Genomic DNA, 64,329 nt, shown 5'->3' with positions numbered 1-64,329 from the left:
CTTCCATAGTTGCATGAAACCAAATTGATTGAGAGAGATAGAAGTATCATGACGTAGTCGATACTCCACAACTCTCTCCCACAACTTCATAGTATGGCTCATGAGTTTAATTCCTATAGTTTGAGCAACTATGTCTCCTTATTTTTAAAAATAGGTACTAAAATACTCTTCCTCCATTCATCGGCATTTTCTTTGAGTTTAGAATCTTATTAAATAATTTAGTTAACCATGCCACTCCCATATCTCCCAAATACTTCCACACTTCAATTGGTATTTCATTTTACCCACTTTCATTCTCTTAAGTGCTTCCTTTACTTCTAAAGATCGAATCCTTCTGGTATAATTTACATTCTTTTCTATTGTTTTATAATCTATATTCACGCTATTACCATTTTGACTATTATTAAAGAGATCATTAAAATAATTTCTCCATCTTTCTTTAATGTCCTCATCTTTTACCAACACTTTTCCTTCTTTATCCTTAATGCACCTAACTTGATTGAGATCTTGACATTTCCTTTCTCTACTCCTTGCTAATCCATAAATATCTCTCCCCCCTTCTTTAGTTCCAAGTTTCTTATATAACTTTTCAAAGGCATGTGCTCTTGCTTGACTAACTGCCTTTTTTGCTTCTTTCTTTGCTATCTTGTACTGTTCATATGCCTCATTATTATCACATTTAGGTAATTTCTTATACCATTCCCTTTTTCTCTTCTTTGCCTTTTGTACTTCTTCATTCCACCATCTCTCTTTTGAGGGTGGTCCATGTTCTCTAGACTCTCCAAGTACTTTTTTAGCTACTTCTCTAATCTTTGATGCCATCTGTATCCACATACCCTTGGCCTCCATAACCAGCTTCCATATTTGCTTTACTCCTTTGAACTCCCACCACTTTGTTCGAGCTACACTATTTCTTCTAACCTTACTTGAATTGTTCCTAAACTTGACATCCAAGACCACCAACCTATGTTGACTTGTTAAAGCCTCTCCTGGAATGACCTTGCAATCCTTGCATAGAGCTCTATTTGTCTTCTGGTTAAGAGGAAGTCGATTGCTTCTATGTTGCCCACTTTTGAAAGTCACTAAATGTGACTCTCTTTTTATAAAGTAGGTATTTGCTAGTATTAGGTCGTATGCCATAGCAAAATCCAGGATGCTTTTCCCTCTTCATTTATTTGCCAAAACCAAAACCTCCATGAACATTCTCATAACCTTGCCTATCACTTCCTACATGTCCATTCAAATCTCCACCAATGAAAACATTCTCTTCATTCGGTATGCTTTGCATTAAATCATCCATATCTTCCCAAAATCTTTGTTTACTCTCACTGTCTAGTCCTATTTGTGGGGCATAAGCACTAACTATATTTATTGTTTCTCCTTCTAGTACTAGCTTTACTAGTATAATTCTATCTCCTACTCTCTTTCAATGTATGATTATACTCTTATTTCTCTCCTTAATTACCCACTTCCTTACTTTTCTCTCCTACCCATTTAGTCTCTGAATGCAAGCAATATTCACCCTTCTCCTTTCCAAGGTATCCACAAGCTCCATCAATTTTCGTAAGTGATCCAACATTCCAAGTACCAACGATCCTCCTCCTATCCTGCTCCTTCCTAATTGGTCTCCTTCTATGATATATTCTATTGTTTTCTATATCTATCTAGTCATCTGTTCCACTATTTTCTCTAATATCTTTCCTATTGACTAACTTCTTTACCCACACATGATGTGGGAACCCTTGCTGACTTAACACCACACGCCCTACACCCTTGCATATTTATCACTACACGTTAGTAGAGGAACGTTTATATCATTTGAATCCATATATCATAGGGTGTGACGAAATTTGTTGTCACAACCCTCCTCCTTTATCCGGCTTGGAAACTACTTAGGCGGAGTTGGAGAGCATATCCAAATCAATTATAATTTTCCTGTTCCCGGCAGTGTTCCACAAATGTAAAGAGCACAGATAAAAGATGAAATGGTCAAAGGAAAAGCTTAAAAAAGCCAGGTTCTTTAAAGACAAAAAGCATTGAGCAAAAGGGTAAAATTGTTATTAAAACAAAAATCTTGTTTTCAATTGGGGACTGTTCCTGTGAACAATATTGAATTCTTCTTTAATATATAAGTATAGAAGTATAGATATGATCTTGGAATTTGTTGCAGAAAGTAGTGTTGACAGAGAAAAGAAAAAAGCCAAAAATTAATTAGCTAGAATACCTGCAAATTTTAATTTTTAGGTAGTTATAATTTTTTAGTAGCACCATTTCCTTATCCTCAAAGTAGTCATGGAGGAGCAAAACTAGCATTAAAAGACCATCAACATTTCTATAATTCTATACTCTGTAACCAAATTAACAAGATGAAGGGATCCATTCTTGCTGTGTTTCTTCCACAAGGCAGTATCTAAAACAATATATAAATCATCATCAAGATTGAAAACTTTCAAGAGTTGGTGCAAAGACAGACTGCAAGTCACTCACAGGGAACCAGCTGAAAAGGGTTGCAAGAAGAAACCAAGAATACCCAAAAGAAGACAAGATCAGCCCACAATAAATACCCACAAAGTAAACTTGTAAACAAATTATTTTGTCATAAGAAACACGCAAGTGAACAAAGAAGAACACTAAATTTTCCAACAGTAACTAATCTTTTGATGTTGTAGGATAAGAACAAACAATTTCTAAAAACAAGACCACCTTAAACACAAGCAAACAAATTCCACATATCGACAAACTCTAAGGTAAGTTAGATAACCTGAAAAAGGCACTAACCATGTAAAGCTAATCTTAATCCATATGAGATCATTTTCCAATGTAAAGCAACTCAAAAAGAAAACTCAAAAATCAGATAAGCGAACATGGAAATATACCTGAACAGAAATTTCAATAGAGATACAGAACACAATGCAATCACAACAAATCATTTCCCTGAAAGAAATAACCTTTTCAATCACAATTGAGTAGAGAAATGCCACTGTGTAACAAAAAAAAATTGCCCAATATATAATCAGTCACTGCAATAATTATTAGAGGTATTCAACATTCATCATTACAAGTTGAAGACTTTCATCCGGAAAATCTGGTATTTCCATTTAGCAAGCATGTTCAGTACTTTTATTGATTCGAACACAATGACAACAAAAGCGCTGCCAACCAAAAGGTAATTCTGTATACAAATATTTGGAGGCTACCGCATAGTAGTTTTTCTTTTCATTCTCTTCTCAAAATTTGCAAAACATAAAGTTACAAAGCTAAAAAGATGAAAATTGAATGAATTATCACGTGCAAAAGCTAACAAAAAATCTGAAAATTAAGTGCAAAACTTACTTATGCTAGAGGTACTCAGGCTCAGTAACTAATAAGACCAGAATGTGTCCATATAGTAGAAAATATTACTGTTGCAAAAAGAACTAAATAAAATTTTATATGGCTGATTATGCATTTAATAAATAATACAAATTGTCCTTATGCTTAGAATAGAATGTATGAAAAGAAATGTGAATTCAGTACAAACTTAGGAAATAAAAGATCATAGATCAAAGCCATACATGGGAAAGTAAATACTTTTTAAGTATTGGTCTGCTTCATGAGAAAGTGCTGTTACTAGATACCTAAATACCCGCTTTTTTCAAAACCCTGGTCTGCTTAATGGCTCCATAATACCAGAAATAAATTGGCATCTATTTATTGCTTATTACCAACAGCTCTATCTCTTGTGCTAATATGGCAATGCTGATTCTCTATTACTAAACTTGCTCATCTTCTCTAATATAGCAATTCATTACAATCCAGGGCAACAGAAAAATTATACATTATTGACCCCAATTTTCCAAATTATAGCTCAGCAACCCCAAGTTCAGAAGCTAGCTAAAATTATATATTAGTAACCCCAATTTCCCATATCATGACAAGCCCAGAAAATAAGAAACAAAGGAAAACCTGGTATCAAACCCTCAAATTAGACTAAAATGTAAAGACAGAAATTAAAGTTAAATGGTCAAAAAATATGGATTAATCATCAAATGGTCACAAATCACACAGAACAATGATCAACTCAGTCCCATATCTAGGCCTGTTCTAAAGTATATCATAAATTCACAATCACACCATTCCCATTGTTCACAAGCAGAAATTAAGATCAACTGAGAACCCGAATTAAGAGAACATGCAGCAGGTGCACATGTCATGAGGAAATCATTAGGCAGTAGGCACCAGCAATGAGCGAGGAGCAAGACAGAAACACCAGCAGCCACAGAGGCGCATGAGGTGCCCAGCAGCAAGCGAGGGGCCACAAAAAGAACCACAGCAACAGAGGTGTGAGAGCTTGAAGGAGCGAGACTGAGAAAGAGGGAAATAAGCACTGGCAAGGAGGGAAGATAAGTGGATTATGGGGCCTGTTTAGGGATTTTGAATGGACTGAGGTAGAGGCACTGATCACTATTGACCCCTCAGAGAACGATATCCAGCACTGTGAATTCTATTACTTTTCATGAGTTCTCAATGGTTGCAGTCGTGATTCTTAATGGCCTTGTCCTTTCCTGGTCACCACTCCGTCTCCAGAAAGCCCTTCTCCACCAAACCTCAAATCCTCTTTGTATATTTGGACAGTCTTCACCAGAGTTCAAGAATCTATTAAACCAAGCCAGTAAAATCTCTTGCTGCCAAGCTAGAGGTAGAGTTAGAATTGTGTTACTAAGACCATCCTCAATTAGATGTCGATCAAGGCCTTTAGATGCCCTCCTCATCCACCCAAAATCATCATAAAATGGCACCAACCATGTCTGTAAAAGCAAGCACCTCACTTCCTTTGAAGCCAACAGTTGGCCCTTTCCAATCCCAACAAACAGCCTTGCTGTAACTCTGCTAACCTCATACCTATATACAGCAGGAATTTTAGAATGTATATCAGACAATTCAGACTGAGATGCCCAGGTTTTCAGAAAATCTTCAGCAATCTGTCTGTCAATCAAAATATCCAAAATCCAATGCAGGTTATCTGCTTGCCGTGCAATCTGACCAATATCCTCCAAATCTCCTTCTGCTGCACGGAGAAAATGGTTATGAAGCAATTGCAAACACCCATCACAAGCTGAGTACAAGGATTCCTTTCGAAGATCATTCTGAGAAGAATTCTCACGAAGCATCTTCGACACCAACCCTTTCATCTCCCGCCGAGCTTTCTCATCTTTACCATCAAGAACTACATGCAAAAGCTTGAGAAGCACTTCATCGTTGTCACGACTCTCTTCTGTTCCATTAGTTACTTCTACTGAAACCCTCTTAAGAACCTCTCCTGCTCCAACTCCTTCAAGGCGAAGCTCTGACAACAGTGAGGCCACCTTCTCTTCTTCATCCTCAGCCCATGGAGCAGCTTCCAAGTACTCCAAGCAAGATAAGACCCCAGCATCAAACCCAATTGCTGCAGAAACCTAATAAAAGAACCAACCAATTCAGTACCTCAAAATCTTAACCCATCATTTATAATTGGCAGGAATAGATTCAACAGCCAAAATAAAATAAAATGAACAATAAACAAGCCAAAAACTAATGATGTCCTGTCCATGTCTATGTTTCCAATTCCAGTATATGAATAAAAGAAAAAAAAAATATCAACTACACTACCAAAATGGTTTTATCTGCATCATTCACAAAATCAGCTAGGAAAAGGAAGGGAAGGGAAAAAGAGCAACTTAGTTCAACTACATTTTCTTTCCTGTTCCTATCTCCTCAACAATCAAACAGATTGCTTTCAATATTAGGTTTCCTGTCTATTTCCACAGTCTCTCAGCGACCAAACAAACCACTTGAGCATTTAAAAAAAATAAAAATTTAAAAGTTTCCTGTCTACTTCCACAGTTCCCAGCCTCCAAACAAACCTAGGGTACTTGAAAAAAAAAAAAAAAAAAAGAAGCTTACCTTCAAAATACCAAGTACCTTACTCACATCCTCTTTCATGAGCTTTCTCCTCAGATCCTTGCAATACATTAACCTCAAAGTCTCAATATAAACTTCGACATCATCGCAATCGGCAATCTCCACCACATACGGCACCGACGAACGCTGCTGCTTGGCCCACCGATCCGATAATTTCACAGCGAAAAACCTGCTGTGAGCCACCAGGATCTGCCTGTGGACGCTCATTGACACGCTAATTCCATCTTTAGAACTCAATGTCAACTTAACATCACTAGTCGACGCATCATTGAACTGGTTACCAGGGCTCCTGTTTCCCAAAATGTCAGCTATTCGCTGCATGATTAAAGTCTGTTTATCTTGAACAGACAATTGGGAGTTTTGCGAGCTTCGAACATTGATGTTAGCATTGTTAATCGGGATCTGGGTTCTGGGTTGCATTTCGGGCTCGCTCGCCATCATCTCGAAAAGCGTCGGACTGGATCGGGGCTTATCCGGCGGGGGCGACATCGGGTTTAGAAGACCAGCTGTGAGTGCAGAGTTAAATTTGGTGAAACTCGAAGGGAAAGAAGAAGGTTCATGAGGAGAGTGGTGGCCATTTGTTAGGGTTGTTGTGGCGGTAATAGTGGAAGCTGAGGTGGGAGTGAAGTCCATGACTGGCGATAGACTTCCCGGAGAGAAGCGGAACCTGAAGGTTGATGGCGAATCAAGAACTGGGTCAGATTCCTTCACGGTTAAACGGCGGGGTAGCGGAGGCGGAGATGGTGGTGGCGGAGGTGGGGCAGAGGTGGGTTTGGAAGCAAGACAGCTCCAGGAGTTATCAGCGGAAACAATGGTGGGATGCTCAAGTTTCCGGCTTTGGCTATGTGAACAATACCCAGAACCAGAAGCAGAGTCAGAACTACTAGAATTAGCTGTGGCAGCAGCGGAGGAGGAAATGGTGGTTTCACGGCACTTGCGGCGTTTGGGCTTAGTGGGCTGAGTTTGAACTTTAAGGTGAGCTCTAGTTGTGGTTGAAGCAGTAGTTGTGGTTGTAGCAGTAGCTGTTGCCATGAATAATATGTTTTAATTGTCTCTCTTACCTCTATTTTTATTGTCCTTTAGTTGATTGGCATCGGCATTGGCAATTTGGCATTGCCAAATGAGAGAGAGACTTCGGTTTTGTGTATCTAATTTTTATTTGATTGGGACGTCAATTAAAAATGGCGATGGACACGAGACGGAAAAGAGCAAGAAGCGACTGAAACAGCAATAAATGTGAACTCTCTCTCTCTTTCTAAGCAGTTTTTGTTTGGTTTTTGGAGGATCTTGAGGTTTTTGATTTCTTGCTTGTGGATTGGGATGCTTCCCCCTCCCTCTCTGTCTCTGATTTAGCCTTTTGTGGTTGATTTCACCTGGTGGGGCGGCTTTGAATTTTTGGCGAATAACAGCAACAAAAAGGGCAAAAAGATTGGCCCATTAAGTAATCTTGTTTCCATTCTTGCACTGTGGATGAACTGGTGCCTTTTCTTGTTCCTTTCTTGAATTGGAGGGATTGCTGCCAGTTGGAAATTTGTTTTGAGAATATATTTAATTTGTAATTGGGGCTGGCACTCACACTTGATATAGAAGATTAGCAATTGATCAGAGTTATCATTGTTGTTGCAACCTGCGAGGAATAAGGATTGCCATTTTTTAATGAATAGTTAAATAGATAGATATACATGGCTATATTCCTATTTTCTTGATTAGGCTTTGTGAAAAATTGGTGGATGCTTCTTGTCATGATACGTATGTAAAGTCTACAACAAAGCTGATGGGAGTGGGACTTTTTTCAGGACTGAGGAGAGGTGGTCCTGGTTGAACACACCGAAAGAAAAATTGGTTTTTCACGATCGTATTCAGTATTTATGTTATCCTTAGTCTACATAACTTTTTTTTTTTTTGCCTTTTCTCGCTCTGCACCACATTTTATAATTTTTAGAATATAATAAACAAATATTATGATGTAAAATATTAAGAATTTAAGTTTACTAACTCTTCTATTACAAATTCTTGTAAACTAATGAAAAGATGACACAAACAACGCAATATATATTAAATTATTAAATCACTTATGGGTCAAGAAGAAGAAATCTTGGAGATTAATACATAATTAAGTGATTCCAAGTAACAATTTGGACTTGGGATTCTGATGTCTTTTGTTGGTTTAGCTCTCTTTAGATTGTAGAGAGAGATTTTTTTTTCTCCCTATTTCTCCTGCTTTTCTCATAAAAGTCAAGCAGTTCATCTAGTTTTTGTGTGCTTCCCCTGTCGTATGGGTAGGGGAAATCGGCCCCTTTTTTTTTGTCTTGGTGTGCTCTCTCTGTTGCTAGTCGAGAGTGGATGGTATTTTATGCAGATTTATGGCATGTTTAGTTTAACTGTTGAATACAACTGATGACTTATTAATTGATAGCTGTTACTGTTAGTTGATAGCTGATAGCTAATAGCCGATTTATGTTAAATATTTGATAAAACTATGTTTAATTGTTGCTGTTGATATGTGAAATGATTAATAAGAGTATATATTATATAATTTATTTTATTATTGAAATAAATATAAAATTATAAATTTATTATATTATATTATTTATTTTATTATTAAATTAAATATATAATTATCAAATTAACATATTATATCATTTATTATATTATTAAAATAAAAATATAATTATTAATCTATTATATTATATTATTTATTTTATTATTGAAATAAGAAAATAATTAAATTTTTTAAAAAATAATTAAATAATTTAAAAAATATAAATAAAATAATAAAGTAATTATTATGATCGATAAAGAAAAAATTTATAATTAATTTTAAGTTTTTAGATATAAATAAATATTTTACATTTTATTTTATTAATAAAATATATTTTAATAAAATTGAAATGTGTTAATTAAAATATTAAAATTATAAATGAAAAATGTAAAAATATTAATAATATTAATTTTCAAGTTAAATAAAAAAGATAATATGGTCAAAATAAAAAATAAAATCAAATCAGCTATTAAATTATCAGAAACTGCTCTAAAAATATTCCCACATCAGCTGCCCATCAGCTATCAACTTTGTTTTTTAAAACTTATCAAATACTCTAGTTCAATTGTTTGGGGTGTCTATCAGCCATCAGTTACACTCAATAGGTGAACCAAACATCTTTGTAGTGCTTTAAGGAGAGAGCCTTTTTTAGATTTATAGTGTCTTTGGATTGATGGAGTATGACCACACATGGAAGTCGGTGGCCATTGTCTTCTTGAAGGGTTCATGCATTTTTGGAGAAGGGCAACTTAGGATTAGTTGAGTTTATCTCAGTTGGTGGCTACAGAATGAGAGACCGTGAGCTCTACTCTCTTCCCCTCCGACAACAGCTGATGAAGGAGGAGTGTTATGTTGCTCCTAAGGGACAGCTTCTGTTAGGATTGATGTCAAAGGGTTTGATTTCAGTGAGCAAGTGATTGTCTTGTGTTGCTGAGGAAGACTTCATGGTATTGGCCTTCCAGTTTTTCTCAAGCTTCCATTGCAAGAGCAGGCGGCGATGAAAGGGTTTGGTGACTTGGTCACCCAGATCTCTTAGGCTTTGTCTTTTCTAAGTTTGGTTTGATTTATGGTTTGATTGAGTTTGATTTTCTTGATTTCTAGGCTTGGGTTTTGTCAAGTCTGTATTTCTTTAAACTAGACCCATTATCTTATTCATTAAGACTTTCTTCTTTTCCTTCCAAGCTTTGAATTTCTTTTCACTTATCTTTCTCTTTAATGAAGCAATTAGGGATCATGTGGTCTCTGTAATGTATCAATTTTCCTTGCAAGGATGATAGTGGAATCTGATATGGAGGACATGTGACCATCAAAAGTAAGGGGAAAAGAACCATTTGTCTTATTTCTAGCGCTAATCAAGCACCATACATGTAATGTAATTTACCATTAGTCTTATGCTCGTAGAAGTAGAAAAGATTTCAATTCAAAAAGAAGTAGAACACTACAACACATTTGTCTCCTACAATTATGGGTCCTGGCCCACATTTGTATATGTTGGTCAGGCCGACCAATAGAATTCGTGATTTTTTATAATATTTTTTTATTTATAATGTTAGTTTTAGTTTAATTATAAATTAAATTTAATTAAAAAATAATATTATAATAAAAGTTAAAAAAAATCAGATAAATATATTATCATTGAAATATGCATAATGAAAATTTATATTAAAAATTTGGATGTTGAAGAGAATAAAGGATGGATTATTTTAATAGTCTGTGTGAAGAAGAGGTAGAGATAAGTCCAACCTGTGACATATGGTGTCTCCTTGGACAAATGGTTTGCATTATCAATTTAGTACAGTTGTTATTTAATCTCCATTGTTGTTATTTAATCTCCATTGAAGTCAATAGCGTATAATTTTTCTATATTTTTAATCTTAATTTTAAATTAATTTATATGAATTATATAAATTATTTTTCGTCATTTAAGTCCAATAGTTAAAAAATTGAAAAGAATTGTAGGTGATGTTTTATCTTTGAGAAGAAGATAGATTCAGATACCGATCTATTTGACATTGCTGGTAAAATTACTATTAAAAAAATTATTTTTTAAATATATTAATTAAAAAATATTAAAAAATAATTTAAAATTAAATATAATCAACTTTAGTAATTAGAATATTAAAATAATAAAATAACTTTTTTTAATAATATTTAAAATAATACTTTTATTCAAAAAAATAATTTTAAACCTTCGAACACAACACTAAACAGGCACTTAGTTAAGCACTTCCATAAGCAAATCAAGAACTTAGTGGCTAAGCTTTGCCCAAATTTTAGGTAAAAAAGAAATGAAAGAAAATAAAAGTTGGTTGAATGTTTTAGTTTAAAACTCAATTATTAGCCCAACAAGGTTACAAACTCAGAAGCAATTAACGAAGCAAAAGGCCCAACATAGAGAGCAAAGTCCATTTCCAAAAGGCCCAACTAGTTGCTGAAATTAATGCAGCTTCCTGGAGCTTCAATTCAGGACCCCTCACCACCCCTAATGACCATACCCTGCCCAGAGTTTGATCTCCTTCAGGAATGGGATCAACGGCCCACTAGTCTAATCAGTAGATGATAAATAAGCTTAATAAATTAATTTTTATTTTTAAATTTTATTTATTTTATAAAAAAATAATTTATATATATATATAATATTTTTTATATAAAATATTTTCTAAAAAATTATTTTTCATAAAAATATTTTTTATTATTTATTAAATTCATGATATATATATATATATATATATATTATTTTTTATATTTCAATAAGATTAAGTCCGTCAAATGAAAAATGACTTATTTTATTTTCTTTAAAATTGATTTAATATTTTTGACTTAATTTTTTTTTTACTTATTTTCTTGAGTACTCCAAATGTTAGAAAATGTAAAAAATATTTTTTAAGAAAATATTTTTTATAAAATAATCAGAGCCTTAGAATCAAACTTTCAATATTTTTCAGGTTGCATTTACATTCATTTTAATATTTTTTAAAATTTTATGAAAATATTCAAAATTTAAATGTAAGTATTAAATATTTTATTTTCAATATTTATAAATAAGTAGTTATCTTCTTAGTATTTATGAAATACTAATTATATATTAAAAATTGAAAATAAACATCTTATTTATAAAATTTATTATATTACTATATAAAGATTAAAAAAAATACTAGCTAAATAATATTTTATTCATGGACTTAATATAAATTTAAATTTTAAATACTAAATTATCAATATCATTGATATTTTAAAAATTTTCAATTTAAAAAATATAAATCACTAATCATAAGATTTATAAAGGATTATCTTTCAATCGCCGAATTATGCAATTTTTTTTTTCCAGTTATCTTTTTATTTGGTCCAATTAAAAAATGGGCTCATTTTATATATCTGTCACTAATTCATTGAGTCAACCCAATAAATCGGCCCGAGTTTTGTAACAGTGTTAACAAATCATCAAGCGGTAAACACCCCAACTGAAGAACTTGACATAAATCATTGTCTCCACATTCTCTATTTCTAACACTTTCTGAGAGAAGAGTAACATATATAGGAATAGATATAAGGGAAAGTAGATTGAATTTTACATGAAATTTTACGTGGGAAGGAGACAAGGAGAGTGGGGGGGTTGGCCACAAGAACACAACACCAGACATCCCACATGCTGATTCTGACTCATGTCTCTCCTCATTCATTATCTTTTCATCAACTCTCTTAGTTTAGACTATGGCAATTATCCTTTCATTTTGGCTCTTTCTTCTACAACCCCCTACAAATCTACTTAGACTAGGAGTATATTGCCAGTAAGCTTCACTTATTACTTTAATAATTGCCATTTGCTTGCTGTTAAATAATTCATCAATGTATACAATGACAACCCATAAGATCACAGAATCCAAATCAAATTGTTGGAAAGGGTATACAAGATTAAACTACTTTCTCTCTAACTGGAGGCAGTACTGCTCCATATAAACTACAGTAGAAAAGACAGATGGAGATCAGATTATTAGCAAATTGATTATCACTTTGTCATTCTATTAATTTCAATTGAAAAAACATGCAATAATTCCTTTAGTTTCAGTCATTAATAGCTGTAATTCCTCTTTAATTATTCTGTTGTGCAGCACATCTCTGTCATTTTAGTAATTGAATACTTGTTAGAATGATAATTAATAAGCTGTAATTCTGTTTTGCATGTCAACCTATTCCATGCTGCATCATTCTGCATTTTTTTAAAATAAGGAATTGAGAGAGTAAAAACTCGAACTTGACTCTGTCAGGTGAGTATACTTTCAGCCACTGAATCAAGACAGGCTAACTAGCTGAATCATTCTGCATTGCCTTGCTTCTTTATATATCATTCTGCATTGCCAAACTGTTTCATGCTGCATCATTTCTTTTTCTCTTAAGCTAATTTTCATGAAAAAACTCTAAAGTTAATTCAAGTTGAAATATTTCAAATTCAAACTCCTTTTTCTTTAATTATCACTTGTTTTGCAGAAAATTATTGTTGATGTTATAAAAGGCAGACATGAATTCAGGTAGAGGGAGAAATATAATTACATAAACAATGACTAGTCATACAAATTCCCAAAAATAAAAAGGACATTAGAGAGATTAAAAGACACATGGTCCAAGTCAGTCTAATGATCTTCAACATGGTTTCACATGTCAAATCAAGGATGACCCATATCACCAATTTTGCACTAGCTTTACGGTGCAAGTTGCTGTTATTTGTCCCATTTACTACTTGTAATTAATAATTAGCTCTGCATATTATTGATATCAGTCTGTTATCAAAAACACACTTGAATTAATATTTGAAAATTTTGTGTAATTATATTTTATTTTTTTATTATAATATGATTTTTTTATTTATTTTTATTTTCTTTTTTATACCGGTGAATGTGTGAAATGATAGTAACAATTATGTTTACCATTTTGTTTGGAAGCAAAGACAGTTTCTGACAATCAAAGATGGATAGAATTATGATTTTCAGACAGCTTGTGGTTCTCTATTAGACCTAATGGCAACCAATTTCCGATTAGGGATTTGTATAAATATTAGATTAGAGTTGGAAATTGGAGCTAACAACAGACAAATCATGCTTAATTAATTTTTATTAGAATTAATTAATTAATTACTCTAAAAAATATATGAACAGATTGAAGTGTATATATATATATATATATATATATATATATATATATATATATATATATATATATATATATATATATATAAAGTGGCATAATTAATTAAAATTTTAGGTTAACTTAAAGTAAATTGGCGTGCACTTTCGGTTATGTGGGGGGTAATCAATGTTGGATTTAGCTGGCCTACCTGTTGATATGATCCTAATAGGGCCAAATGCCAGCAAGCTTATTAAGCCAAAAATTAATCAATGTCCATGCCTCATTTTATTTTATTTTTTGTTTTCATAAGAAAGTATCCAATTGTTTAATGATGATGGTTAAAACATGTATCTAGGGTTTTACAGACAAAAACCCTAATATAAAAAATAGGGGAATTTACTGTACTAGGGTAGTGAAGGTATAATTTTTATCAAGACATGGTATAGATTACAGAATTTACTGAAACGGGGTGAGAAACAGACGAGACGCCATTCAAAATGGCGTTCGGAGATGGGACGCCAGTACAGCGGCTCAGCAAATCTCTGCAGGTGGTCACGTCGTCAGTAGCTCAAGTCACTCCACAACGAATCTTGCAGAGCGGTACACCATTATCAATGGCGTGCAGACCTCCACACACCTCCACACACCGAATCCTTGCAGAGAGGGACGGGACGTGGAACGCTAATATTATTGGCGTCCAGAGTTCTATATACTCGCCCTCAGTTTATTTTTATCTCGCATACGAAGCCGAACTCTCTTTTTCTTTAGTGTTCATGTCACTCTCTTCTTCTCATTTTCTCTTTTGGTGGTGTAAAATTAGTGGAGCTGAGGGACAATCTGAGGCACAATTTCTGCTTGATAGACCAGCAACAACAAGAGGAGTTGCAGTGGTGTGGAAGGAAAAAAGATTTAGGTGGTTCTTAGTTTGAACAGCACAAGTGAAGCTTGAAAAAATTGTTTGTGCCGATTTTTTGTTCTTAAAAATTGAAGGTATGTATTTTGTTAGTTAGATCACCTATTTACTTGTAACATATTGAATTATTTGAGTGCTAAATATTTTTATTATTAGAGAAAGTTGATAAAATTATTTTTGTAAGTATGCATGCATGCATGTGTTATGATATGAAGTAGGTTTTTGTGATATTATTAATGTTTAGAGATATAGTTTTATAAGAATTTTTAGTGTTATATGTTATTTAATTATTTGAATACCTGAGTAGGTTATGGTTAACCTGAAAATAATATATGGATTATTTTTAGAAATTTAATTTGACATTGTAATTGTAAAGAGTGTAAGAGAGAAATAAAGTTAATAGGTACATAACAAAATTAGAAAATAGTATTATTAACAAAATATTTTAAAATGTGTATTATTAACATCAAATGTTTAAAAAATAAAAAATTAGAAAAATCATAGATTTTGTCCGAAGATTAAGTGCATAGTTTATTAAATTTTATTTTTTCATATTAAAATATAACGAGCTGCTAAGATCATGTCCAAAAATCAAATAGTTAGGCTGACCTAGTTTGTTCTAATATTGTATTTTAATGTTTATATATTTTCTTGATTAATGCAAACGTTTTAATTAATGCAATGAATGAGATATGTTTATTTACATTATTTAATACTTTTATTATATGTTTTTTTATACCATTTATATAATAATCAATGTACCAAGGGAAATATATGCATTGTTGTAACTATGAAAAAAACAACTTGAAAATGTATATTTACCGCAATAAATAGGTATGGCTACACAACAAGAAAGAAGAGATTACATTATCTCAGGTCTAGTTGATCCAGAGCTTCTTCAGCTCCAGCCCCAACACCGTTCTGAAGGGATTTGGAATGGCACGATTGAGCATGAAGTGCTTACGTGCAGGAGGCAGGGGAACATATTACATTCTGACATTGATGACCAAATTGTTCCTCATCTTGCTGATTCGGGATTTATCTGTATTGCTAGATTATGATTTTTTTCATTTGACTGCCATCTCATTACTGCCTTTGTTGAGCGATGGCGACCGGAAACACATACATTTATGTTACCAACTAGTGAGTGCACAATCAGTATTCAGGATGTTAGCATCATTTCTGGTTTACCAGTACATGATTCAGCTGTTACTGGAATGTCATAGGCGGATTGGCCAGAAGTATGTGAAATGTTGTTGGGCGCTAAACCACCCTCAGAAATGATTCGAGGACATGCACTAAAGATATCATGGCTAAATGATGAGTCTGGAGCTATTCCACATCATGTTGATGACTTAACATTGTTATGCCATGCAAGAACATTCATATTACAACTAATTGGATCGATGTTTCCTGACAAGACAAACTCACTTGTGAACTTGATGTTCTTACCCCTTTTACAAGACTTGAGGGAAGCTGTAACATACAGTTGGGGTGGAGCTTGCTTAGACTTCCTTTATCATGAGCTTTGTCATGTGGCTGTTATTGAAACAAAGGAGATTTCAGGATCACTATTTATTTTGTAGATATGGGCCTGGGAGAGATTTAAAATAATCTCTTCATCAATAAGAGATCCATCAGCACCTCATGATGCACCCCTAGGTGCAAGGTATGTCACTAAATATATATATATATATATATATATATATATATATATATATTCATTAAGAAAATATTAAATTTATTTTTATTGCATTACATTTTAAATTTTCTTATCAACTAACAGGTAGAGTAGAGCTCGATAGATCACTGAAGTAACAATCCATGTACATCCGCAAATCCGGTACAACCTTGATCGGATGCGACTTGAAGATGTAAACCACAATTCAATAAATCTTAATTAAAATAAGATATTATATTTTTTCTATATTTATAATTACTTGATGTTTTGCTAACATTCACTTTCAGGTTACATGGGAACCATATACTGAAGAATTATTGGATGAGCTGCCTGACATATGTATCCAAGGCCGTCCCATTTAGAAGGAAGTTGTGCCATTAATTTGCTTCCATATTATTGAATGGCACCAACCTGACAGGGTGATGAGGTAATTTGGTTTGGCCTAACCTATTCTACGACCACCCATGCAAACAGATGAGTTGCATGACATTACTCTTCGAGTTAGTAAGAGTAACTGGGTGGACCACCATGCGGCATACATTATTCATTGGAATAGGCGAGAACAATACATTATTCAAGGGCAAGAAATGGCACAACTACTCCACCATCATTCTGAATATATGGAGTGGTATCGTCGAGTTGCGAGACGTTGGATCTCAATAAGTGGAGCTGCTATTGGTTGTGTGGTAATCCTTTACAACACATATTTTTTCATTGTTAATTACTTACTAATAATAATTTTATATTTTTTTAACCAAAAAGGATATGATATATGCATTGGCATTTTATTTTTACAGGAGAACGCAATTGAGGATTGTTTGCTAAAATTACAGAATCCATCAAAACAAAATGTGGCAGAAGTTAAGCGTACATTAAGGAAAATGATGATTGCTTTAGAGGAAGAAAGTCGGCTTTGTCAAATGCCACCTCCTTAGTTCGCACCTCAAGCAGCAACCTTTAATGATGAATTACAAGAGGACCAACCTCAGCCCTCATATAGAGCAGGACGATGTCGATCACGTCCTGCTCGACTTCGTCAACACCCAGTGGGTCGAGGCTCTCCGTCCGATGATGTTTTGCCTCCACCTATCGCATTTAACCCTCACTGCATGGCATCGGTGCCTAATCCTTCTGATCCTATTCCCTCAACTCTTGCACTGTCTAATCTGGGACCATCCACAATATTCCAACCTTATTCAGAATCTATCCCCCCTCATTACACTGGTTGGATGCCTTTTGACTATGCTGAGAGTCAGCAGCCGCAAACACCATTCAGCGGCTTATTTGCTCCTTTTGGCAGACCATCTACCATTAAGCCATCACACTATAGTTCTGGTCAATTTGGTGGATATAGTTCGGATCAATACTTTGTACCATATCAGTCTGGTGCCTTAGGCCATATTCCATCTGGTGTGGGTCTATTTAGACACCATGAACAAAGTGTTGTGCATTATACTGCAGGGGGGAAATCATCGAGACGACAACAAGGGCAACCTAGCCAACCTCAAATGCACAAGGTGATATAGAAGAACATCAAGGAGAGAGACAACATCGAGTTCTTCGACCGAGACGCCATATACGAAGACCGGGTTGTGGTACATGATTGACTTAAATATTTGCTTTTATTTGTATATTAATTATGAATACTTGTCATAATTTATATTTTGCTTTAGGTCAATTGCTGTGATATGCTAGTCTAAATTTTTAATATATTTTGCATAATTCAATTGAAAATAAAAAAGTAATTATAATAAGAGTAAAAATTAATATCACCTGGAAATTAATTTAAGACACGGATAATAAATTTTGTTTACTATTTTTTTTGTCTCATATGACTTAAATTTTAATATTTTAAACAAAAATAAAATTATTTCTTCTTTTTTAATTTCTTTTATTTTTTTACAAAATAAGCATGTCCTAAAAAATAAAACAGAAAAATTTCCCGGTTCAAATATTATATCTATTATTTTTTTTATCTATAAACAAAATCACACTTTACACATTAATTTTATTAATAATATTAAATAAATTGAAGTTGTTGCATAGTACACCTGTTTGTTAAACATTCCTAATCATGAATTTGGTATTAAAAGAAATAAAGTACAATATTTAAATTATATATTGTTATAAATGGTTGCATATAATATTTAATAATTTTATTTCTTTTAATACTTCAATTTAATATTTGCAATCAATAAAATAAATTATGCACATTTATTATAAAATGAAAATTATTTTAATTAACGGTAATTATTTTTTTTCACTATTTTTTCTATCTCATATAACTTGAATTTTAATAATTTTAAACAATAAATTTTATTTACTATTCAAAAATTTTAATAAATTTTATATTATCAATATAATGTAAATATTAAAAAAGGGCAATGTAAATATTAAAGTATTAAAATTAATATATTTCTTAATTAATGTAAGTAAAATAGCCTCCGGGCCAGCATCAACAGTGTCCAGTGCATGGATGCCATTTTGAACAGCGTCCAGGATCTTCGGAGGCTATTCAAAATGGCATCCGGACTTGAACAACGTCCAGGATCTTCGGACGCTATTTAAAATAGCATCCGGGCCATTTTCAAACCATGGACGCTATTCAAAATGGTGTCCGGGCCATTTTTTGAATAGCGTCCGGAAGGTTACTCAGCCCGCTCTCGTAATTCTTCTTCGGTCGACCCTATTTTCATAATTTTTATTTCACTGTGCCTTTGTATGGTAAAAAACCCTAAAAAACAAAACAACAGAGTACATGACGTAGAATCGAGAATAAATGTATAAAGCTAGGCACAAAAAAAGAAGAAAAATTTAAAAGAACAGTAATTAAATAAAATGATAGTGATTCTGATTGAGGCTGGACACAACACCGACAAGAAAAAGGGACAACGAAGGGGTGGTGGCGAGCAAGAAGAGATCAGCTCCGTCGGGTGTGGTGGTGGTCACGGAGTGGAGCCTGAGGTGTCGTGGCCGTATGGGACATTTGTCAGAGGCAACTTTGGAAATGGGGCAAAGGGTGGTGGTGGTGCACGGTGGGAATGAGTGATAAGAGCGCCTACGCACAAAAGGCCATACTTTAACCCATCTTGGCTGCTTCACCAGGGCTGCCTCGTATACCTTAACCCGACAATCTCTGTCCCCCACCTCCACCACCACCACCACTCTCTATGTCTGCCCAGTTCATCATAGACATTTGCATTGTTGTATTCTTTAAATCACTATCACTTTTTTTTTTTTTAAGTTATAAAAAGAAATTCTCTTTAATTATCAACCTTGAGAATAGAAAAAATCCATGTAAAAATATTCGTTTCCTAATATATGAGATTCTAATTTGTAGATTAATTTAGGTTATAATTAAAATTATGAACATGTATCAAATAATTAATATGGTTTAATTATGAGTTTGGACGTAACGTATAAACAAAAAGATGGCCATCTCCTGTAGTCCTTGTCACCATTGCTTAATAGACACCTTTTATGGCATTTTGTGTGATATTATTTCCATGATTTTGAGTCCATAACTACTATTTATTGAAGAGATACAACTTCACGTGACCATATCAACTCCATTTTGTCAATATATCATGATGATGTTTTTTGACATGATATATATATGCATATATATCTCAAAATTTATCTAATTATTTAATTTTGGTCATACCAAATAACTGGGTTTATAAGTATTTATGCAAGTTGATAAATATTCATCAATAATTATTATTTTAATTTTATTTTCAATTATATATTTATATTGAAGCCACCTTATGAAAGCAAGGAGGCATGGATTTAGGGGCATTAGAACATTGAATTTAAAAATCTATTCTAGGTTACATGCATAACATACAAATAGCTTATAAACCTATACAACTTCTAATGCCCTTTAGCATACCAAATCACACTTTTGGCACACATTAGGAGTTCATTTGCCATTTAAAATTGAGAATTAACTATTAATTCATTTAACCCTAGCTTATGAAAGAATTAATTCAACTAACCTCCAAGGCGCTAAATCAATCTTTCTTACTCCCTTTGAGTGCTCCTAGGACTCCAAATGTTGCCCCTCTAGCTTGTTCACCACAAGCACACCAAGGTCTACGAATGGCAACCCCAAAAGCTCTCTTTTCTTGCTTGCCAACCAATTGGAATGAGATGGGTTTGTTTTGGTGAGGGTTAATGGATGTGGGTGCACTAGAAACTCTTTCTACCAAATTAATTCAAGAAGAAATCAAGATTCTCTTCAAGAATTAATGGAAGAAGAAAATGAGAAAAATGGGAGTCCATGGCTACCATCCATAATGAGGAGAAGAAGATGAAATTAAATCTTATTTAATTTTACTTCTTCTTGTCACTTAAACAGCTTAGGACAAAATGCATTAATTGGTGCCACATGTCTTCATCTAATTTAATTTTGCTTTATTTTATTTTAATCTCATTGAGACAAATGTAAAGCCTAGATTAAATCATGATAAAGTGATATTACATCATTGGAAGACAAGTGGCATGCTGACATAAGTGCCACATATCACCATGTAAAATTATCATTTTGCTCTTACATACAATTTTGATTTTTTTAACCCAAAATTGTAATTTCTCCCTTAAATTAATTTATATCAAATATTAATTAATTAATTAATCTCTATTAATTAATTTCACAATTAAATTCATATTTAAACTCTTTAAATATAAATTTAATTTATATTATACATCTAATAACCTAGATTTGGTTTCAAGTCATGCTAGGAACTTTGCAATCTCATTACAAACTAAACATAATTAATTAATTAATTAAACTCTTTAAATAATTAATTAAATCATATTTTACTTGGTGATTAACTTGTGTAGGTGTGTGACTTACTAGGTTCATTACTAATTGGTAATGAGAAATAATATTAACTCTTAATATCATTGGAACTCTTTCTTACAGTAAATGATTTTTCTAAATCATTTTAGGCATCTCATAGACCATGGTTGGCACCTAGCATAGTATGCCATGGCTTCCCAATCAGTAATAAGGAATACCTTAAATGAATCTTTAATCATATGTTACCATGCACTAAGATCTCTCCGTTACAAAATCTCAATTCTAGCTGGAGTCATGGTTAATGTCAAACTCCAATTGCTATGAATGTTATGTTCTCTTTTAATTCCAATTCTTGATTAATCAAACTTTCTTGTCAGAAACTTCTTTCTGGCTAAGTCTATCTGTCCTGGCGAGGAACTTGAATCATCAAGAACAATTAAATGAACATAGAATTTTATCCCTATTTACTTAGGGTAACGGATCCCATCTTGATTAACACTTATCTTCATATATAACTAGTAGGAGCCAACACATACCCATATACACATACACAGTACGAGTATGAAAGCAGTATCAAACTCAAACTATCTATATACAAGATAACTGCGTTATCTCAGGTCTAAATATTATATGCACTGATATGATATATGACAATGCATTGACAATAGTAAACTCCACGTTGTAATACCCCTATTTGCATGGCCTGGTATATTTTACTATTACGGTGACCGGTGTCTGTCCGGACAATTAAGGGGATTAGAACCACATCTAAGACACCTAGATAAGCCTTGAATGAAAATAAATAGTGACTACCTGATAGGTAAGTATAAATAAGAAAAACAAAACATAAGAAGTTAAATGAGCCGGGAGTCACAGCGATGGGTGGCCTTCCCGAGAAGTGACTGTGAGATCAGTCTTAACCCGAATTTTGAATCGAAAATTATGACACTGCGGTCCTTAGGATTATTGCAAACAGAGTGGAAAAGAGAAAATCACAGAAAAGAATTGTTAAGTAGGTCAAATAATTAGGTCAAGGATCCGGAAGAAATATCGAATAACTTGCAAACCGGATTGAATTAGCGAGGGGCAATTTAGTCAATTCACCCCTAGAGCTGACTCTTGACCTAACTGTCTAATAAAATCAGAGAAACGAAAATTTCAGAGCCGAGAAATTAATTAAAGAATCAAGGAAAAATAAATGAAAAAGAAAAAGAAAAGAAAAGCCTTTAATGACATCATGCCTTCCTCATATTATGACATCATAAGTCCAATTTAATTTTTCCTACACATTTTGACCAAGTCAAGATCTATTATTAAAGATAAAATATGAAAATGAAAAAAAATAATAATAAAAGTCAAATTTATCTTCTTCCCATTTTGGTTGCCGTCTCTCTCTCCCAAATTCTCTCTCAAACCTCCATTGTTACCCCAAACTCCAAGCTTGAAATTGTTTCCTCTCTCCATAAGTCTTTCCCTAAACTAGTAGAAAAGCTTAATTTAAGTCATTATTTGGAGAGTGGATGGAAGAAAGACAAGAAAGAGAAGAAAGGAAGAAAGAATTTCAAGCCTTAAAAAGCATCACATAAGGTTAGTGAGGTTCTTCCCATACCTCTCTTTACATGCATGCTTAAGCACTTCAAATAAGTTAGAAATTGTGTAAAATAAGATAAACATGGCAAGTTAGGGAACTAGGGTAAATTCATCAGCCATGGGATTTGAGTGGAGATGATATATTTAGTTTAACAGATGATGTATATAAGTGCAATGGAGATAGTAAGTGTGATTGGAATACCTTAATTTTATTAATTGTGTTCATGGTGAAATTAGGGTTCTTAACCTCTTGAAAAATTGAAAAAATTTGGGGAAATGATTAATTGATGCAATTGACCTTAATTGAGGTGAGAAATGGTCAATTGGGACCATTTGTGATGTGTTTGAATTGGTAGAATAGGATTACAATTTGGATTGGTTAGGATCACTATTCTAGCAGTTTGACATAGGTCCCTTTCAGGGACCAAAACTGAAAATTTATCAACCCAATTGGTGTGAGGCCAATTGGGAATGAAAATAGACACATAATGTCACATTTTTTATTTAGATACCATGCCCAGAAAATGACAATAACATAGAGAACAATTAGGTCAAACCCAGGTGTAGTGCACTGCCACTGTACCAAAATGACCAAAGCCATAACTTGGGCTATACAGGTCTAAATGACCTGATTTTTATGGCATTGGAAAGGTATGACATAGCACTACAACTTTCATGAAGAACACCAACCCAAATTCTGCCCATAACTAAGTTTGCTACCCAAAATTAGTGATCCAAAACTGCCAGAACCAAATTAGGTACCCAGAAATATGGGTTAAACCAATTCAGCCAGCCATGTTCAAATGGCCATATCTTGGGCTACAAAACTCCAAATGGAGTGATTTAAAAAAAGGAATTAAAGTTAAGACAATAAGGAACAAGTTTTATGAAGAACACTTTGCCAAATTCCCACAGCAACATGAACAATGGAATAGTACAAAATATGAGATCAAATTTGAAAATTTTGAAATTGTACCTAAGTGACCTAAAATTTGAAGAAATAATCAAAATCAACAAATTAGGCACCCAAAATGTGGTATGTGGGTGTAATTGGATTTTTCATACCTATTAAGCATAAGAAAGTTAATATTTTGACTTGAATAGTATCATGAATAGTAACCCCAAAATAAAAATCTCCAAAAACGTTAGTTTAAGCATGTTATGGCCAGAATTGAGCATATAAGAATTAATTATTAGATTTATTGTAAGATAAGGTACTGAAACACTATCAATTATATGTTTCAGCTGAAAAAGACCTAGAAGGGACAAAGGACCGAGTCAAGGTCTAGAGAGGACTTATATCAAGTCTGTGCACAGTAATTTTTGTTTAAATATATGATTCTTGAAAATTTGATTTTTGAATTAATTATGAATTGTGTTGCCATTTATGATTATGAATATGACTTTGGAAATTGACCATATTTCTCATAAATTATTTGAATAAATTGTTTTAAATTGATTTTGGATTCACACTTAGCATGACAGTATCACATTATTCATCCTCCATTTATGGGGTTGAGATCGTTTATTTTCCTCCATCTCTGGCTTACCAGCTGAGGTCGAGATTGGATGAGTACTTATTAGCTAGCTAGCCACATCCCTTATTGATTTCGATTAGTGAGGTTGTAGATTGCTTTGTCATGGTGTACAACACGACATTGATTGGAAATTTTGTGTCATAGCTTAAGTTGTGTATGGATTGGCAATACTGCATTTATTAAATTGTTTGATCAAAATTGTGCTATAATGAGCTTTGAAAAATTGTGAAATGTGATTGTGAGATTTTTGAATTGTGAATTGTTCATAAATATTTTATATTATGCATTTTATATTTTATTGTGCACCACTGAGTATTTTTATACTCAGCGATAGCTTCTTTTGCTATCGTAGATAGAGGCAAGGAAAAAGCAGCAGAGTGAGCTGCTGATTTTGGGAACTACTCAGATACTTTTATACGGGTATTTAATTACACCATTGTAATTAGTTGATCTAAATAATTTTATAATCATATGTACTTTTATAACTGAGCAGTTGTACAATTAATATGTAATAATATGGTCTTTTGATTTTTTATGTTGTAAACTAAATTGTGAGTGAAATCAAATATTTTAAATACAAATGTTATGAATTATGGAGATTGGATGAATTTGTGTTGATTGAGTGATTTGGTGGTTGAGATTTGATGAAGTGCTATTATTGGAAGTATTTTCTACAGGTAAAATTTTTTGTTTTTCTCAATTATTGCCGGCACTCTGTCAAAATTTTTTCAGAATTTGCGAAAAAATAAAATTGGTCAAAAATTTTACATAGCTTTTCAACTTCAATTAAATGTTTTTTGTTCCTACCAAAAATGCTCATCACTTTCAAAAAGTAAGAAAATGGTTTTAAAATCCCTTGTAATGTACTTAATGGGCTATTGTTAGATGAAGTTCGATAAGTCATTAGGTATACTACGAAATTATGTTATGCCCTACAGAAGGGTAAGGTGTGACACACGTGCTTGTCATAAGTATCACTAGTTCGGCTTACTTATCATATATAAGTGCCTATCATGTTTGTTATGTGGCATGAGACTCACCACTCCAACTTATTAATATCTCATTTTAATATTTTGGGAACAAATATGATTACAATCTTTCTACATAAATCATGTCAATACTTTATACTAGAAATACTGTCACTCACATTCTTAACAACTTAATAATAGAATTTCTAATAAAATATCAATTGATATTTTTAATTACATATAAATAGATTATATAAACAGAAAAGTGTAATTGCCTTTTATTAATAAAATATATATAAAATACATGCAAAATGATATGTTCTAGGGCATACTACTAACACTTTAGGATTTATTTTTCTTCAAAATTATTATATATACAAATAATGGGTATATTTATTTTATTGCATTTTCAGTGGCTGAGTTTTCTTGAACTTTAAAATTTATAGATGTGATTGAATTCAATTTGTTCTTTTGAAAAGGTTCATGGGTGAAGGGTTTAAGCAGTTATGGAGATGGAGAGGGAGAACGATAAAGACAGAGAGAGGGGGGTCTAACTTTAATTTGTCTCAAATCAGTCCACACAAGGGCACGTGGTGTGTTAGTGGCATCCCCATTTAATAGAGGACAATGACACCATGATGTGTCAATAGCACCAAATTAAATATCATCACCCACAAGCCATGAATATGTACATGATCACTTCGTTGATTCTGTTGTTTCTTTAATGTCTTAGCTTGTTTTGTGGGTTATTCAAAGGAATGATTAGTAGAACCATTGGTTTGCGCACTTTATATCTAGCTAGGACATTTCAATACACATATACATGATTTCCCTTGCCCATTTTGGCCCATTAATATACCTGATAATTGCCAATCCCTAATATTATTTCCCATCTTGTTCCCTCTCAATGTTGTTTTCCTTTCCCAGCCCCCAAATTAAATGCTAATTTTGAGAGCTAGATGCGCTTGAATTTGATGCAAGCTATATATTAATTCCTCAAAATGAATTTTCAACCCTTAATTTTTTAAAAGAAATAATATATGAAAAATGACAAAATGTGACTCTAGAGGTTGAATACAAAGAGGAATATCCTCTAAGATTATTGACTTATCATTGTTGCTGGGTATTTGTTTGAATTGAGGATGATGAAAAATTTTTTCTTATCTAGACTCTATCCATTATAAACTTAAGACACATGATATATGGTAGGACTTACCTATTAAATATATGAGTTCTATATATTAATCTCTTACGTTCATGATATATTAAGTCTAGATAAAAAATTTTTAATAATGAAAAGAAGAGAAAAAGTAAAGAAATTTTATTTTTCTAATTTCTCTTATTTGAACATTAAATAGAGGAGAGAAAGGATAAGAATAAAAGAGAAATTTCATTTCTCGTGCTCTTAATTACCCAAAATATTTTAATCTAAATTAAAGTGAAATGAAAGAAAATGTAAAAATAAATGTGATATTTATATTAAAATAACTTAAATACCTTTAGACATAAGAAAAAAAAATGAGGGTGTGATAATCATTTCTCCTCTTTTCTTTTAAGGCATAAATTATATTCTTCTCATATTCTAATAATTTATCCAAATAATATATAAAAAAAATTAAATTTCTTTCTTTTCTTTTCTCTTCTCTTTATTCACCCCTATTAAATTCCCTTTCATTTCTTCTGTACAATTAATTAAGAATGCAAATAAAGGTAAGACCTAATTTAGCTAAAGAATGAGCAACTAAATTACATTCACATTTAGCAAATCTGAAAGATAAAGTATAAACTAGGGAACTCCAATAATATCACCCATAGAATTTTTTTAATTGAATTAGTTGCATATTGTTTATTTTTATATTCTTTTTATTTATGCACACTTATTAGACATAATATATATAAATAATACAAGAAATTAATTTTCATCCATTCTATATATATACTTTTCAAGAACCGGTTCAAACTTTTCTTCCACATTAACTACATATCGTATGCAAACAAAATTAATGTAATTGTTCAAAGAGTTCATATAATAGTAATTAATTAAGCCGTTTGAATATTCAATGAAACTAATACTGGCTTAAAAATGTTGTTGTCATATTATATGTAATAGTTAGGCACTAGAAGGGACATCCATTGAAGGCAATTTTGGTTTAGTTGTCAAATGTGGGTCCTATAGTAGAATGCATAGTCAAATGTGGGTAATGACAATCATATGTTACCATGATTTAGGTGTGCTTTACATTCCTAATAGCTATGACTAATTTATACCAACATTCCACCAGGCATTATTACCCTTTTCTAATTGTTATTCTTTTTTAATTTAATGAAAATACAACAAAAATAAGAATTATGAGATACATAGTAAAAGGTAGTCATCTCTCTTTTTTCGTCACAATGGTTGTTTGGAAAATTCACATTTAAAAAATACGAAGTGAAAGGACAATATATAAATAGTTGGATTGCAACATTAAATTAGCTAATCATTTTGACATATAAAGTAATTCAATTACTGGTATAAATCAAAATTAAAATGAATAAAAAAGACAGCAAAGCAGTAAAATTTGGATCCCAATCAATAGCTATATTAGTATATTCAGTTTTGGTCTGTTCTCAGACCCCTTAGTGTCATTTTACTCTCAGCCCTTTGTTATATTAACCCACCCCATCTCTCCTGCTCCATCTCTATCTCTCTCTCTCTCTCTCTCTTTGAAACATTAAAAGAAAACTACCAAACCAAACCAATATCATAGCGGTGCGCTGCCATTACACAATACCTCTCTCTACGCTATGGGCTTCCCTGTTGGCTACACAGAGCTTATACTCCCAAAAGCTCTAATCCAAACTCTTTCTTTTCTGGGTTTCATTAGGAGGATCATAAGCACTCTCTTTCGCTACCTGCGGCTCCCTGATTTTCTTGAACCTGACATTTCTTGGCCAGAAACGCCTCCCAGGTTTCCTGAGTTCTACTCCTTCTCCGCTATCCTCATACGCGAGATCCTCCCCGTCGTCAAGTTCTCCGACCTTGTCGACCCGCCTGACAGTTGCGCTGTCTGTCTTTATGAGTTTGAAGACCAAGATGAGATCAGACAACTCACCAACTGCCGTCATATATTCCATCGGAGCTGCTTGGACCGGTGGATCGACTACGACCAGAAAACATGCCCGCTTTGTCGGACGCCGGTGATTCCTGAAGATGTGCAGGAGACTTTCAATGAGAGGCTATGGGCTGCTGCTGGGATTCCTGAGTTCTATGGCGAGTATTCTCAGATTGCTGCCTTGTAGATTTTGTATTCAATAATTTTCAACCCCAAAAATTTAAAAAAAAAAAAATTAACCTTTTTCTTGCTCTTTCTGGGGTTGTTCATACCCTATATATATGACGAAAACCAAAACTTATGATCAGAATTAAATAATTTTGTATAGTTTTCTTGCATTTTCAGTCCCATAATTTTCTTGTCATTTGCACTTAGATTAGATTTGGAAAAAACGGTTTTATTGATTATTTTTAAATAAATAATTAAATATATATTACATTTGTTCTGAAAATTTCTTGCTTAATTGGAATCCATCATCACAAAAATCCTACTTTTTCTTTTTACTAGTTAGGCTTTTCAAGCATTATGACGTCTGGAATTTGACATTATTCATTGCTGTTATGAATGTAGACAAAAATTGACGTCTTCCTAAATGATTTTTTTTTCTTATTTTTTTTTAAATTTCATATTTAATCCCATGATAGAAAATTTTAGCATATAATCAGAGCACTAAATCAGAGCACTAAAATATAGTATTCTCTATAAATATATAATTATAATTATTTCCTAAATTAAAAAATAATGGATTCCATATCTTGTGAGAGATACTATAAATACATAATTATAGTTATATTTTATATCTTATGAGAGAAAGAGCGTATGCTCCAGAGCATACCATAATCTCTCCTTCCAGGCTTTGGTAAGCTGAGTATTGGTATAGTTCTTGAAAGCTGAATTAAAACAAACCAACCAAATTGATTTAGGGTTTGCATTTTATCAACCAAATTAAGTACCTATTGGGATCTCAACATTCATCTCAGCAATATCATCATAAATTTGCATTCCAAATTGGGTTCAAGTTTTTAAAATTTTACTACTCTTATTTTCTATATACATATAAAGCAATATAAGAACGATAAATTTATTTCCAGATATGAGTGAATATAAAAAAATGTAATATATACTCCATTTATCTGTATACCCATTTTATTCAATAAAATATATATATAATGAGAAATTTAAAAAAATTATTTGTCAAAGTCTTGCCATCTAAAGCACACAAATGAAGTATACATATGGTTGAGCAATCTTTTTAATTTTCCTTAAGGTTTGAAATTGTCAAATATTTTATTTTTAATTAAATAACACAATAACAACACTACACAAGAAAAAAAAATAAAATACAACAACATTATCAACGCATGCAATGATCTTTTATTAAAATTATTATTGTAACACCCTAATTTTAAATTTATTATTTTATGAGTATATATTAATATTTTATTTTATTTGAATTTTAGGAAATTATTTGAAATTTTTCGGATTTTAGAAATTGGGTTCGATTTTTCGAAAATATAAAACTTTGATGATTTTTAAAAAATAATTTAAAGACCACGTGGCAAAACTAAAAATATATTTAGACTCTACAAATTTTTCTGAGTTTCTAAAAATTTTTGAAATTTTTGGGCCTTGTTTTCGGTCCCAAGGCATAGTGAAAATTCAAAATTTTGTATCTTGAATCGGACCGGCCGAATCGAACCGGACCGGATCGGACAGGTCGAATCGGACTAGCATTTTCTTTTCTTCTTCTTCCTCTGCGCGCGTTCCCGACCTCTCTTCCTCTCTCTCCCGTTTTCTCTCTCCTCCCTCCTCCCTACGCCGCGCCGCGCCACCCAGCCCTCCCCACCTCGCCGGTGCGCCGCCCCAGCCTTCCCCCACCGCCGGCCGGCCTTCCAGGCGGCCGAAAACGACGCGCGACGCACAGCGGGCAGTTTCGGCTTCCTGGCAGAAAATCCGGCCGATCCGGCCACCGATTGGGCAGGATCTTGTGTCAAACACTATCTACACCTCGAGAGTTTTCCATAGACACCAAGAACACCAAAATCCATCAAGCGATTTGTCTAATTTTTGTCCGAGAAGTTTTAGCCAATTTCGACTTTTAGGCTAGATTTCTCGCAAACCGTGAACCCCACGAGAAAACCGAGAGTATCAGAGCGCTCCACTCGTTGAGAGCTTCGTGGCAATATAAATTTCAAAATTTTTTGACACCGTTTTTCAGTGGGTCCCATGAAACTTCGTACTATTTTTTCGAGCATTAAATGAGCTTAGAAAATTCCGTAAAAATTATGTACTAACCCCCGTATTATGGGCTTCGTATAGGTACCTTCAATTCACGAAAATTCGACGGTTGTCCGAGTTTATAAATTTCCGGCCAGATAGACAGGCTACCGAAAAAGTCTTGGAATTGGATCGAGATTTTGGCTACCCCACCATTGTCATACGTCCCGAGCGCGTTCCCGAGGTCGGAATCGGAATAGGTAAACCCGAACCTTACTTTTTTGTAATTTTCTAGTGCTTGAATTAGATTAAAAATTCATAAAATATTTGTGGTAGCTCAGAAAATTATAATTCATTTTGCATTAGTTTAGTAATATTGCTAAGGACCGCAGAGCAAAGTTTCAGAATTTTTAGAGCTTATGTGGATAGTTTTTGCAAAAAGGGTCAATTATAAGGACTAAACTGTAATTTTACATATTGTGATTGATGACTATTTGGATGGGTCCAGGAGGGGCTGTGTGATATGATTGAGTTGTGGGTGTATGGTTTGTGGATATAGAAGTGCGTTTTAAGCCCTTTTGCAGGTTGGGTAGGTCCTAGGTACGACTTAGGACATCTTTGGTCTTTTTCTTAGTTTGTATTGAGTCAAATTTATTAAATGATTGTAATAAAATTGTCAGGTGAGCCGGGACAACCTTCCTCCTCCGCCCAGCCGCTATAGTGACTTCGGTTGAGTTTGTAAGTAAAATATTACTTTTAATTGTAATTTTGATATTATTATATGTTCAAGCATGCCCATGCATCACTTATATGTATATATATCTATGTAGTTAAACTCTAAGCACGTTTTATGTTGCATTCACAACTGTTAAAGTGCCATGGATGTTGTTTGTGATAATTTGGTGCAATGTGCGTGCGTTGGCGTGTGTGTGGTGTAGTATTGGATATGGACAGGACGAATAGACACTGCCTGAGATCCTCGCTGGGACCCGGTCCTTCGGGGTAGACACGGCTTGAGTTCTTTGCTGGGACCCCGTATTGGTTTATTAAGCAAAAGTCCGGCTTGAGTTCTTCGCTGGCAGAGGTTAGATTAAGAGAGCTGTATAGGGGATCAGCTCTCATATATTTATGGTTTGACATTACCGGGTGTGTGAGTGCTCCAAATTACCTTTTTTCTATCATGATGTGAAAATATTGACGATGTTGCATTTCACTCTACAGGGTGCATTAGCTTTAGATAGCTATAGAGATTATGGTTAAAATTGATATTTTACTCTCTGAGTCGAACGCTCACTCCTGTTCATTATTTTTCCAGGCTACAGGAGGATTATTGTTGTGGTTAACCTGATTTTCTTCTTCGCAGGTCATTTATTAATGTTTGTATAATTCTGTTAACTCCTAGAATTTCCGCATGTGTTAGAAATATTTATTTGATTTGAGTCTGTAATATAATTTACCATGTTAGACTTGTAAACTTATTATATGCATGTATGTTGGACTAGATGAGGAAGCTGAGCTCCCATTTGACTTTCTGTTATTATGAGTATGTGGAGAGTGAGCTGAGCTCCCCAATTGATTATATATTGTGTTTACAGGTCAAGTGAGTCAAAAACTTCCCATTAAAATGTCCATTTTATGGTCGAACTCTATCCGATTAAATTCTTGAAATTGGGCGCAAATGGGCCTTAGAGTTGGGTTGAGGAATAGTTAGGCTTACTACGGGCCTCGGGGGCTTTAGGCTGGCCCAGGTCCTAGTGTCGGTCCGGCCCATAGGTTGGGTCGTGACAGTTATTTTTATCCTTTTATATAAATATTGATTCATTATATCTATTACAATTTGAGATTAATTTAAAAATTAATTAACTTCTAATTAATTATTAATAAGATAATAAAAAATTATGAGGATTTTCCTAATAAAGAATGATCATTTCAATATTTAAATAAGTAAGGGATGATTAAATTATTCACATGTTTAGTAGATATGAATTAGTATCAACTCAGTCAACTAGAGTATGCCTTGTGTTTAAGCCTTTAAGGGTGGTGTCATGCCATCAACAAATTTCTCCTCTAATTATAATTATTATATAACTAATTTAATGTATAACAATAACTAAAAGAAAGATGTGTGTTAAATTTGTCGATGGTGTTATCATGATATTATTAGTGTTTCTTAGGTTAAACAGTTAAGAATTTAACTCTAGGGATGACAATGGGTCAAGTTTTTGTGATATTTAATCTCATCAAACTCCAATAAGATGAATTTAGATAATAGATAATTGATTTGAGAAGGATTTGGATTTGAAAAATAATCCCTGTAGTGGATTTAAATTAGATTCAAATTTTACATGTTGAATATCCGTTACTCAAAATCGTTTATATAAATATTTAATTAAATAAAAAAAATATTTTTTTATAATAATATTTATAAATTTTATATTTTTATTTTAAATAAAATAACATTTAAATATTTTATGAAATTATTAATTTTAAAATATAAATTTTTAATAAAAAATAAATTTTATGTATATTATTAATTAAAATATATAAAATTAAATTGGTTCAATTTTTTTTTTTTCAGGTAATCCGATTTGAGACAGGTTCGAGTAGTTGATAATAAATTTTAATTGAGTTTGGGTTTTGAAAATATTAATCGGGTTCAGATTCGATTAGGGTAATTTTCGTGGATATCCTATTTATTACTATCCCTATTCAACTTTTAATACATCATATTACGAGTTCGAATCTCATTAATAATAACATTTTTTATGAGTGGCGATATATAAGTCGTACTATAAATCTTCAGTGATATGTAGACTTTCTTCGTAGCTCTAAAACTAGAACCCTTCTTATTCCTAAACTTTTAATTATTGAAGGATTATAAAATTCTACTAGTGCACATAGAAGTAGTACTCCCTCTCTCATAAAAAAGTAAATCATTTTTATGATATTAAGAGTGAGTTTCATATAATTGTGAGAGATGATACATGTGTACCGAGTACACTAAATAATTTTTCTTAATTATTAACATAAAAATAAATAATGTTTCGTATTGTTATTGTGTTTAAATTCTTATTGCTGCCTCTCTTTTTATTTATTTATTTTTTAAAAAAGAGTGTTTATAGAAACATCCCTTTGAAGTTTGAACATTAATTCTTGGATTGCCAAGTGACAAGAAAAAGATCATCATGCGTGTACCTAACGTTCAAAAGAAGAGCGCCCACACGGTTTAATTAAGAATAGATCAAATGATGATTTTATTAATTATTAAACTTCTACTGCTACACACAATTTTTCTTTAGAATAAACAAAATCCATCACTTATATAATTTTTTTTTTTTATTATTTGGTCAGAGGAAAGTTTCTCCAATTTTATTTTTGACAGAACAATATTTTTAAAGAAAAATAATTTTTAAAATTTAATTTTTTAATAAAATAAATTTCAATTAATAAATTTAATATTTTTTAATTTAATAATATTAAAATTATTTTTAAGACTGTAAAATCTCGAAGTCATATTTATCAAATAAATTTTAAGATAAAAAAGACTTTCAAAATGTCAAAGCACTCTATTGAACATTGTTAGGTTGATTAAACCACCCTAATACTATGTTGAAGAGGTCCAAAGAAACCGAAATTTCCCTTTTCTTTTTTTTTTTTTTTTCCTTAAGAACATTTTATGTGCACAATGTTACATAAGCAAGTTCACTCAAATAGTTGACTTGTCTGTGATCTCTTCCAAATCTTGAATTTGTTATAATATTTACATTACATCACATGAGAGAGCTCCAGAAGCGTCCCTATGTGCATCTCTGATTCTTTTCTATGCGAAACTTCAAGAACTAGTAAGAAAATTTAAATTCTGACAGGTTTACTACAAACAGTATTGGTGCATGGAAAATTTGGTGCTTCTGACAAGTCTCTACAAACAGTGACTATGATGGCTTGAGATTGAAGCGGTTGAAGAATAGGCTTTAGACTTTAGCTAAATGATTAGGTGAGGTTTTGATAAGGTTTTGCAGCTGTGAAAGTTCAAAATTCTAGATGGGTTGGTTAGGTTTGCTGGATTTAGAAATATGCATAGTCTGCCCTTATAATGGGATGAGTCTATTCTTAGGTTGGCAAAGGTTTTATCCACTCAGAGACAGAACAACCTAAGTCACCATCTGCACATCAAGTTTCCAATAAACAGCCAATGTCACCATCAACAAATCAAGTTTTGATACGATCTTAAAGATCCTAATACAACTTTGGTAGTATTTGAGATTCTACCAACTACCAAGAACACTTGTACAGGTAATGGCATGTTCATACTTCAACTCAACTCAACTAAGCTTTTATCTCAAAAATTTGAAATCGACTAACACCCGGGCTCCGACGTAGCGCGTCGTAAGTAAAGGACGTCCCATCGTTTATATTATTTGAATCCATATCATAAGATGTGACGAAATTTTTACGTTGATTGTCACCCACCGCAACCCTCCTCCTTTATCTAGACTTGAGACTAACTATGCGCAAATTATTTAGGCGAAGTTATACTTCAGCTCAACTATATCTAAATTTCTTCAACAATAATGGGGTAGAAACCCAAATTCATTAACATCCTGGAATTCCTTGCAACAGAGAAAGATGACTGAAAACAAGTAATGTGGCATTTATTATTATGCCAAAAGCATCAGCTCTTATTCATATGATTTGATTTTGAGAAAACAATGCTAATGCCATCAGGAGGAATAACAAGTGCAGTTCCTCAAGTGGGGGGGTATCACAAAATTTTGAAATTGCAAGAAATGCAATTTCACACACTAATAATGGCACGAGAAACAAAACATGGAAAATAGCATAGATGGGATAAACAGTATGTCTCAATTTTCAGGTTTTTTAATGCACAGTTAAGAATTCAATTCGCACACAAATTTTTAAACAAGTAAAATAAGTAGAAGCGTTGGCTCCACTATTTTCCCACTCAATACACAACTCAAATATTTGAAGTTCATCAACATCAGCCACTCCTCTGTTTTGACATACCAACATTCGTCACAGTAAACGGATCACCTTGAATAGCCAGAAGGTGGATATCCAGGTGGTGGGTAATTGGATGGAGGATAAGCAGGTGGAGGATAACCTGCCGCAGGATAGCCTTGAGACTGAGGAGGTGGATAACCATAGGGCTGTCCATATGCTTGTTGAGGTGGGTATCCAACGGAGGGAGGAATGGGCTGATCAATGCGTGACATTTGCTGAACAGGGGGCACTGCCATCACTGGTTGTGGTCCAAATTTGCCATCTCGTTTGTCCATTTCGATCTTGTGTTGCGTCTGTAAATGTACAAGTTAGCATCGTATGATATGATATTTTCTAAATATATATATATATAGTGCTTAGTTGGGATAAAGGCTTAGTTAGCCGGCCCCAATAAATTTTTGAGATAAAGGCTTAGTTGAGTTGAGTTATATATATATATATATGTACAGATTCCTATTTCATGCACTTTGTTGGATCATATCACTACCTGCATGCATGCACAAACCCTGCCCACAAAAACAGATAATATTAGTAAGACGGTCACAACTCACTATAACTAAGTGTCTTCAACAATAAAAATAGGTTGTAATGCTTACGTGCAATACACCATGTCAGCCAAACATGAAAGTAACTGAGAAGCCTGTTGAATTTCCTCACTCCCAACAATCATTGCCACGATGGAGAATATGCACGCAATTTGTTGGAGACAGAACATAAAACCCTGAAGTGGAAGAAGTAACATGCTTAACAAATTACAAAATAAGCATAAAACAATATGTGTGTGCGTGCGCGCATCCGCATGTGCGTGAGAGAGAGAGAGAGAGAGAGAGGGAGAGAGAGAGAGTAAGTACAATAATGCAATTGTCACATTGCGTTGTCTGAATGTTGAATTCATCTTGCAACAGAAAGCGGGTAGAGGCCACTGAATTTCCAAAGCAGCAGAATACCTGGAAAATCAAACATGTATTAATGGGGCTAACAACAACAAAAACAATCTTCACGGCTGGCATGTCCAGCAACGAGACTTGAAAAAGGTATAGAAACGATTAAATGATTCTAATGAACTTATATTGTCTCAACAGAACATGTTTTCAACTAACTAGTTACCCACAAAGAAGGCACATTTCTGGCTACAAAGCCAGCCAGGTTCTCAACTAATTTGTTTCTTTGAGACAATCAGCCTGTTAATCCAAAATCAAATGTATATAAAACTTAATCGTATACAATTAAGAGAAATCATGCACCAAAATTCAGATAAAGGAATTATCTTTCTTGTATCAAATAATTGTTCCCGATACATGAAAAGCTTATGACAAAAACACAAGGAACATTTATTAAAATAATGTTTTTTCTATCCTCGTTCAAGCAAAAGTGTTCATTTACAGGGTATGATCTTGGGTGTTAGTTACCTACCTTGTTGTCAACAAGAGATGAACCTATAGACCAAATGAAAAATGTTCAAGCACAAAAAAAAAAAAAAAAAAAAAAAAAAAAAAAAGCCCACAAAGATGTATAAATTGTAATTTCTGATTACAAAGAAAATAACAAATAGCGGGTCTAGTTTTGTTGTCACAGCAAAATTTTTCTATTTTCTATATAAGAAAATAAAAATTTTGCATCCAAATTCCAAAATGTTGCAAACACTATCAAGTGGAGAGAAATATACCATTATGTGATACAGACAGCTAAAACAAAATTGGGTAACAGTTTTTATTTTAATATTAAGATATTTTTACAGATTTTCATGTAAAGTTTAATGTTTAGGAGTTTATTTGGATTTTTTAAATCAAGCAATCTAAGTTTTTCTAAATTGGTTTTCTTTGCTTCTCTTAATCTTTTGATTTAATGTCACTATGGCATTAGCAGTTTGTCTCTAGTCTCCTCACTATAACATCAAATCAGGATCCCAATGCCAACCGTTGATCTATTGCAGCTTACCACAGGCAGAAGCCAAAAAACTATGTACATAATATATGCAGATTAAGATTTTGAAACTAAAATCCTTGAAAATATTCTACATATACACAACTTGAATCTCCTAGTCCATGAAAGTCATCCTAATGACACGCCCATGAACAAGGAACTAGATTGGAAATAAAAGCGAAGTTAAGGACCATATGCAGTTTCTATCTCTGAAAAAGCATATAAATGATCCCAATTTTTCCCTTTGTCTCCTCCATCTCATTTGAGCAGTTTGCCATCCATTTCTAAAGGAAATAGTGCAATATCTTATGGCAGATGGCCAGAACTGAAGAGGATAATATATTTCACCAGCTTTCAGAAACAAATAGAACATTTCAGATACTCAAACTATTGCCAAACATTTCAATCCAAATTGCAACAACTAGCAAGGGACATTTAATCCAATCTGTCAGAAAATGCTAGTTCAGTGGAAGAGTTTCAAAAGCAAAATTAGTCCATGTGCACAGTTAGAACAGCTATCCACCATGCAACTTCTATATGCATTTCTGAAATCCTATTTCAAAACCTCCCTTAAAGTCAGTTTACCTATGAATAATTCTGGAGTTGAATCTTTGACCAATGAATTTCTAAGCGAAGAGATACAAGATATAAATGACCAATGATAAATAAACTTCATACCTCTGTAGCAAGGCAAAGTTCTGGGCACTTGCTTTCACCACACCTGCCACTACAAGGCATATAACCAGCACAACAGACATACCTATGGCGAACAAAAGGACAATTTGTTTATAAAGGATGCTACCAAAATATCAAACGATTTGAATGAGAGCAAAACTATGAATTACCTTGACATGTCATTGTAAAGAGCTCGTTTGCGGAGCAAGTATGATACACATGGCCCACTAAGACAGATTTCAAGAGAATTAGGTGCATTGAGATTAACAATACATTAACATGTAAAAATTCAATATTTTCAAAGTACATTAGATGAAAAGGCATAAATAAAATGAGAAATATTACACTTCATTAATATCTTATATTACAATCAACACATAAGAACATAAGTTTGCACCACCGTATTTGCATTATACCAATATCTAGTTGATAAATCAGGATATTTTTCTTAATTCACAACTGTCTGATGAAAAAACCAAAAAGCATTGGTCCTTTCCCAAATAAAGGAACCCAAGAATGTGGATGAATGGGGGAAAAAAAAAACATAAAATAGATTAATTAAATTAATATGAATTAATGCCCCACAGAGCTCAATTGTTATAAACTATCCAACATGCCTCAACTTGTGTTAATTGATTAGCATGCATGTAATAGTGAATCTAAAAAACATAAATGTGGATTCTGCAGTATGGTCTTTGCTTTGAAGGACTGTAAACTCATTGAACAATATTTTCTTCATTTCCAATATAGAAGCTTAAAATCCTAAGCGTGAGAGGTGAGAAAAAACATGTAAGAAATAAGGGTTTTCCTCACAATTGATCAGAATTCATGAAGGTATCAAAGTCAGCCCTATCTCACAGAAAGTCAAAAAGCCTTGATTATTTCACAAATTAAAATCCATATAATTTAAAAATCAGCAGCAAAAAACTAAAAAACAAATTGATGCCCATAACCTAAAAGAGCCAGATCTACATTCCCAAGGCAAATAAACAGTAGATCAAGAGTACTCACCACCAAAACGCAAAGCAGCAATCTGCACCCTCAAACCAAAAAACCAAAGAAAACCCACATATCAGACAAATTAAACAAACACATAAACAGCACTATACGTTGTAAGACAAACAGAAACACATAAATAAATAAATATACATACAAGGGGGGTCAGCTTGAATGGTGTGCATGAGGTCAGTGTGCCACAGATTCCGGTAGTTCTGACGGAGCTGCATCTTGTCTAGATGCTCCTGAGAAGCCATGGTGAGCTTTACGATCGTTTGCACAAGTATCTCACAGGCAAAAAACTTGAGTGTTGAGATTTGAGAATTGAAATCAGATAAAGTGAATATGTATAGAAATAGAAGCGCAAGAAAGAGTCTTTCTGACTCGTTCGATGAAGTTTCTTTGTAATCGAGACTTCTTTAATACTTCAACATTCTTAAAATCAAAAGCCAAGAGAAATAACGATAGCCTTCGTCAGCGAAGAGGACGACTTCAAAGCCAGCTCTTTTGGCCACTTGGGCCAATAATAAAAAACAAATTTTGACATTCAACTATTAATTTAAAAAAATTGTATAATAATTATTCTATTGCAACTATTAATTATCAATTCTATGTAAAATTTATCATGATATTATTAAATTAAATAGTTATATGCATAATAATTATACTAAATAAAAATTATAATTTTTTTAAAATTTTAATTAATTATAAAAATTAATTAAATATAAAATATAAAAATTAAATCAATTATACTTTTAAATTAATAAATTAAATTATTTTTTTCCGTGTTACACCTCTACTTTTATACAACACTTTTTAAATAATCATAACAAATAGAAAAAATTAAATTGAAAATTAAAATAAAGTATAATTAATTTATTTTTTACCCTCTCAATCTCATTTTAAAAATAAAAATAGAAATTAAATATTCAACAATTTCAACATTAAAAGTATTTTTTAAAAATTAAAAGTATAAGAAGATATTTTATTTCTTTTATAAAATATTAAATATTAGTCAACGGCAATGACTAGTCTCTCTTCTTTCCTTGTTTTACATAGCTAAAAATTAAGTAAATTGCTCTCTACTTTCTGTTAATGAGTAATTAGGGATGGCCGGTAGTTAGTATTTTCAGAAGTGATTATTCTCTTCCTTTTTATTATGTTTTTATTACTTTTTTTATATATATGTATTTTGTGTTATTTTTTTTTCCGATAATCTCTTAATCTTCAATTTTTAGTAAGAGATTTATGTTTGTTCTATTTATTATTATTCATAGATTTTGAGTGAAGTATATTTCGCGCTGAATGGTCAATTTAAATACTCTATTAACACGATTAGGTCATTTAAATTAAAATAATTATAGTTATATTTTATAAAAATGATATACAACTCTCCTTACTAATAAAATTCTTTCAAAAAAATTTCAATTTAAGATCAAAATCTAAGTAGGATCTTTTTTAAAAATTATCTACTTTATATACAAAAACATCTTGTACTATTCCACTCTTGTACTCGAGAGTTCAATGATTAGAAAAAAATCTTATTTATAATTTAGCTTAATAATATAAAAAATTCAATAAAATTAGTCACTCAAGTTTTTATTTCTTTTTTCCAGCTTTTACATAATAATTTAAAAGGATTCTCTTTTTTCTTTTCTTATTATCATCATTAATTATATATTATTGTTATGCTCAATTACAATTTATAACCTCTTGGAAGTTTCCCGTGTGGCTTCATGTATCATTTTTCCTTTTTATAAAGGAGGAAGTTCTTCCAACAAACCAAAACGAGGCACCGAGCTTGGTTGTTCATACCCTTTCTGTGTCCTGTATGCTGTACTTCAAATTTGGACCTCATGTGGATCCAAGTTTACTTAGTTTATAGATCAAATTTAGCTGCAATCTTTTCCAATACGGTAAGCCAGTGGATTGTGCATAAAAAGAAAGAGTTGCAAAAGTCCTACAACATTGTCATAGTCTCCGTTCAATGGGGAGATCCCTCATTGCAGTTGAATTCTTTGCCTGCACTGAAACAAGAATATTAGATTTTTTTTTTTTTTCAAATTCTAAGACCATGAGCATCATGTCGCTTCCCTTAATAGCTCATGGATTTGTCTGTGTTGGCTCTTAAATTGATGCTGTTGTTCTCATAATATTTTGTTTGCTGTGATTAAAATTATATGGTTATGCAGACTTCATTTTTTGCAGCTAGGATGCCGCCATACTTTGCAACTGGTATTTGGCTGTCTTTGGCTTCTTAATGCTATTGAAGAAAGATCCTTAGGAGAAATGTGGATGCATGCACTAAACACAGCCGTGAACAGGCTTCTCCATTTTCTATGATGCTGGGCTGCTCGACTAATTGGTCGTCACTTTGGACTTTTAATACAACTTCATTACTTGTATCTAGTGCTAGTTTTATTTGAGAAATATTCAAATTGCTTGGTAGTAGTTTGTTTAGAGCTCTGCCTGAAGATTCTGAGTTCTGAACATATTGGTGAACTATCTGTGCATATCTCAGGCAGCACAATGGTGCCGCGAGATAATTCTAACATTGCATTCCAAGGGAGTGAGAACTGAGAACAACTGTTTGTCTCATAGAATGAATTTAAAGCATGGAAATAGAATGGCCTTTTTGATGATGCAAAGTCGTGGAAAAATTGAATACAGAGTATTGAAAAGGGATCAGGTCTGTGCTTGCTTAGTATCATTGATATTGGATGGTTATTTTTTATAGTTTTTTTTTTTTTAACAGAGTTATTTTTTCGAGGTTTTATGGGCATATGTTCTATTCATGTAATAACTGGGATGGTTTTTTTTTTTTTTTAAATCGATAGGAGGTGTATTTCAACTGTTAACCAATTAGGCTAATAACCCCTTGGACCCTCCACAATAGCCTAAAAACTACAGGAGTCAGCGAACGAGCTGTAAAACTCCAGTCAAACAGTGCACTTATAGCTCTCAGGCTCGAACCTGAAATGTGTTCTAAGTCCACCTCATCATTAATCACTAGGCCAATAAATCATTTGTATAATTGGGATGAGCTTTGTGATAAGGGTAAATTACAATCACATCTTTATATTTTCTCAAAATTAATTACTAAATTTCTCCTTTTTAAAAAAAAATTCCAATTAAAATGTTTCAATATTTTATAAAATCAAACTCTTTAATCAATTTATAAAAAAAAAATCTGATGACAAAATAAATCTAAACGTTTACATTTATTGCTCATTCTATTCAAATTTTTTTAATTTTAGACTATTAAACTAACCTTTTAAAATCAATAAAATTTTATCCAACCCCATATTAGAATTTGGTAAATTATAATTTAATTCTCGAGATTTGATGAAATCTACAACTTAGTCCCTTGATTTAAACTTTATATTTAAATAGTATAAGAAATATATTATTCTTCTCAAAATTAAATGTTCTTCATCTCAAGATTATTTTAGAATTGTTTATAAATTTTTCTTAATTTTTTTAATATATTGTTGGCACTAAGTGGGGATAACTCAATAGGCCAGCGTCTTGCCCAAATCCCTTCTACACAAGGTGCTTGGGCTGCTACACTATAAGAAATTGGAGTTGTAGCTTTTAGCATGATGGTAAATGCTCGATCAAATAATTAGTTTCAGAGCTAAGGTCATGGGTTTGAATCATTGGCAATTGCTAGGGGGGACTGTTGATACTAAGTAGGAATAGTTCAATAGCCAGCATCCTATTCAGATTCTTTTGGCTCATAGCACTTGGGCTGCTACGCTCTAAGGAGTTGGAGTTGTACCTTTGCTAATAATTTAACCTTTTAACATGATAGTAAACATTCGATTCTACATATATTATTTTGGATTTTAATTGATGAAATTTTTGATTTCTTGAAATAAAATAAAAAACAACTCTTGCGTTGAACAAAGATACAGTTGGGTTGGGTTTACAGGCCATGACTCGACCCGCGAGATCTCTCCCTTGGAGCTCTAATCTTGGCATTTCCAGTGGCTATGGGGTCGTTTGGGGATAGGTTGATGGACGAAGACGAGTCCCAACTCGATCACAGTTTTTAATGACTAAATTGGGGCAGGAAAGCTTTCTCTCCTAGAAAATATATAAAATTAAAAGCATTTTAGTCATTTTTGCTATAATGAACTGTTAATTGGATGGAAAATTGAATAGAAGAGCTAACTTGTTGGTTTAGCTAAATTTTAGGGACTAAAATTACTTAGTTAAAAATATAAAGACTAAGTTATAAGTTTTCGCAAAACCTTAGGCACTAAATTATAATTTACCTATTAGAATTGGAGAATAAAATTTGAGTGCTGGAAAGATTTTTCTTTAATTTTTGAAAGGTTTAGTTTAATTGTTAAAAATTAAAAATTTTAGATAAAATAAGTGACCAATGCAAAAATTTAGATTTATTCTACCAATAAATAAATAAAAAAAGTTAATCAACTTGTTTTGTGTCAACTTGTTTTGTGATTAAATCTTTATATTATTTAGTTCCCGTAATGTTAACGGTTAATGTTAACGGTTTATACTTTTTGATCTTTCTTATAATAGCTAGAATCTATTCTTTGACATAAATTTAGCAGAGGAATTAAAGAATTTAATTTTATAAAAGTTTAAGAACAATTTAATTTAATTAAAAAAAATATAGAAACTAAATATAAAAATTTTTGAATCAAATGGCAGTTTTACAACCGACATTATAGGTTATCATTTCATATATATACATATATTAAAGCGGGGCGACGCCCTGACAGTACAGGTTATAAGGGAAGCACTGCAATTTCAGGATTGTGGTCGTCCATTCTAACATGAGAATTGCTCATAATGAGCATTGGAATTTCATGTTCCATTCTGTTTGTTTCTTCAGTATGTCTTGGTATAGCAAATTATTAAGGGTAAATTAATATTTTCTCCTAATTTTTATTATTATATTAAGGGTAAATTAATATTTTCTCCTAATTTTTATTATTATTAATATTTTTATCTCTTTATTATACTAAAAATTTTCTGAAGTTTACTTCCTTTAAATGTTTTAGTGAATTTATCACGTTTTTAAATGTATTTCATTTTCGCCAGCAAAAAAAAATGTAAATTACTATTTCCTTTCAAAGTTTTGTTCTTTTCATTATTGTTATCCCATTATTAATAAGTATATTTTGATCTTTTTTGAAATATTAAAAATTAAATGGATTAAAAATAAGTAAAGGATTAAAATATTTGACAAATTTAATTTTTAAGAACTATTTAATTTAGTTTTCAAAATATAAAAGATAAAAGTATTGAAATTTCATCCCTGCTACTCTAGTCCTGCTCCTATGTGCAACCCTACGGCACTACCAGCATTTACCTCTGACCACTTTGGTTGGCACTACCGTTAGCACCCATATTGAAACCTTTGTTGAAACTTGAACCCTGACACTCACATTGAACCTTTATTGTAGCTTGAACCCTGACTGCTGCTTTGGTTGCCATCATAGACTGTAACTATCAACTCCTGAAACACTAAAATCTGTTGGCATGGTGGCTCTGCTATTTGTTGTGCAAACGGCTACTAAGGGTATCCTTACTGTCTTAGCATCTTTATAGTCCTCTATAGTCCCACTAAAGCAACAACCATGGATAATCCATATGCAGTTATGGCTGTGGCTACTCCTCAACCTAAGTGGCTCTAGGTTGTCTGTAATGCCATATGGGAACTGGCGCCTCATTCTGTGTAGATGCTTTATGCTGGGCATTTGGCTTCTCAACCACATTGGGTTGTCCACCTCAACACATCCGTCCTAAAAACAAGCACTAGATTAGCAAAGCACAACATACCAAAAGCAAGACTGTAATATTAAACTACAAAGAGAAACATGTCACAAGATAAGATATTAAAGTTAGAGATAAGACTTATAAGGAAGAATAGGACACCTATAGTTTGTATGTGAGAGCCTTAGGCATCTATACCCATAAATCTAAAGTTTAAACTCTAATACCAATTTCGTCACGTCGCGACTCAATGGGTCGTGACCTAGAAATTAGGTCAATGAAAGACCCCTAAAATATAATGTAGTAAACTTAACCTAAATATCCACCCAAACTAAAGCCTAACATGCAATAGTAATATAGTATAAAATAATTAAGGGAGCCTTGTTCAACCCCTAGATCCATACACAACTGCATACATCACAATTGAGATATTCAAGTTGCTCAGTTGAACCCATGCACAATGTCACAACCCAAATTATGGGCTGGACCGGCACTAGGACTTAAGTCAGTTTAAGACCTCCAAAGCCCGTAATAAGCCTAACTGTTTCTAGCCCAACCATAAAGTCCATCCATAGTCCAATTTTAAGAAATCAAACGAACAGAGTCCAGCCATAAATTGGACTATCCAACGAGAAGTTCTTAGCTCATTCGACCTGTGAACACAAAATATCAAATTGGAAAGCTCAGCTTACCCTCACAATTCTCAATCAAGCACATAATCTCTCATCCTCAGAACAATCCATCCCATATATCCATACACATTCATATAAATAATATTACAACCCTAGAATTTAGTTATTACAAATCCAAATGAATATTACACTACTGATACATGTGGAGTTCTTGAATGGAAATAAGGAAAATGAAAATACAATTAAACTTCTTTTGACTAAACCTGTAAGAAAGAAGGCAGGTTATTCTTAAAAAGAGACCCTCCTGTAGCCTAGAAAAATATGGTGAACAAGAGTGAGCGTTCGACTCATAGAGTAAGATACTGATTTTAATTTCTATAACTATCTAAAACTAATGTATCTCTAAATATGAAATGCAATATACATAAACATATTCAATCAAATTCAAACAATATCCACACAAAAGATAATTTGGAGCACTCATATGCCTGCATGTCACATCAATGTATATAAATACGCGAGCTAATCTTCTATACAGCTCTTTTAATCTAATACCTGCCAGTGAGATTCACTTGTGCAGGGCTTTCTCTTAATAATCCAAATGCGGGGGCCAGCGAGATCAACTCAAAGCCATACTCACCCCGACTTATCCACAAAAGGATCGGGTTCCAGCGAGTCAAGCTCTAGCCGTTCTACCCATCCTACCCATATCCAATATCACACCACACGCACGCCAACACACGCACACAACTCCAAATTACCTTAAGGTGACACCCACAATAATTTCAGTAAATAAAAATGTAATACAAATCATGCCTAATATTAGTTACACACATACACACACACACATATATATATATATACACACATGGGTATTGATGCGTGTGTTCGCAAGTATACAGGTCGTATTAAGTAATAGAGTGATAAGTAAAGTATTGTTCCCACGAGGAATTATGTTTAAGTATTAGACTATAGTTGTTTCGATTATTTAGACTAATGGTAATTTGCAAGAGAACTAAATTAAGTAAATACAGAAATTTGAATAGAAAATAAAGAAAATAGACAATGAGTAATGTAAATAAAGTCATAATCTAAGCAAAAATTAACTAAATTAATAATGGGCAAGCAAAAACAAAGACTAATTAATAGTAAAAGTAATTCCAGAGTTGGGGTTTATGAATTAAATCTATTAGGATTTGTCTTGGGTCATCTAATTTTTAAAAGAAAATAGAATTTGAAGGTAATTGATTCTAAAATCCTTTGATATCTTTTTCAAGTAAACCAAAGAGTATTTTAAGAAAACCCAACCTACTTTTGTACGATATTTGATTAACTTAAAACCCATTAAGTTTTGTAACCAATCAATGGATCCTCTTAAAACCCTAGTTTATTTCTAAATCTAGGTGATTTCAAGTTCTAATCCTTGATTATCTATCAATGATTTTCACCTTTCGGTCCTTCAATCAAAGATTAAAAACTAGACCCAATGGGATCTAATATTAGGTAAGTCATAAAGCACACAAGGAAAAGAATCAAAACTTATATTTATATAAATCTAGATAAAACCCATTCTAAATCCACAAATAAATTCAAAAAATTATAACCGAACTCTGAAATATTAGAAAAACTATTCTATCATGATAAAATTTACAACAGGAAATGATAAAACTAACAAAAGAAACATAAAAATAGACTAATAATAGAAAAACCCAGGGGAAGGAGAGCCCAAAACTCTGAAAAACTGCAGGTGAACATCACTTGGCAGCAGCTCTCCAGCAGAAATGGTGTGCTCCTTCTCCTTCTTATTCTTTTCTTGTGTTTCTTTTCGTTGTTCTCCCTTTCTCCTCACTTCTTCTTGTGGTAAAAACTAGAAAATGATCCTTTTATATGGCCCTAAAAGTTACTCTAAAAATGGATAAGAGCGAAGGAGTAGATAGGAAATGAGATGTAAAAAAATCCAAGTCAGCAAAGCTGTTCACATTCTGGGAAATCTGCTTAGGGGACTGCTTACCCTAAGCAACATCTTCAGCAATTTTCAGCCCCCTCTGCATGTACTATCTGCTTAAGGTTAACCAGACCCTCTGCAAATCTCGACAAGTTTGGGATAAAATGAGTTTTTCTGCTCATATTTGACTTCCAACTCAACCTGAGTTACACCTTAAGCACCGCCGCTTACCCTAAGCAGGATCTCAAGCAGGACCCTAAGCAAATCTCGGTAGGTTTGTGGATGAAAGCTTGAATGTGTTGGATTTAAGTTGTGCTTGACTTGCGGCTTGCCCAGGTATAGGTTAAGCAATGTGACATACCCTGAGCAACATTATAAGCAAAGTCTCAAGCGAATTTCGGCCAACTTAATCTTTCAAAGCTTGATTTTTTCAACTTTCCTCCATGCTTAAGGAGCTCCAAATTTCTTCAAATCACTTCCTAATGCACTTATTGACCTTCAATTTACCACAAAAGCCTATTAAAAATAACAAGATTATGAAAATCAAATATAAAGTAACTAAAGTTAACAAATAAGCTAAAATAAAGCTAAAAACATAAAATATAATAAAATATAAGGGCAAAATGGATGTAAAACTACCTTAAAATGCCTATATGAAATGAGTGCAACAGGAATTCCTTGAAAATATAATAATATTGAAATTATAAATAAAATCAATATCTACTCACTGATCAACCAAGGACTACTGTGATGGCCGAGAAGGAAGATGGTTAATCCTAATCACCTAGACAATTATATTATGAAATTATTAGCATTTACACAAAACCAAGATTTGAAGAGTCAAAAAAATCCTAATTTATGCTGGAAATCCAGCAGAGTTTACCCTGTACCTAGGACCTATCCAACCTGCAAAGTTATTCAAACAACACTTCTAAGACCACAAGCCTCAATCCACACTCTAACAACATCACAATGCCCCTCCTGGGCCCTTCAAATCAGATCAAACTCAAGCATTCAAATAATTCAGCTATAATCCTTGAAACTAATATTATGCAAAAATCATCCAAACTATGTAAAATTATGCCTCGTGGTCCTTAACAATGCTATTAAGCTATTGCAAGAGAAATTACAATTTTTTAACTACCCACAAATATTTTATAAATTTTATTCTAAACTCGGTATTAGGCTAATAAGGCAATTTGAAGTTCGAGTTTGTCTATGTCAATTCTGATGCTAGGAATGCGTCCGAGGCATCTGAAAATGGTAGCGAGGACTATAATTTTGACCCATTTCTGAGGCGGCTCTGACAGCTCGTCTGTCCCGCCCAAAAATGCAGATTTGAGTGTCGTGAAATTTTCGCAAATAAAAGTACCTACATGAAATATGCAACACCATGAGTTAGAATATATTTTTTATTTAATTAAATAAGCTCATTAAAGGCTTAGAAAAACATTGCGAAGTTCGCGAGACCCATCGAAATTTCAATGCCGAAAAATTTTCAAATTTATATTACTGTGAAGCTCTCACCGAGTAAAGCGTGCTGGTAATCTTGAAATTGCCATGGAGTTTTCGGTTTGGGAGAAATTTAGCCCAAAATTCGAAATGGACTAAAACTTCCTGGGTTTGATTCGGATAAACCACTCAATGAAAATTTATGTTATTGGTGTCTTTGGAAAGCTCTCGAGTAGTAGAACACATTTGGGACTGAACCCAATCCAATTGGTGGTTGGATTGGCCAAAATCAGCCCTGAAAGTCAAAAAGTCGCGTGGTGAGGGAGGGAGTTTTTGGTTGCCGGTGGCAGGGAAGGGTCCTAGTGGGGCGCCGGCGTGTGTGGGAGGGCTGGGGGTGGTCGGCCGGCAATGGGGAGGGGAGAGGAGAGAGAAAAAAGAGAAAGAAGGAAGGAGGGATGCGCGCGCCGGGAAGAGGAAGGGAAAGAAAGGTCTGTGCTTGCTTAGTATCATTGATATTGGATGGTTATTTTTTATAGTTTTTTTTTTTTAACAGAGTTATTTTTTCGAGGTTTTATGGGCATATGTTCTATTCATGTAATAACTGGGATGGTTTTTTTTTTTTAATCGATAGGAGGTGTATTTCAGCTGTTAGCCAACTAGGCTAATAATCCTTTGGACCCCCACAATAGCCTAAAAACTACGACAGTCAGCAAATGAGCTGTAAAACTCCAGTCAAACAGTACACTTATAGCTCCCAGGCTCGAATCTGGAATGTGTTCTAAGTCCACCTCATCATCAACCACTAGGCCAATAAATCATTGGTATAACTGGGATGAGCTTTGGGATAAAGGTAAATTACCATCACATCTTTATATTTTCTCAAAATTAATTACTAAATTTCTCCTTTTTTTAAAAAAATTCCAATAAAAATGTTCCAATATTTTATAAAATCAAACTCTTTAATCAATTTATAAAAAAAAAAAATCTGATGACAAAATAAATCCAAACGTTTACATTTATTGCTCATTTTATTCAAAATTTTTAATTTTAGATTATTAAACTAACCTTTTAAAATCAATAAAATTTTATCCAATCCCATATTAGAATTTGGTAAATTATAATTTAATTCCCAAGATTTGATGAAATCTACAACTTAGTCCCTTGATTTAAACTTTATATTTAAATAGTATAATAAATATATTATTCTTCTCAAAATTAAATGTTCTTCATCTCAAGATTATTTTAGAATTGTTTATAAATTTTTCTTAATTTTTTCAACATATTGTTGGCACTAAGTAGAGAAAACTCAATATGTAACACCCCTATTTGCATAGCCTGTTATATTTCACTATTCCGGTGACCGGTGTCGGTCCGGACAATTAAGAGGATTAGAACCACACTTAAAACAACTAGATAAGCCCTGAACACGAATAATTAGTAATTGTCAATTAGTTAAGTATAAATAAGAAAAACAGAACATAAGAAGTTAAAACACAATATATAAGAAATTGGAGAGCTCAGCTCGCCCTCCACATAATCAAAAAGTCATAACTCAAATGGGAACTCAGCTCCCTCATCCAGTCCCATCATACATACAGTTAATAATCTTACAGGTCCAACATAATTTTTATAATACAGGCCCAAATAAAATAAGTGCTTCTAACACATGCGGAGTCTAAAAATTTAACTCACTTATACAAAATACATTAAATACTATCAATAGACCTACGAAGAAGAAGAGTAGGTTAACCACAACAAATAATCCTCCTGTAGCCTGGAAAAAAATTTATGAATAGGAGTGAACGTTCGACTCAAAAAGTAAAATATCAATTTTAACCATAATCTCTATAGCTATCTAAAGCTAATGCAACATGTGGAGTGAAATACAACATCGTCAATATTTGCATATCATAACAGCAAAAAGGCAATTTGGAGCACTCACACACCCAATACTGTCAAACAATACATATATGGGAGCTGATCCCCTATACAGCCCTCTTTATCCAACCTCTGCCAGGGATTGTTGTCTATCAAGCCGGACTTTCGCTTAATAAACCAAATGCGGGGTCCCAGCAAGTGTCTCTCAAGCCGTGTCTACCCCGAAGGATCGGGTCCCAGCGAGTGTCTCTCAAGCCGTGTCTACCCGTCCTGTCCATATCCAATACCATACTACACACACACCACGCACACACACTGCTCTAAACTACCACAAACAACATCCATGGCACTTCAACAATTGTGAATACAATATAAAACATGCCTAGTGTTTAACTACATAAAACATATTTATAAGTGATGCATGGGCATGCTTGAACATATAATAATATCGAAATTATAATTAAAATTAATATTTTACTCACAGACTTAACCGAAGTCGCTGTGGTGGCTGGGCGGAGGAGGAAGGCTGTCCTGGCTTACCTGACAATTTCATTGCAATTATTTAATATATTTGACTCAATACAAGTTTAGAAAAGATCAAAGACACCCTAAGTTGTGCTGAAAATCCGGCAGAATCTCCTCTATACCTATGACCTACCCAACCTGCAAAATGGTTCAAATAACACTTCTAAACTCAACTCATATCTCATCATCATTATATGGCCCCTCCTGGGCCCTCCAAACCAAGCAATAATCACAATATCAGACAACTCAATTATAAGACTTCAAAACTAATATTTTTCAAAAACTATCCAAACAATATTATAAGGCTATTGCAATAGGAATCGTAATTTTCTTATCATCCACGAATATTTTATAAATTTTATTCTAACCCAGTACAAGGTAAAAATTAAGTAATGTAAAGTTCGAGTTTACCTATGCCAAATCTGACAACTGGAACTCATCCAGAACGTCTGAAAACGGTAGAGTAGCCTATAATCTTGACCCGGTTCTAAAATGGTTCCAACAGCTTATCTGCTCGGCCCGAAATTGCAGATCTGGGCTACGATCGAATTTTCACGAAATTAAGGTACATACGCGAAGTCTACAATACCAGGGTTAGAATAAAAAAAAATATATTTATATATAAAATAATTATTTGAAAATTAGGGATGTTACATTCTTCCCTCCTTATAGAAAATTCATCCCCGAATTTTACACAAGGCAGAACAATGACACATAGTTGCATATCAAATTTATGAGTACTTGCTGCATATATCCCGCTCTAACTTCCAAGTGCATTCCTCCATAGATTAACTCCTCCACAGGACTAACCATAGGGATTTGCCTTAACCAAAGTTGTCTCATCTAATAGTCTACTATAGCTACTAGTTGCTCCTCAAAGATCAAATTCTCATTTAACTCCACTATGTCTGGTCACAGCACATGAGAAGGATCGGGAACATACTTTCTAAGCATGAAAATGTGGAATACTGGGTGGACATGAGAAAGGTTTGGTGGCAACTCTAACTGATAGGCAACTGCTTTCACTCTGTCCATGATCTTAAAAGGTCCTATATAACGGAGTGTCAATTTGCCTTTTCTTTTCAAATCTCATAACCCTTTTCATGGGAGAAACCTTCAAGAACACGGTCACCCATTGTAAATTTTACATCTTTTCGCCTTGGATCTGCATGGATGGTTAAAAATTTTTATGTCTATCTGCCCCTGTCGTAATATGCCAGCTACCATCCTCTTTTTGAGTCTAAACCATCACATCTGACTACTTGTTTACCCCTCTTTTTTTTTTGTCATCTCTAGTACTCATTATAACTCTACTACTCTCGACTTGATATCTAATAACTTTAATCAACTTTAGCGCTTACCTCACTTTTATTATGCCCTAACGTGTCTCTTGGTGACTTCAGTCCTCATTTCTTTGTTTCAATAATCTCTGTTTCCTAAAAACATGACTTATGTTCCTTACCCTATAGTATCCTATGAAATGCTTTCCTGTAGCACCTATCATATACATCTCGTTCGAAACCTTTACTTGTCCTATGACCTCAATGGTCAATACCTATAAATCTTCTCACTCCCATGATACTTCAAATTTTCAATCTCTTTTGTGTCATTACTAAGGTCCTTAGACCAGCTCCTATCCATCTTATGTAACTAGTTATATAGAGCTCCATCCAAGTGTCAAGCGTACCCTACACCACTTATCAATATTGGAAAGTGAACTGGGTCTCTTCTCTTATAGGACAAATGTATTTGTATTCCTTGATAACCCAGTTAATGCAACTTTATCGTTTCCCAGTCCTTCTCTGGAATGAAAATATCTAGACTTCTTCCTAAAGTTTCTTAGTATGTGGCCTACTTCTGACACATTGGCACTTAGATTGAGACTCTACTACTCCTTTAATCTATCATCTCATAATAACTTATTTCAAACATCTCTTAGCGTGTTCCTAGCATACCTATTCCTTCTTATCCTCATTATTATAACTAGCTTTACCGAGCTTTCTTCCTGTCCTTTGGATCTTATCCACTTCCTTTTCCTATTTTTGCTATTATTGATATCTTTTCAACCTACTGTACTTATTCCTTAATCTTAGTCCTATTTCACCCTTACACCTTTTTATTCAAGGATGTCCATCCCATCATCAACTTTAACTTTCTTTTTATTTCTTCGTCTTATCTTGATTATTAGTTCCATTACTTTGAGAATTCTAACCTTACAATTGACTCCTACCAGCACATTCTTCACATTATGTAACACTTGGAATTAGCCATAGAAAATTCTTTTTGTATCCCTTTTCCCAACTTTAACTATCAAAACATTATCATTCCCTACCAGGCTTAGTAGAAAATTGCTCATCCTGGATGGATAGGAGCCCTAGGAATTATAAGTTCCAACTGAACTAACACGGCTGTGGGAAATATGTGTCATGACTTAATTCCGAATAAGATACTTCATGTGTTCATTCTCCTTAATATAATCACATATACTGCCCATAGCTTTCCAAACTTCAGCCTCAACTTTTCCCATTAGCAACAATTTCATTTGCTGTAACTCATTAGCAAATAGCATTTCCTCCAGCTTATAGTTCAAAAGGGTTGTAAGCCCTAGTAACCAGATCGATTTAACTCCTGTCACCTCTCTGATCATTCTTTCATATTTAACATTAGGTACACCATTATCGTCATTTTCGCCTCAAAAGATTGGATATGTACTAACGCCCATCAAATTTTCAATTAATTGGGTCACTTTGACACGACCTCTCTTCTTAACATAATCTCCTAGAATCAAAACACGAGTCAATTTGAAAAGAAGGAGAAATGTTCTCCCACCATTTATGGTATACCATTGTTTGATAAACAAGATTTAGCTCATACCCCTTAGTCTCCCTTTTTAGTTTCATTATTTTTTTGTAATTATTGTGCGTTATTACAAGATATCAGTTGTATCTACCATTTGTTATACTGTTGTCCTGCCTGACATATCATCTTAGAATTTACTATTTCCTTTTTACTCTTCATTTATCTTCCATACTTATAATTATTTGTTCAATGCTCCTTATACTTAGTTATATTCTAAAAGATAAAAGCACTCACAGATTCTTTCAGATCTACTCCAATCTTACCAATAATCACTCCTCTAATCCATGTACTTCTCAATATCTTATAATTACACCTATACCTATCTTGTCCTATTCTGACTATTATTAGTGTTCTGCTACATATTATCATACTATTATTTATTTATTTATTTATTTATTTATTATTACTCTTTTTTTTTACATAATTATTCTATCGATCACATTGAAAATATCTGTCTAACTCCAATTTTAGACTCTAGGTCTCACCATTCTAAATTTTAACATCAAGCCTCTGTGACATTATCCCCCATCTTGCATATTTAAATCCCTTATGTTGACTTTTATCCAGCTTACTCCTACTGATCTTGCTTCTTTATCTGAAAGTACAATTCAAGCTACCACAGCACGCTCAACAGCTACTATCTACTTTGGTCGCACACCTCACCTAATTTCCATTATACTGTCAACAACCAAAAGGGTTCTTATGTTATTGCCCCATTATCCTACCTTAGGGGTAGAAAACAAATAAGGTCTAATCCATATCCTATAACTCTAAGCTCTAGGCTCAGGCTCCTAACACTACATCAATTATGATCTGCTCTAAGTCCTGTACTTATGGGTTCCATAACTTAACAATGTTCTTCCTAATGCCATCCTTTTCTACGCTTTCTATCATTTTTTTTTTTGTTTATCTTGTTTACCCTTCCTAAAACCACATTCACCTCCTCGGTATTTTGGCTCTATTCTTCCTAATCTTATCCTAATCTGTTTTTCCAGTTTATTCTTTAGCCAACTCTTTTTATCTTACCCAAATCCAAACTTTCACTCTTCCATCCTTTAGCTCTATTTTCTTTTTGAACCTGATTGTCATATCAGAAACTTATACCTTTCCACTATCCCTACCACGTCATCTATACCTCAATGTTACTCAGAATTGATCCTCTAACTATCCTAGCTAGACTTCTACTGGCATTCAGGCTATCTCTCCTACTGCATTTGAGCGGCGCTCCATCTATATATATATATATATATATACATATTCTATGATTTATCAATGCCAACTTTTGTCCTTTTTCTTTTACTTTATTTGGAGTATACATTAGTCTTAAGCATTAAGAAGCTAAGGATGAACTTAGAGAATAGCAAATGGTCTCATGTATAGATGGTCTTATTCTATACCATACCGAAGACCAGATGGTCTCATTCTATAGATGTCACCTTTACTTTGCAACTAATCCGCAACCTTTGGTCTGATGGCAACTCTTGATGTAACTCGAGCTCATGCTAGGGTAACTGAGTTACTGACTCTAGTTACCACCCAACTGTGACCTTTCGATATTCTAGCTCTAGATCCCTAACTAGGAGTTCCCAACTCCTCTGCAGATATAGAACTCTGTTCTGGCATAATTGTACCAAAACAGAGGCCATCCGTAAACACCCTCATTATGGAGCACCACGGGATGCACGCAGCTCTACACAATAATCTCATGTCGATACTGTAATCTGTAGCTTACAGAGCAGACATCGAGAACATTGTATAGTTACTACGATACGTCCTGATAGACTAGGTCTCCCAATCTTTTATCTCTCTTCAATCTACTGATATCATAAACTTACTCTGACTGGGTTATCCACTAACGACTGCCAGCAGTGGTATCTCACCCTTATCTAGGGCAACTGTACCATTAAAACTCATCTTTATGTACTCATGCCTAGCACCAGATAGGCACAACACTTAGACCCATACTAATAGGAACATAGCATTTCTTGGAGTACGTATTTCCATGACAGACCTAAACACATCGGCTAAATCTATTTCACATCTCTATATACTCCACAAAATCAAGATACTAACTAAAGCACTCTTATATCACCCGGGGTATAACACAGAAGCTAGAAATAAGGAGTTACAGAAAAAGATGAAATAGGATCCTATACTCCGCATCTGACAACTCTGGGTGCACATTTTCCCATGAATTTAAAGCCTAAGCTTTGATACCACTTTTGTCATGACCCAACCTATGGGCTGGATCGGCACTAGGACCTGGGCCAGCCTAAAGCCCCCGAGACCCGTTGTGTAACACCCTAAAATTTTAAATTTTATGAGCATTTTTTTGTATTTTAATTTTTTTTAAATTTTAGGAATTTTTTTGAGATTTTTCGGATTTTAAAAATCGGGTTCGATTTTTCGAAAATATAAACTTTGATGATTTTTAAAAATTAATTTAAAGACCACGTGGCAAAACTAAAAATATATTTGGAGTCTACGTATTTTTCTGAGTTTTCTGAAATTTTTTCGAAATTTTTGGACCTCGTTTTCGGTCCCGAGGCAGAGTAAAAATTCAAAATTTTGTATCTTGAATCGGACCGGCCGAATCGAACTGGACCGGATCGGATCGGTCGAATCGGACCGGCCTTTTCTTTTTCTTCCTTCTTCCTCCCGCGCGCGTCGACCTCCTCCCCTTCTCTCTCTCTTTTCTCTCTCCTCCCTCCTCCCCTTGCCTCGCCGCCACCTCCCCTGCCTCCCTAGCTCGCCGGCGCCGCCTCCCAGCCGTCCTAGCCGACCGGCCGTCGTCCCAAACTGCCGAAAAACGAGCACGAACGTCTTCTCCTGTGCGCGCGACTTTTCGACTTTCCCGGCCAAAATCCGGCCGATCCGGCTACCAATCGGACCGGGTCTTGTGTCTAAACTCATCTACTCGACGAGAGCTTTCCATAGACACCAAGAACACCAAAATCCATTGAGCGGTTTGTCCGATTTTTGCTCGGAAAGTTTTTAGCCCATTTCGACTTTTGGGCTAGATTTCTCACAAACCGTGAACCCCACGAGAAAACCGAGAGTACCAGCGCGCTCCACTCGTCGAGAGCTTCGCGGCGACATAAATTTTGAATTTTTTCGATACCGTTTTTCGGTGGGTCCCACGGAACTTCGCAGTGTATTTCCGAGCATTAAATGAGCTTAGAAATTTCTGAAAAATTTATGTACTAACCCCCGTGTTATGGGCTTCGTGTAGGTATCCTCAATTCGCGGAAATTCGACAGTTGTCCCGGTCTGTGAATTTCCGGTCGAACGAATTCTGGAAAAGTCTCCGAATTGGATCGAGGTTTTGGCTACCCCCCCATTGTCAGATGTCCCGAGCGCGTCTCCGAAGTCGGAATCGGCAAAGGTAAACCCGAACCTTGCTTTTTCGTAATTTTCTAGTGCTTAAATAGGATTAAAAATTCATAAAATATTCGTGGTAGCTTAGAAAATTATGATTCTTTTTGGAATAGCTTAGTAATATTGCTAAGGACAGCGGGGCAAAGTTTTAGAATTTTTAGAGCTTATTTGGGCAGTTTTTGCAAAAATGATTAATTATAAGGACTAAAATGAAATTTTATATATTGTGATGGATGACTGATTTGATGGGCCCCGGAGGGGCTGTGTGATGTGATTGAGTTGTGGATATATGGATTGTGAGTATAGAAGTGTGTTTTGAGCCCTTTTGCAGATTGGGTAGGTCCTAGGTATAGGGGAGAGTCTGCCGGATTTTCGGCACGACTTAGGACGTATTGGTCTTTTTCTTTGTTTGTATTGAGTCAAATTTATTAAATGATTGTAATAAAATTATCAGGTGGCGGAATGACCTTCTTCCTCCGCCCAGCCGCCTCAGTGACCACCGTCAAGTCTGTGAGTAAAATATTAATTTTAATTGTAATTTCACTATTATTATATGTTCAAGCATGCCCATGCATCACTTATATGCATATATTTATGTAGTTAAACTCTAGGCACGATTTATGTTGCATTGATAACTGTTAAAGTGCCATGATGTTGTTGTGGTAATTTGGAGCAGTGTGATGCGTTGGCGTGCGTGTGATGTGGTGTGGACTATGGATAGGACGGGTAGTCACGGCTTGAGTTCTTATTTGGGACCGATCCTTCGGGGTAGTCACGGCTTGAGTTCTTATTTGGGACCCCGATTTGGTTTATTAAGCGAAAGTCCGGCTTGAGTTCTTCGCTGGCACCAGGTTGGATTTAAGAGAGCTGTATAGGGGATCAGCTCCCATATATTATGATTGATACTACAGGGTGTGTGAGTGCTCCAAATTACCTTTTTGATGTTATGATGTGAAAATGTTGTTGATGTTGCATTTCACTCCACAGGTTGCATTAGTTCTAGATAGTTATAGAGATTATGGTTAAAATTGATATTTTACTCTCTGAGTCGAACGCTCACTCCTGTTCAATATTTTTCCAGGCCACAGGAGGATATTTTTGAGGTTAACCTGCTTTCTTCCTCGCAAGTCGATTATTAATGTTTATATAATCTTGTTAAATCTTAGAATTTCTGCATGTGTTAGAAATGTTTATTTGATCTGGGTCTGTAAACTAAATTATTATTTTGGACCTGTAAACTTAATATTCTATGCATGTTTGATGGATTGGATGAGGGAGCTGAGCTCCCATTTATCCTTATGATGATATGAGTATGTGGAGGGTGAGCTGAGCTCCCCAATGGATTGTTTATTGTGTTTACAGGTCGGGTGAGTCAAAAACTCCCCGTTGAAAGGTCCACTTTATGGCCGGACTCTGTCCGGTTGATTTCTTGAAATTGGGCCCAAATGGGCCTTAGAGTTGGGTTAATGAACAGTTAGGCTTACTACGGGCCTCGGGGGCTTTAGGCTGGCCCAGGTCCTAGTGTCGGTCCGGCCCATAGGTTGGGTCGTGACAAGTAAGCCTAACTATTCCTCAACCTAACTTTAAGGCCCATTTGGGCCCAATTTCAAAAATTCAACCGAACAGAGTCCGGCCATAAAATGGACCATTTAATGGGGAGTTTTTGACTCGCCCGACCTGTAAACACAATATATAAGAAATTAGGGAGCTCAGCTCACCCTCCACATAATCAAAAGGTCATAACTCAAATGGGAGCTCAGCTCCCTCATCAAATCCCATCATGCATACAGTTAATAATCTTACAGGTCCAACATAATTTTTATAATACAGGCCCAAATAAAATAAGTGCTTCTAACACATGCGGAGTCTAAAAATTTAACTCAATTATACAAAATACATTAAATACTATCATTAGATCTGCGAAGAAGAAGAGCAGGTTAACCACAACAAATAATCCTCCTGTAGCCTGGAAAAAAATATATGAACAGGAGTGAGCATTCGACTCAGAGAGTAAAATATCAATTTTAACCATAATCTCTATAGCTATCTAAAGCTAATGCACCCTGTGGAGTGAAATGCAACATCGTCAATATTTTCATATCATAATAGCAAAAAGGCAATTTGGAACACTCATACACCTAACACTGTCAAACAATACATATATAGGAGCTGATCCCCTATACAGCCCTCTTTATCCAACCTCTGCCAGCGAGTGTCTCTCAAGCCGGACTTTCGCTTAATAAACCAAATGCGAGGTCCTAGCGAGTGTCTCTCAAGCCGTGTCTACCTTGAAGGACCGGGTCCCAGCGAGTGTCTCTCAAGCCGTGTCTACCCGTTCTATCCATATCCAATACCATACCACACACACACCACGCACACACACTGCTCTAAATTACCACAAACAACATCCGTGGTACTTCAACAATTGTGAATGCAATATAAAATGTGCCTAGTGTTTAACTACATAAATACATATTTATAAGTGATGCATGGGCATGCTTGAACATATAATAATATCAAAATTATAATTAAAATTAATATTTTAATCATAGACTTAACCAAAAGTCACTGTGGCGGTTGGGCGGAGGAGGAAGGCTGTCCCGGCTCACCTGACAATTTCATTACAATTATTTAATATATTTGACTCGATACAAGTTTAGAAAAGACCAAAGACACCCTAAGTTGTGCTGAAAATCCAGCAGAGTCTCCTCTATACCTATGACCTACCCAACCTGCAAAATGGTTCAAATAACACTTCTAAACTCAACTCATATCTCATCATCATTATATGGCCCCTCCTAGGCCGTCCAAACCAAGCAATAACCACAATATCAGACAACTCAATTATAAGACTTCAAAACTAATATTTTTTAAAAACTATCCAAACTAACTTTAAAAATTCTATAAACTTGTCCCGCGGTCCTTAACAATATTATAAGGCTATTGCAATAGAAATCGTAATTTTCTTATCATTCACGAATATTTTATAAATTTTATTCTAACCCAGTACAGGGCAAAAATTGAGTAATATAGAGTTCGAGCTTACCTATGCCAAATCTGACAACTGGAACGTGTCCAGAACGTCTGAAAACGGTGGGTTAGCCTATAATCATGACCCGATTCTGAAATGGTTCTAGCAGCTTATCTGTTCGGCCCGAAATTGCAAATCCAGGCGACGATCGAATTTCCACGAAATTAAAGTACATACGCGAAGTCCATAATACCAGGGTTAGAATAAAATATATATATATATATATAAAATAATTATTTGAAAATTAGGGATTTTACACATTTTATAGTAAAAATAAATTCAATTTCATATTATGTTGGTAGAGTTTATACATATATATTTCATAGATTTAATAAAATATATGAAAAATTAATATTTAGTGCTTATATTTCAATGAAATTAATTATTTGATTCTTTTATTTTAAAAAATACATTATTTAGCATCTTGTTTTTATTCGTTAAGCTGTTTATTTCCTTCATTAAGTTTTTCATTAAATGTCAGTCAAACTATTATTTAGTCATTATATTATAATAAAACTAAATCATTAGTCCTTCTATTTTGTTGTTTGGAGATTAAATTTAAATTTATATTTTTTAAAATTATTTACGTATATCATTTTTGTATTTTATTTATTGAAAAATAGTTTTCTTGAATTATCGTTTTAATTACATAGTGATATAAAAGAACTGATTAGTCTTTTTATGTAAATAGTTTATACCATTGAAAGTCAAAGATAAAAATAGAGAGAGAACGACGGAGAGAAAGGTGTGAATATAAAAGCAAAGAAATATGGAGAGAAGGTTAAAATAGTTTGAGTATAAAAAAAATAACTAAAAAAATTAACATAACTAAATTATAGAAATTACATAATATATTTTTTAAAATATAAAAATTAATTAATTAATTTGACTAAAATATAAAAAATTAAATAATAATTTTACTGATATTAGAATTCATAAAATGATAAAAAAAAAAAAGGACAAAAAGCCTCTTTAAACCCGTGTATTCATCCAAAAGTCAGGTCAATTCTTTTGTTCCTTTTAAACCTCCAACAATGGTAAAGTACAATAAGAAAACCCAAAATTTGATCAAAACATAATGATGGAGCCCAAAACTAGTCGCGTGCACATCAAAAGCCCAGACGACGTTAACCAGGCACTTATTGCAGTTATTGGAGATGAATATCTCTCACGATTTCATTGAACACTATCACATGCTCTGCTTCTCACTCCCTTTGTCTCTCTGGTTATGACGAATCGTTGAAGTTAAAGGTTTATGGCACTTCTTCCTCAATGAATCGTGGGAACATTGATTTTTCTGAAAACAACATCATTTTTTCTGAAAATTGCCGGCCTTTCCGCTCCATTCCAAGCAATGCTTAATGGGTGTTTCTCATAATCTCGTTGTGAAAACGTAGATTTTTCTGAAAACAACATATCCCCTTTGGGATTTAAGGTACAAAGCGAATTTAGTGAGACTAGAAATTTGAATGAAGTCTCCTTTAATATTTTGTTAGAAATATTAATTATTGCAAATCAATTCTGTTGTGAAAGTGTTGCAATCTTCTTAAAACATCTGCATGCTGGTGTTGGTATCTCTCATTCATCATATTACCTGATGCATATAATTGGTTTCTATTTTAGTGAGTGTGAAGCACTCTCAATACAAAGTTCTCAGAGAAAAAAAAAGGGGGGCTTGGCATCAAGTTTGTGATAAAGCAATTGATGGATATAATCAAAATGCTTGTTATTTGGAGGAACTTATACTTCAATTTTGTAGCACTTGCTAGTGTATCATAGTTCTGTTATTATGGCTGGCTTAGCTAAAGGTGGATAGGCACTTTTGATTCCTCCACAATGCCTAGCTCATTGGTTCTAATTTGTAAGTTGTAAACATATGGAGACAAGTGATGTCTGCAGACATCTCATTATAAAGAATGGCACCTCTTGCTCATTAAAAGGTTCCAATTTCTCATCTTTGTACTGTTTACTCTTTCTTCATGCCTCTTACATGACAAATTAATGTTTAAAAGGAAAATTCATACCGATAATTTTCTTGTAAGATTTGCAGTTGTTGCCTCATTATAACTACCTCCCTTTGCCAGAACTAGCAAAATTCAGAATTTAGCAAAATATTAGCCTTTTCTGTTTTTCCTCGGTAAACTAAATTATTTCTTTTTGTAATGCTTATGACCAAATAGTAATATCATTAACTTTTTCATTTCTGATTTTGTTCACCTCCTAATTTCAGTTAGTGGTTAATTATTTGTGTATGATTTTGCATTATCCATTTATTGAGTTCAATTTGCTCTTCCGAGATGCATAATTCAAATGCAACCATGGATTTCGTGACAGATACCATGAGAGTTGTGGGATGTATGAGATTTGCTGCATGATTTGATGACAAGTATCAGTGAAAGGCTCAAAGACGCATGTGATAGGAAACTTACATCTTTTGTTTCCTCTATAGAAGATGTCATAGAACTCATGGAATTTGCTCTTTAAGAGAATTCTTCCGTCCTTGCTGCATCATGTCTGCAAGTTTTCTTACATAAGCTTCCTGCTTGATTGAATGATGATCAAGTGGTGGAAATATTTAGCCATGCTAATAAACAAAGAAGAACGATTATGGTTGGGGTTGTCTCATTTTCTCTGTACTGTTTACTAAGTGAAGTTGCGATGAACCTTGATCCTCAGTCCAATAAAACAGCTTGCTTCCTAGAACGTCTTTTGGATTTTGAAGAAACTTTTGGCTAGACTAAAACGAACTTGGAATCAGCTGAAACCAACTATCAGAAACTGTTGGCTTTTCATCAGTTGGTATGCGAGGCTTTTGAAGAAAGAATATGATGAAGCTGAACGTCTTTTTGAGGCAACTTTGAATGCTGCTCATATATATTCTGTATTAGGTTTGGCTAGATTGGGTTACATTAGGGGTCATAGACTTTGCTCTTACGACTTCCTTTGTTACTCCACTGAGATGAATGTATTAGGAGAGGCCCTTATATTGCGAAGGCAATGAGAAATGTGAGGACCTTGAGAAAGCCAACTAGTTAAACCCAACTCTCACACATCCCTGCACCTGCCCCATTGACGTCCGTTAAATGCCGTCAACTTCGGGTTTATTTGATCGACTTTATCACTGTTAAGGGTTTAAAAAGGACTAAAAGCATTAACTAGGGTTTAAATGACTCTTGAAATAATTGACAGAGATTTAAAGAGGCTTTTTGCCAAAAAAAATTTCATTGAGGAGTTAAAAAATTTAATGAAAGAAAAATATAAAATTAAAAAATTGTCATTTTAAAAAAAAAATATTAGATAATTAATTTCATTAAAATAAATATAACTAAAACTAAAGTCCAAATGATTTTGAAAGTTTGAAAAGCATGCTATTTACTATTTGAGCTAGTGGTAAGATTTTGTACAGAGCATAGGACAGGAGAATCAACTGCAAAAGCCAAAAGATCGAACGGTCCATAAATCTACACGTATCTACGGAACCCACAGTTAATAGTACCTTATTAGGACCAGAACCAGTAGCCGCCGTCGGTACTCGGCCGAGATGTTTTGACTGGTTGGTACTCAGCGCCAACGCAACTCTCTCTCTCTCTCTCTCTCTCTTCCAAAAAGTTAATTTATTTTCTATTAGAAAATTTCTTAGTCCTTAGCCAAGTTAATGTATTAAATATATATTTTTTAAAGCAACAAAACAAAAGTGTGCAGATCCCAAAAAACAGAATGAAAAATGTCACGAGCAACGGTGTACCTCCATAGCCAGAGGAGATAAGATTAAGGAGAGCTTCTCCAGCTTGGCAGATTCCATGCATGCTGCATGTTGGGTTCATTCATCTGTCTCCATCTACTGTAAGAGAAA

The 64,329-nt window shown here is 33.7% G+C and overlaps 3 protein-coding genes and 1 long non-coding RNA gene across 4 annotated transcripts; 2 read left to right on the top strand and 2 right to left on the bottom strand.

The window, feature by feature from the left end:
- Positions 1-3,989: 3,989 nt before the first annotated feature.
- Positions 3,990-7,024, bottom strand: LOC110658459 (BTB/POZ domain-containing protein At1g63850). The gene is made up of 2 exons (XM_021816079.2): positions 5,923-7,024; positions 3,990-5,435 (listed from the first exon to the last, which is right to left on the bottom strand). The coding sequence occupies exons 1-2, from the start codon at positions 6,970-6,972 to the stop codon at positions 4,494-4,496; spliced, it is 1,992 nt and encodes a 663-aa protein (XP_021671771.2). The 5' UTR covers positions 6,973-7,024; the 3' UTR covers positions 3,990-4,493.
- LOC110658461 (uncharacterized) lies at positions 6,778-7,566 on the top strand. Its single transcript, XR_002495568.2, has 2 exons — positions 6,778-6,915; positions 7,024-7,566. It is a non-coding gene; the product is annotated as an uncharacterized LOC110658461 (long non-coding RNA).
- Positions 7,567-27,778: 20,212 nt separating this feature from the next.
- LOC110658458 (brassinosteroid-responsive RING protein 1) lies at positions 27,779-28,530 on the top strand. Its single transcript, XM_021816078.2, has one exon. The coding sequence runs from the start codon at positions 27,885-27,887 to the stop codon at positions 28,377-28,379; it is 495 nt and encodes a 164-aa protein (XP_021671770.2). The 5' UTR covers positions 27,779-27,884; the 3' UTR covers positions 28,380-28,530.
- A 6,510-nt stretch (positions 28,531-35,040) lies between these two features.
- LOC110658457 (uncharacterized) lies at positions 35,041-39,537 on the bottom strand. The gene is made up of 8 exons (XM_021816077.2): positions 39,183-39,537; positions 39,041-39,062; positions 38,200-38,256; positions 38,033-38,114; positions 36,283-36,378; positions 36,028-36,152; positions 35,919-35,937; positions 35,041-35,724 (listed from the first exon to the last, which is right to left on the bottom strand). The coding sequence occupies exons 1-8, from the start codon at positions 39,280-39,282 to the stop codon at positions 35,458-35,460; spliced, it is 768 nt and encodes a 255-aa protein (XP_021671769.2). The 5' UTR covers positions 39,283-39,537; the 3' UTR covers positions 35,041-35,457.
- Positions 39,538-64,329: the final 24,792 nt, after the last annotated feature.

This window comes from Hevea brasiliensis, chromosome 9, assembly GCF_030052815.1.
Source record: "Hevea brasiliensis isolate MT/VB/25A 57/8 chromosome 9, ASM3005281v1, whole genome shotgun sequence".
In the NCBI taxonomy this organism is placed as follows: domain Eukaryota; kingdom Viridiplantae; phylum Streptophyta; class Magnoliopsida; order Malpighiales; family Euphorbiaceae; genus Hevea; species Hevea brasiliensis.
This window is presented reverse-complemented; position numbering and strand designations above follow the sequence as displayed.

Excerpts from the sequence above, each read along its gene's own strand:
- LOC110658459 (XM_021816079.2), bottom strand. The coding sequence starts at position 6,972 with ATGGCAACAGCTACTGCTACAACCACAACTACTGCTTCAACCACAACT. Across the intron at positions 5,436-5,922 it reads AGGTACTTGGTATTTTGAAG|GTTTCTGCAGCAATTGGGTT; the intron begins GTAAGCTTCTTT and ends TTCTTTTATTAG.
- LOC110658458 (XM_021816078.2), top strand. The coding sequence starts at position 27,885 with ATGGGCTTCCCTGTTGGCTACACAGAGCTTATACTCCCAAAAGCTCTA.
- LOC110658457 (XM_021816077.2), bottom strand. The coding sequence starts at position 39,282 with ATGGCTTCTCAGGAGCATCTAGACAAGATGCAGCTCCGTCAGAACTAC. Across the intron at positions 38,257-39,040 it reads TGCTGCTTTGCGTTTTGGTG|TGGGCCATGTGTATCATACT; the intron begins GTGAGTACTCTT and ends AATCTGTCTTAG. Across the intron at positions 36,153-36,282 it reads AATGTGACAATTGCATTATT|GGTTTTATGTTCTGTCTCCA; the intron begins GTACTTACTCTC and ends CTTCCACTTCAG.